This window comes from Coffea arabica, chromosome 4e (assembly GCF_036785885.1).
Source record: "Coffea arabica cultivar ET-39 chromosome 4e, Coffea Arabica ET-39 HiFi, whole genome shotgun sequence".
In the NCBI taxonomy this organism is placed as follows: domain Eukaryota; kingdom Viridiplantae; phylum Streptophyta; class Magnoliopsida; order Gentianales; family Rubiaceae; genus Coffea; species Coffea arabica.
The window spans coordinates 47,223,546-47,294,978 of NC_092317.1; the positions used below are offsets into that span (position 1 = coordinate 47,223,546).

The 71,433-nt window shown below is 36.2% G+C and overlaps 7 protein-coding genes and 1 long non-coding RNA gene across 10 annotated transcripts in view; 3 read left to right on the forward strand and 5 right to left on the reverse strand.

Moving 5' to 3' along the window:
- The first annotated feature begins 105 nt into the window (after positions 1–105).
- On the forward strand, positions 106–972 carry LOC140005653 (uncharacterized). The gene has a single exon (XM_072046676.1). It carries the CDS (start codon positions 106–108, stop codon positions 970–972), a length of 867 nt encoding a protein of 288 aa, XP_071902777.1.
- A 14,903-nt stretch (positions 973–15,875) lies between these two features.
- Positions 15,876–18,636, reverse strand: LOC113741110 (tubulin alpha-1 chain-like). Its single transcript, XM_027268591.1, has 3 exons — positions 18,561–18,636; positions 16,430–16,764; positions 15,876–16,148 (listed from the first exon to the last, which is right to left on the reverse strand). Exons 1-3 carry the CDS (start codon positions 18,634–18,636, stop codon positions 15,876–15,878), a joined length of 684 nt encoding a protein of 227 aa, XP_027124392.1.
- A 50-nt stretch (positions 18,637–18,686) lies between these two features.
- Positions 18,687–22,300, reverse strand: LOC113741463 (F-box/kelch-repeat protein SKIP11-like). 2 transcript variants are annotated; one of them, XM_072048006.1, is made up of 3 exons: positions 21,919–22,300; positions 21,784–21,837; positions 18,687–20,440 (listed from the first exon to the last, which is right to left on the reverse strand). In XM_072048006.1, exon 3 carries the CDS (start codon positions 20,221–20,223, stop codon positions 18,952–18,954), a length of 1,272 nt encoding a protein of 423 aa, XP_071904107.1. In that variant the 5' UTR covers positions 20,224–20,440; positions 21,784–21,837; positions 21,919–22,300; the 3' UTR covers positions 18,687–18,951. The 2 variants fall into 2 exon arrangements, with proteins under 2 accessions (XP_071904107.1, XP_027124798.2); XM_027268997.2 differs by lacking the exon at positions 21,784–21,837 and having other exon boundaries at positions 21,919–22,298.
- A 4,299-nt stretch (positions 22,301–26,599) lies between these two features.
- Positions 26,600–28,275, reverse strand: LOC113741262 (F-box/kelch-repeat protein SKIP11-like). The gene has a single exon (XM_027268760.2). The coding sequence runs from the start codon at positions 28,126–28,128 to the stop codon at positions 26,857–26,859; it is 1,272 nt and encodes a 423-aa protein (XP_027124561.1). The 5' UTR covers positions 28,129–28,275; the 3' UTR covers positions 26,600–26,856.
- Positions 28,276–29,428: 1,153 nt separating this feature from the next.
- LOC140006143 (uncharacterized) lies at positions 29,429–30,445 on the reverse strand. Its single transcript, XR_011813777.1, has 3 exons — positions 29,867–30,445; positions 29,732–29,785; positions 29,429–29,466 (listed from the first exon to the last, which is right to left on the reverse strand). It is a non-coding gene; the product is annotated as an uncharacterized lncRNA (long non-coding RNA).
- A 16,846-nt stretch (positions 30,446–47,291) lies between these two features.
- LOC113743023 (tubulin alpha chain) lies at positions 47,292–50,564 on the reverse strand. Of its 2 annotated transcripts, XM_072048007.1 has the most exons (5): positions 50,378–50,564; positions 49,457–49,691; positions 48,477–48,847; positions 47,734–48,192; positions 47,342–47,648 (listed from the first exon to the last, which is right to left on the reverse strand). In XM_072048007.1, exons 1-5 carry the CDS (start codon positions 50,468–50,470, stop codon positions 47,484–47,486), a joined length of 1,323 nt encoding a protein of 440 aa, XP_071904108.1. In that variant the 5' UTR covers positions 50,471–50,564; the 3' UTR covers positions 47,342–47,483. The 2 variants fall into 2 exon arrangements, with proteins under 2 accessions (XP_027126881.1, XP_071904108.1); XM_027271080.2 differs by having other exon boundaries at positions 47,292–48,192.
- A 3,744-nt stretch (positions 50,565–54,308) lies between these two features.
- On the forward strand, positions 54,309–54,962 carry LOC113741112 (probable receptor-like protein kinase At5g24010). The gene is made up of 2 exons (XM_027268593.1): positions 54,309–54,318; positions 54,472–54,962. Exons 1-2 carry the CDS (start codon positions 54,309–54,311, stop codon positions 54,960–54,962), a joined length of 501 nt encoding a protein of 166 aa, XP_027124394.1.
- A 15,788-nt stretch (positions 54,963–70,750) lies between these two features.
- LOC113741655 (transcription factor PRE3-like) overlaps positions 70,751–71,433 on the forward strand; it is a 1,067-nt gene continuing 384 nt past the window's right edge. The window contains exons 1-2 of the mRNA XM_027269239.2: positions 70,751–71,072; positions 71,420–71,433. The exon at positions 71,420–71,433 is cut by the window's right edge and continues 384 nt beyond it. Of these exons, the coding sequence (XP_027125040.1) occupies positions 70,947–71,072; positions 71,420–71,433 (140 nt within the window). The 5' untranslated portion in view covers positions 70,751–70,946. The remainder of the gene's footprint in view (positions 71,073–71,419) is intronic.

Here is a 71,433-nt window from a genome sequence, read left to right on the forward strand (position 1 = left end):
AAACTCAATAGAACAGTAAACAAAAGTCAAATAGAGACCTCGTTCATACTCTTTCGCCGCCAATATTCTTTCTAGGGTTTCGGATTCTAGGGCTTACGTGCCTGCATGGCCGTTAGGCCCTCCTCCGTCGTGAGGGAGGGGGCTCCCCAGCCATCTGAAGCCACGGATGTCCCTCGCTCGTTTGCGGAGGTTGTCGCGGCGAAGCAGGTTTTGGGCTTTCAGTCAAAGTCGTTTGTGTCTGTTTTATCCTCTGCCGCGGGGGGACCAAAGGTGCAGGCGGTGACATCGACACATAGAGGGGAGCCGGCTATGCTGTTCTCCATCGAAGACATTGAATGGGTCACAGTACCTTTCCAGTTTGCTTTGGTGGGCAAGTTCTCTAGAGGACGGCCGATGATGGAGGATCTGAGGAGATTTTTTCGCACTTTGGATTTGAAGGATGATTTCTCGCTGGGTTTGTTGGATCGGCGGCATATTCTGATTCGGTTGACAAATGAAGCAAATTACCATCATCTCTGGTCCCGTAGTATCTGGTACATACAAGACGTTCCGATGCGAATTTTCAAATGGTCGACTGAGTTTCATGTGGATAGAGAATCTTCTTTTGTGCCGGTTTGGTTCACCTTGCCGAAGCTTCCAATACACATGTTTCACAAAGAATGTCTTTTCTCCATTGTGGCATGTCTGGGTCGTTCGCTTTGCGTGGATAATGCCACAGCTGTGGGCTCGCGCCCAAGCGTAGCACGCGTCTGCGTGGAGGTGGATTTGCAGAGGGAGTTACCGGGATGGGTATGGATTTCGGTTAGGGATAGGATGGCTTTTTGGCAGTCTTTGGTGCCGGAAAATCTCCCAAAGTACTGCAATTTTTGCCTACACCAGGGTCATAGTGAGGAAGAGTGCCGCATCAAGCACCCTGGTCCCCGTTCTAACAGGCTGGGCCGTCGACAGGAGGAGAAAGGGAGGCCGCTGTAGCGTTTTAAGCAGAAGGAAGTTCCCATGCCTGGGGAGGACACTCGCATGGACGGAGAAAGGCAGGAGGCAACGATGGAGGTCCCGATCGCGGTGGAGCAGGTGCATGGGTTGGAGCCACCAGGTGGACAGCTGGGTTCTGGGGCGCTAGGCATGGCGGTGTCTGAGGAGCTGCCCGAGGCGCAGCAATTTACGACTGGGAAGGAAAAAGGGCAATGCGTGGGTGGTCTCTCGCTACTTGGGTCTGCTGGTGCTGTGGGCAATGCCGTGGCTGTTGCGAATGCATCAGGCGCACAGTTGGGCTCTGCGGAGCTGGTCATGGCGCAGCCTGGTGTCCTGCCACTACAAGAAAATCGGCTTTTTGTGACAATAAAATGTCATCACTAAAAGCCAAAAAGTCGTCATTATATGGATATAGTGACGACTTTTTTCATTGTCACATGGTTGTCACAGATTCTATGTCACAAATGGATCTAAGTGACAACCTTTTGAAGATCGTCACAGAATCTTGTTATTCAATGACGAAGAGAAAGTCGTCACTAATGGGTATCATTCTATGATGACTTTTATTGTCACTGTTTCACCTATGTTTTTGTCATAAATGTAGCAAAAGTCGTCACAAATTTGAGACCTATAGTGACGACTTGAGCTTGTCACTATCAGTCCTATTGTTCAATGACAACAATAGTCGTCACTTAATGAATTTGCATGTCAGTGACAACCTTCGAAGGTTGTCACTGAGCTTTGTTTTGAAGAGATGAAATTAACCATTATAAATATAGCATTGCCATAGCATTTCCAACAAATTATAACAGAACATTCAATTTGACAAAAGGCAAAATTAACGTAGAATGAAACCACAAATTTATATATATGGCCATAAACATCTGTAAATTCATCAAAACAGAAGTCAACGAAAAATATTGGATCTCAAAACCCACATAATTAGTTCAAGCACTAATCGCCAATACATATCCTTCCCAAAACATAGAGCAATAGATTTCTAAACTAAAGCAAAGATGGTAGCACCAATGTTAGACTTCAACCATCTCTATTATCATATCCAACAGCTTCCTCATGAAAAATATATCAAGCTGGACTGCATTGAAAATAAAGTATTATATGCATTAGAATAGACACTAAACAATGTGACACTTTTATCACTCTCATATTGTAAAAATTGCAGCTTAAAGATAAAATTTAACTCAATTGACAAAGCTAAAGCAATCCAAGACAGAATTCTGCATCTCACCAAGTCATTTCAAATTGAGAAGTAGAACCAAAACTAGTTATAAGATGCAAAGGTAAAGAAAGATTGATTTCTTAGAAAAAGAGCTTCTAGAGCAACTAAAGCTGAGAACAAGAAATTCATACAATGCTATTTGCCACTCAATTTGGGCTCTCACCTCAGGGCGTGCATTATGATGATGAGTTCAAATGATTGTCTATGCACATTTTCCGGCGAGCTATTGCATTATATGTACTAGCATTCTTGTGATTTCCAACTAGAAGGAATTAAGAATCCTTATCAAGACAAACTTAAGAAATAATCACAAAATAGAACTTGAAACTTGGTCCGTGTGATTCTATGGTGTTAGATAGAGTCCAAAGGGGAATCATAGTTTTCTTAAGTACATCATGGTCCTTGGTGTAGTAAATAGATGAATCCATGCCGTACGCCAAATTCTAGCTTCATTAGCAATTCAAAGTAATCGTATAACAAGGATTGCAAACATGAGTTTTAATTAATGGACTTAAGAATGCAATTTTCACTCAGTTTCATACATTCATGTGCCTATTTTTTTCTACCACCTCACAATGCATTGACAAGTACTTAAGAGTCAGGAACGCTAAAAACTAAGCCAAATTTGTAGTCCAATTCAAGGTTAATGGGAAAATGAAAACCAAGTCGAATTCTGATGCTCTTAATGAAGAGGCATCCTACATTAGAGAGAACATCCAAGCATGCTTAAGCTCAGTCCCTTCCAACAAGAATTCTTCAATAGATGTGTATCACTAGTAACAACATATAGCAATTCTGGATTACCTGGAGCTTCCCATTGCTAGTTCCAACAGCAAGATGTGTACCACGCTGTGCCCAGCCAACTGAACACACACTATCATCTATTCCCAAATCACACAACTTCACTACCTGCATAAAGAAACACCACAACAAGTTTAATAGCAGCATTTCATAAATCACGTGTCAAAGTCCAACCCGGGAGACTCACCTTGCTGCTAGAAGCATGCCACAAATAAACACAGTTCCCTAATCCCACAGCCAATACATTATGCGAGGACCAGTCCACAAGATTCAGATAAAAATCATCTTGCAATGCTAGTGCATCCAGAACCTATCCAAAAACAACCACACAACTTCAATTTCAAGCATCCCACATCACAAAAACCAACAAATGTAGGAAAAGAAACAATCGAATTAGCCAATATCAGCAAAGGAATGGACAAATGCAGCAAAGGAAACAACCGAAGCACAAATATCAGCAAAGGAATGGATAGCCGAATGAAAACAATTAATAAACAAACGCAAACGGAAACAATAATGAACAATAAATAAGAGAGCAACTTACCAACAGTCTTTAAACTTGGCATAGAGCAACTGGAAAGCAGAACAGTGAAATAGAGAAAGTATATATACTTTAATACCTAAACAACATGCAAACTATATTACTGAAATGAAAGCAAAATAGCTGACGAAATGAAAGCAAAAGAGAGTACCAACAAAAAAGCACTAAATGGCTTAAACAAAGCATGCATATTTGCTCAGCACTTAAAAAATTGACACCTAAGCCAACCATTTTAGTATCTTGCCAAAAATCAATTTTAGACCTCTTCAAGGCTTCGAGTTTTGAGTCATTTGGCAACCTACAATGATCAGCCAAAAAACAAAGAAACACATATAAGCATTGGTCAAAACTAGAGGTTTGTCCTCCAACAAACAATCCCATTTGTCCTTAAAGAGACTAACCATCTCAAAACACAGCCACAAATTTTCAATAGCTAAAATCACCACCAACAATTTGCCTCAAAAGGGCCACCAATAAACCATCAAATCCTGCTCCCAACACATTCACCATTAAGCGAGTCACCCCAAATTAACTGAGTTGGATGTTTAAAGGAAAAGAGGGTCTGAGTTGGGGCTCCAGAAGCTGAAAAGCTTCTCTAAGAGAAACTTATAGATGGGGAATCCGAACCTCAACAAAAAAAGGGGGATAGATACATGGAGACCCTCCCGCCCATGTTGTTTCACTCTCATAAGTCTCTTAATCTCTCACCATTGAAAGATTTAAGCGGAAAATTGGGCCTATAAACTCAAGATTCAGTCTACCTAACCTACATTACACACAAAATATCGAAATTAGATAGAAAATATTGAGATTATACCTCAAATTATGCTTTCACTCCCTTAGCTCTTGTTTTCCTTAAGATTCAGTCTTCAAACTCTAGCTTTTTCCCAAAATTCATAGCCAATTTTCTGTGTTCTTGCCAGCAAGCAAGTCCTACACCGATCTTGGGATTTTTGCTATCTGTGAGGTCAATAAAGCTACCCAAATTTTTTGGGTGGCTCAAATTAGGGATGAAAATGGAACCTTAAAGTGATTTTGTGGATAATTTCAACAAGATGATAGTTGAGTATAAGAAGAGATGGAGAGGATGCGATGGTGTATGAATCTTTCAACGAGAGGGAAAGGAAGTGATGTCTGAAAATTTTCTAAGTGTCGTGAGCATTTTTGTTCAAGAGTTGCCAAAACGACATCGTTTTTGTCTTATTTTGTTAACCCGCTCTCTACACCTTCAATTTTCAGGTTCTTGCTCCCATGTTTGCATGTGTAAAAAAATAACGCATTCAATTTCTTCTGTAAAAATTATTTGAACTTTTCTTTACAAAAATAATGCCTTCTCTAATATCTCTTTTTTTGTTTTCCCATCTATATGTAACTAAGTTTGTTTATTATTTTGAACGTTTTTAGCTCACAAGTTGTATTAAAATTTTATTTTTTTTGTATTAAAACTTTAGAATAGGAAAATTTAGTGTTTTTGGATAATTTTTTTTACTAACATAGGATTTTTTTTCGATCTCTACAAAAAATAATGTTCAAAAAGTAAAAATCTTACTAAAAATATGTTTATGATTCAAAACAAATCCTTTAATGCAAATATTTTTTGTACCAATTTAATAATTTTATCAATTATATGCAAATTGTGGTCTGACAAGGCCTAACAATCAATTTAGTTGATCAAATAACTAAAATAATTTGCTAATACATGCATGAAACACTAAATGTATTTGGTACAAGTATTGATTCATAAACCATAAACAATGTGACTATTGCAATTAATATTAAACTCTAGTCTTTCAATTGTGAGGATTTACTTAATTTCACATAAAATTTTACTGTTCTTTGCCATCATTTTCACACTATGCTAATCACTAATTTTTCACGTGTTGTTAAGAGAACTAGATAGTGAATATATGATATTTTTTACCTTCATAATAGGTTATTATCTAAGTTTGAAACAATTATAAAATATGTATACATTTTTTATTACAATACCTTCCTCATTTTACTAATGAAAAATATAGACTAAACTGTAAAGGATAGGGTGCCATAATAGAATTAATAAAATTGGTTTATCACATACGTGGCTAAATTGCAAAAGATAAGGTGTCATGGTAGAGTTGATGAAATTAGTTTGCCATATACGGGGCTAAAATATAAAAGATAGAGTGTCATAATAGAATTAATAAAATTTATTTACAACATATGGGGCCATATTGAAAAAATTAGGGTGGCATAGTAGAATTAATGAAAATAAGCTAGGAACAAGTACTTTAGACAGTAACGACTAATTGTTGTCACTAATTCTGAACCGGTAACCACATTGTGACGATATTGTAAGTAGTCACTGTAGGACCGATTTCAGTGGCAATGTTTTTCCAAGTTATCACAATGGTGATTTTCCACCACACCGGCCAATTGCGTGCCACCTATATTGTGACAACTAATTCCATGTTGTCACTGATGATGAGTCTACCCCGGTCAACTATGACGACATCAAAAGTCGTCACTGAATTTGCTCAATTATGACAAGTTTTCTGTTGTCACTGAGAATGTTGTCACAAAAAGCACAATTTCTTGTAGTGTGCCTGGCGTTCTGCACCTTACGTCGGGGAGTCAGTGCGACGGTGAATGTTTGCCAATTGGCCCGGCTAGCTGTGGGCACCGAGATGGAGCCAATGCGGTAGGTATTGAGGCAGTGGCGGTGGGGACAGGGGCGGAGCTTTTGCATCAGGTGCAGCATGAGCTGGGCCACTTGGATGTGGGGGAGGAAAGCCTTTCTGCCACGTTTCCGGTGGTGGGGAAACAGGGTGCGGATGACAGTCCAGCAGGGGACACGGCTCGTGGAGAATGGCGCTCCTTGACAGGGGTTGGTGGGCTGTGTATCTATTTGAGGGGCTTGGGGCGGACAGGGGAGGTTGGAGTTGAGTACGTTGATGGGGGGTCTGCAAGGTTGTCGTCCGGGGAGGTTATGAAGGTTCAGCGACGGTCAGGCAATTTGTCTCCTGGGAGTGGAGGTGTACAGGCTACTGGGGGGAAATCGCCGATGGATGCATTACATCTAGACCTGGTGGTGGTTTCTGGCAGACACGTGCAGGACCACGGGGAATCGGGGAAGCCCTTGGAGGTAAGGACTCGTGGCCTTCGTGCTGGCTTTCCCTCTGATAGAACTTTACGCTCTATGGGTAATACGTCAAAAAATTCCTTCTCTGCCTTATCCCATGATTAAGATGCTTTTCTGGAATATTAAAGGAGTGGCTCGAGCTCCTAACTTGAAACGTTTAAAGAAGCTTATTAAATTGCATTCTTTACAATTGGTGGTAGTTGTTGAACCTAAGACAAGTTTGGAGAACCTTAGTGCCATTAGGCTGAAGTTGGGAATGGATCGGTGCATGGCTAATCATTGTGGTTCTGTTTGGCTGTTTTACCGGGCTATGTTCAATTGTCACTGGATCGGGGAATCGCCTCAACACTTAACGGTCCAAATCCAATCTCAGTTATTTCCTAGTCCCATTATTCTGTCATGCATTCATGCAAAATGTACGAGTCAGGAAAGAGAGGTACTTTAGGGGGACTTATTAAGGGATAAACCCGATTCGTCTCCATGGTTTTTGGTAGGGGATTTTAATGTGGTCATTGATGAAGGGGAGAAAAGGGGAGGTCTACCTTTCAGAACCTTGGAGGGTATGAATTTACTGCAGTTTATGTCACTTGCGGGGGTGGGTGATGTGGGGTTCTCTGGGTCAAGGTTTACCTGGTGCAATAATCGTTCGGGTGCAGTAAGGATTTGGAAGTGTCTGGATAGGTTGCTGGTGAATGGGTTAGGTTTGGAGATGCAGCACCAGGTCTTGGTTCAGTATTTGGAGAGGGATCCATCGGATCACTCACCGCTCTTGCTCTCGGTGGTGATACGTTTGGACAATAAACCCAAACCTTTTCGCTTCCTGAACATCTGGACCACACATAAGGATTTCCTGGGAGTGATTAGGGATTGTTGGGTGCAGCTGGTGAGCGGTCCCCCAGCAGATACTAGCACTGAAGCTTCGGGATGTGAAACAGGCCTTAAAGCTATGGTCTAAGCTCTCGTTTGGAGATATTTTTGAGGCAGTTCAGAGAGCTGAGTGCGATGTAGTGGAGTCGGAGACGCAATATGATCTGGATCCGACGGAACTCCAACGTTGTGATTTGCATCGTGCCCGGGCACATCTACGACATGCTCTGTCAATGGAGGAAGGGTTTTGGAGGCAGAAGGCAAGAGTAAAGTGGCTTCGGGATGGGGATAGGAACTCTAAGTTTTTTCACTCAGTGGTTACTGAACGGAGGCGTCGGGCTGTGATTCACCCGGTGAGGAAGCCGGATGGGGAGTGGCTCGAGGAGGAGTCATAGATAGGTGAGGCTACCGTGAGCTTTTTTCAGGACCTTTTCACGGCGAAGGGTACATACGTGCCCCATGATATTTTGGAGTTCATTCCGGAGTTAGTGACTGCCCAGGACAACTCGGTATTAACAGAGATCCCGTCACTCGACGAAGTCAAGGCCACAGTTTTTGCGCTTGATGGGGAGAGTGCAGCGGGCCTGGATGGGTTTACAGGGAAATTCTTCACCACCGCTTGGGAGGTCATAGCATCGGATGTGTACGGTACGGTGCTGAGTTTTTTCTGCGGGGCGGAGATCCCTTGGAGTATCACGGCTACCTTGATTGTGCTGCTGCCAAACGTGGATAATCCTCAGGATTTCACACAGTTTCGGCCCATCAGTCTATGCAATTTCGTCAACAAGATCATATCGAAGCTTCTGGCCGAGAGATTGGCGAAGGTGCTCCCCCGGCTCATTTCTCCACAGCAGAGCGGGTTTGTTAAGGGGAGACAAATTGCGGATAACTTTTTACTGGCCCAGAAGTTGTTGTCTGGCATCAGAAAATCTAATCGGGGAGGGAACGTGGTGATTAAGTTGGACATGATGAAGGCATATGATAGAGTCTCATGACCGTTTTTGTTGCAAGTGCTCCATCACTTTGGGTTTTCTGAGACTTGGATAGACATGATATGGCGTCTAGTCTCTAATGTTTGGTTTTCGGTCCTAGTTAATGGCGCTTCACACGGTTTCTTCAAATCCTCTCGGGGTTTGCGGCAGGGGGACCCGATATCGCCAACCTTATTTGTTATTGGAGTTGAGGTCTTGTCTCGGGCCCTAAATGCTTTAGTCACACAGCGCCGGTTCACTCCGTTTAAAGTTCCTCCTCGTTGTCCTGTCATAATGCACCTGGCATATGCAGATGACGTGATCATCTTCTCTAGTGGAGGGCGTCCCTCCCTGGATCGGCTCAAGAGGGTCCTGGACGAGTACAGTGTGGTATCGGGTCAGCGGATCAACGCCCAAAAAAGTTGTTTTTTGACTCATCCGAGGTTTCCGACACAGAAGGCTGCAGCGATTGGCCGGCTTCTTGGTTCCAGAAGCGGGCCTTTCCAGTACACTATCTCGGTTGTCCTTTGTATGTTGGCAGGAGGAAAAAGGTCTATTTTGTGGAGTTATATAATGCGGTGGCAACTCGTATCCTGTCTTGGAGCAATAAGCTTTTATCAGTTGGAGGTCGAGTGGTATTGATTCAAAATGTGCTATCTTCAATGCCGATTCATTTGCTCGCTGCTTCCTCTCCTCCACAAGAGATTCTCGTGGATTTGGAAAAGTTGTTTGCGAACTTCTTATGGGGGTCATCAAACTTTGGCACTAAGTTCCACTGGATTCGGTGGAAGGATTTGTGTAGACCGCGGGAAGAGGGAAGTATTGGCTTGCGGAGTTTGAAAGGGGTGCATGACTCGTTCTCGGTTAAGCTCTAGTGGAAGTTTCGGCAGCAGCAGTCGCTCTGGGCGCAATTCATGTCAAGAAAGTATTGTGCCGGTTTGCACCCGTGCCTGGCAGAGGGGAATCAGTGGAGCTCCCACACATGGAAGAGGATGGTGGCAGTGCAGCAGGTAGGGGACGACAATATCTGCTGGGTCGTACGTTAGGGATCGATGGATTTTTGGCATGACAACTGGATGGGTGCTGGGGCGCTCTGTGGCAAGGTGGAGGTCTTCTCTGACAATGTGGTGGCAGATTTCGTGACGGGGGGGACCGGGAATGTTGTCATGCTTCGTCAGCATCTAGACGCCGGGCTAGTTGGACGAGTGCTGCAGGTTGCTCCCCCAACCTTTCAGGGGCCAGATCGCATGGTGTGGACTCGTACAACTTCGGGCACAATTTCGACGTCCTCGGCTTATGCCTTAGTTCGCCAGGTCAATAATCGATCCTGGATCTCTGCTTATGTCTGGCAAAAGGGCCTCCCCATCAAGATTTCTTTCTGCATGATGAGGTTGCTACAGGGCAGGCTCTCTACCATGGACAAACTAAGGAGGTTTGGGGTATGTGGCCCCTCGAGGTGTTGGTGTTGCCGGGAGCCGCAGGAGGAGAATCTGGACCATGCTTTCTGCTCAGGGGAGGGGGCAAGATTAGTTTGACGGTATTTCGAGAGTCAGGCTGGAGAAATGGAAGTAATGCACATGGTACGTCACCGGGTGTGGTTCTCGTGGTTGAGGAGAGGGAACAATATGTTTTCAAAGTTCTTGTATAGGATTCTCCCGTCGGTTATTTGTTGGGAATTGGGGACGGCAAGGAATAGTGGGTGTTTGACGGACAGAGGTTGCGGGTCAGGGAGTCGGTAACTCGGATTGTCCAATGTTTGTTGGAGATCTTTCAAGCACAGTTCCCGAGGATGCGGTGGTCGCAAGCTTCGTGGGAGGAGTTACTGCGCGAGGTGGCTTGCCATAAGGAGAGGTTGACCATTCAACCTGTGCGATGGGTGTCGCCGCAGGGTGGGTGGAAGTTAAATTCAGATGGGTGTTCTCGAGGGAACCCGAGGTTGAGTGGAGGAGGAGGGCTGGTGAGGGACTGTCATGGGGACTTTGTATTTGGCTACTCGGAGCATTTTGGTATACTGACTAGTCTGCAGGCTAAGTTCCGAGCACTCTTGTTGGGAGTCAAATACTGCATTGCCCAAGGTTATTTGGTTTTACATTTGGAGGCAGATTCGCTTACCCTCATTCGGATCGTTCAAGGGGCTTGTGCGTGTCCATGGGAGTTGCAGAGGGAGTTGGACGAGTTGCTTGTGTTTCAACAACATTTTCACACGATCTCGTACTGTTACAGGGAAGCAAATTCGCCGGCAGATTGCCTGGCAAATATCGGTGCCGATTCAGAGGTTGGACAGTGTTTTCATAGATTTTCTGATCTACCGCGGCTGGTCAGGGGGGATGTTCGCATGGATAAACTGGGTTTCCCATCGTTTCGTAGAAGGGTGGTTGGGTATGGGTGATTTAATGTACGCATGCTTCATTTTAATAAAAGTTTCTTTTAATTAAAAAAAAACTCAATAGAACAGTATATATATATATATATATATACATATATATATATATATATATGCAATCAGAGGCCAGATGAGCATCTCAATGATTGGGACTAATGCCACATTTCAACTGACACAACTTTTAACCATAAAAGAGTGAGATGTGGCAGCCCGACTACATAGAATTTAGAACATTTCAAAACTTTGGAACATTTCAGATTTGGTTTTTGCTAAAATGTACAAAACCTTCTATATTTTCCTATAGCCTATAGGAGCCAAGAGCTACGGGAAGACATTGCAAGATTTGCAGCTTAATGTCACTTATACGTACTAAAGTACTTGCTTGGTTAATGCGCATGAATTGAAGAATCTAACTTTATGACAAATGCATCACATGGTTTATATTTTATGGTTAATCCTTTTCTGATATATATTTTATAGTTTTGGTCATTTATTGACATTAAGGATGGTGATGTTGCCTCGTGTAAGATTGACACCTCTCACCATCACATCTATAGCTATCACCCCTTTTTCAATCTCATCTTTTGGAAGAAAAGAAAGTGGCCATATCCATCTGTTGTTTTCCAAACATAGTCTACCTAAGTTTGTTGAATAAAGTAATTGACAAACATGAGATTCTCGTACGAGTTTTTTTTAGTTGGCATCAAAATCTATGGCTTAAATTATATACTGTGACAGGTTTGTCAGTTAGATACATTACGAAACTCAAAAAGTACAAACTTATTTCCTTATTCTGACGGAAAGACATTAATTTAAAAAAATTAAGTCACGCAACATGGGTTTTTTTTCACGCAACATGGATTTAATAAATCAAGTTCTTGGAAGGATGATTCTTGAAAAGGTGACTATGAATGTTTGGAATGCATTCCTAATGCACAACAAAGAGCATATTTACTTCCACTGACATACATTGAATCTGATATATTAGTGCTTTGGTATCTGGGAAACTGTTGTAGGATTAGAACTCTTTCGTACATTAATGATTGATGTATCAATATTCAAGGATATATGCTCAAGACTTCAAAAGGAAAAAAAAAATTAAATAAGAATTGAAGATCTTTCTGAATTGGTATATATCGTGTGTTTCAAAGTTTGGTTTTGGAATTGGATATCTTGTCTATTTTGAACATTCAGTGTACTGATTTTGCTGGTATCCTTACATGACAAAGAGTATCAGTAATTAATTTAGTGACATGCATATATATAAATGTATATGTACCAGAAAAGAGTTTTTCGATTAATTTTGGATTAGAGTTTTTGGTTTCAAAATCAATTTTAGCACAAATTCAAAATTAGTAATTTTGGGATAACTTTTATTCCTTAAAAAATTAAAAATAAATTTTGACTAATTTATCATTCTATTCAAAATGTTATAAAGATTACAAATATAATTTAGAATTCAAAATCATACGTTATCCAACAAAAAAAAACTTATGTAAGTATAACGTTAAACGACTGAATTAGATATACTTTAAAGTGTATCTAAAGTGTGTACTTTAGCATAAAAAAGTTGAAAGTTTGCAAGCGAAGTAAGATTAAGCTTCCTTCTTCTCGTGTTTCTTAATAGCAGATAATTGAAGAATGTGAAGAAAAAGAAGTTCTTGTCATCTAAACAATGCAATTTGTGATAGCCTACGTGCTCCCGAAAGGATCTAACTAACTATATCTTTAACGTAGTTTAAAAAAAAAAAAAAAAAAAGAGGAAAACTTGCATTTGAGCTCATATCATGTTTTTGGCGTCTACAATGGAACTCGAAGTTGATCTCTTCCTCTGAACATCTTTCTCGTAGGAAAATGACATATTTTTGTCATCGCTCAAATGCCCCACAATCGGTGCGCTACATCATTACCTTACGAGTGTTAGTACCGACAAAAAAAACACAGAAACGTGTATGCATGAAAAACAAATCAGAAAGGATGTGTTCACATAGCTCAATTGAACATGCTGTCATGAACTCACTTCTGACAAGAAAACCAGACTTCCCTTGGTTGCTGATGACACAGCTATTTGGTCCTTGCTGGAAAGCACAGGATTTTATAATCCTACCAAGATGGCCATTTTTGGTTGTTGGAAATATTTGGCATGTAATGAGAAAAAGACTTAGTGTTAAGAGTTTCTTTTGTAACGCCCTTGGATTTGTAAGAAATTAAGTTAACACAAGTTATAAAGAAAGTAGGGTGTTATTTATAAAAATTAACAAGAAAATATAACCTGACCTATACATTTATGAGACATGCTGTTTGACAATTTTAACTAACCTAAGAGTTTTATAATGAATAATCACTGGTCAATGATATAATAATCATCCATTAGAAACCTATTTACTTAATGTCGTATTCGCGTGCTTATTAGATTAGTTAGACCAAAGTTTAAAAAAAAAAAAAAAAAAAACTCCGATCCAAGTTTGTTATCTATTATCTAATAAGCATTGTTTTATAGAGGGGTGTCAATTATTGGTTTTTTGTTTAAAAAATTAAGATTAAATAAAGAAATTATACAAATACTAATGAATGATATGTGATATATATAGTGTGTGCGCACTTAAATGATTAGATTAAAATAGATATGCTAACAAATACCTGATAAGCATTGATTTAAAAAAAAAAGTCCTTCAATTAACATGATTTTCATATTTTCATTTTATTAAAGGGAGGTTAAAAGTACAATGAAATTGAGTTTAGGTCCTAAACACTCAAAGCTGGTTTTAACAACAAATGGAGGGTTAATTCCATTTTGCAGCCTTCAGGTATAAATTGGAATATTTTAGTCCCTAAACTATATCCTGATTCTCACTTCAATCTCTAAACTCTTTATTTTGAGATTTTTGTCTATTGTTTGATTGGATATTCCTTCTGTGCCCTTACAAGATGCAACCATACTGCTCATGTGACTAACATTACGTTAGTTTTGCAGATTTTGTTAACAATTATGCTTAAGTAGGATGAGTGGAACTAAATGTCCCATTCCTGTTCAAGGATCAAAGTCGGAATTGAGATAAAGTTGAAAGGTGCAAAATGGAATTAACACACAAATGAACGAGTTAAAACAAACTCATACATTTCTGCTGTTTCTCTTTTGTTACCGATACCGCACTAACTTTTTGAAATTCCAAAATGAGAAAAAAGTTAACATCTCTAAGTTATACATTATGACCAAACAAACAACTTTTATTGCGAACCTTTTATGTTTAATTTGGCATACGTTGTGTCCGAATCTCCTATCATCCAGCATAAGTTAGGGTTAGATCTACTTTGCATTCTTAACTATACCTGAGTTTTAACTTTGATTACTAAACTTTAAAATTAATTTCAAATTATCCTAAAATATAGAACTTGTCCATTTTAGTCCCTAAAATATAAAATTTGTTCCAATTTAATTCCTAAAGTACATCCACTTAGGCATAAAATCTATCTTATTTTCTTAATGATGTTACTTAAGTGGGACAAATTTTATAACTTAGGGACAAAAGTGTCTCATTTTTAAGTCCAAGGACTAAAGTGAAAATTTAGGTATAATTGAAGGGTGCAAAGTGAAATTAGCCCGCATAAGTTGAGAATAGGTGGTTGTAATACGAATACACAGCAGTAACGACTAATAAGCTCAAGAATACTTTCCTTTTGATGTACAAAGGTGAAGATTATGAACCTTTATGCTTACGTGAAGTTTGTGAAGGTTATGAACATTTATGCTTATGTATAAAGGTGAAGGTGAAGGCTATGAACCTTTAACACCTTCTCTTTATGCTTGGTTGACAAGGATAGCTTGAATCACATCTTTCCTCATTGCCCTCTAGCAGTGCAGGTTTGGGCTCTGTGTTATCTTTACAGCAAGCTACATCTAGATAGGCCCCAAGTTTTTTCTTCTTGATTTCCTTCCCTTCTCCTTTTCCTGCCTGCGTCAGACATGGAACTTGTTGCTACTATTTTGTGGAGTTTATGGAATAACAGGAATGGGAAAATATTTGAAGGGACTTCTAAAGATCAACTTTCGCTAGTCTCTTTAGCAACTAGCTTTTGGAAAGATTGCCAAGAAGCCGTCCAGAGTTCGCTACATGGTTCTGATGTACCTACTTCAGCCCCTACATTTTTTAAAGGCCAACTTTGATGGAGGAGTTTTTCAAAACGAAGGCTGCTGTGGCATTGGAGTAGTTATTAGAGATAATTCTCGTAATTTCATAGCTAGACTGACAAGCCAAGTTGATGGTGTTTTATCAGTAAAGGCTACAGGAGCTTTAGCTGCTAAAACTGCATTTCATGTCCAACTTCAGCTTCAAGCTACAGATATTATCCTCAAGGGTGATTCTCAAGCAATCATTGAGAGCATTATTTCATTGGAGGATGATCAATTTGAGATAGGTCCAGTTTTTGGATGATATTTCTTGTACACTAGTTCATTTTGTCACTTGGGAAGCCAATTGGATCCCAAGAACTTAACAATGTTATGCATATAGCTGTTGGCTTGTCATGCAAAACATATGAGTTAAATGCTTCTAGGTGGGATTCTACTCCCCCAGACTTTTGTTATTTTCGCTCTTAATGTGGACATTAGTTGATAATAAAATCTATGGTTCTTTATCAAAAAAAAAAAATGTGAGCAAATTCGTCTAAGGGGAGTTGGTTGTCAGTCTTATTTATGCGATTTACATTATCTACTTGGATCACGCTTGGCCATCATGGAAGCAGGCTCAAATCTTGGTTCAAAGTCGCGAACGTGGTCCGAACAGTTCTACATCGGTTTCGGCATATCGATCGCTGTCTCGTCGATCGAGATGCAAATTTTTGAAATATTTAATATTTTAAAAAATATAAAAAATATGATAAACAAAAATAATTAAAAAATTAACAAAAATAATAAAAATTCTAGTTGATTCGGAAGGATTCAGCCATTTCTATTCCGTCTCGATCAAGTTTTCAGCCATTTATTATCTCGGAGTCATCTCGTCCCGATATCGGATCGGAAAGCCCCGTTCTAGTAATGACTCGACCGAGTCTTTGAACCATGGCTCAAATGCGCTGTTTGTAATCTCTGCAACTGATAGTTGCTCATGGTGTGCCTTTTCTGCAGAAATAACTGGTGCATAGGAGGAATGCATGAAATGGATGCGTGGGCATGGCACCAAGTTTGTTTGGAATTCAGTAACATCCACGTTAAGAGCACCATCAAAGCGAAGAGATGCTGTCAAGGAGGAGATCACCTGCATGCAAAAGACAGATTATGCTCGAAGACATCCATCAATCAGGGATCTTTTTTGGTCAGCTGATCTATTTCCCCATTTGACATCCATTTCTACTTCTAGTTGACATCAAATTCTAGAATTTTCAAAAAACAAGGCACAACATTACCAAAGATACCAGCAAGATAAATGAATGGACTAGCCCCGACATGTAGTGTTATTCCATATTTAACAAGTGCAAACAGCTTTAACTTTCAAACAGTAATAGGGGTGGCCAGAATAAATGTCATTATATTTCATACCTGTGAAACCAGTCTGTTCAGATTGATGTAGGTAGGCCTCTCAATATCCAGTGATCTACGACAAATATCATAAATGGCTTCATTGTCCAAAAGCATTGAAACATCTGTGTGCTCAAGGAGCGAGTGAGTGGAAAGAACGCTGTTGTAAGGCTGAACAACAGCTGTTGAGACCTGGGGAGAGGGACAAATTGTGAACCCAAGCTTTGATTTCTTGCCATAGTCGACTGAAAGCCTCTCCAACAGTAAGGAACCAAGGCCAGAGCCAGTTCCACCACCAACAGCATGAAAAACTAAGAATCCTTGTAATCCTGTGCTGTTGTGAGCTAGCTTTCTTTCTATTTCAACATTTATAGATAAATTTTTCTCAACGTTTGAATTTCGTAGTATTTTCTTTCTTATAGTTTTTACTAAGTTAAAATGTAACACGATATTTTTAATTTTTCTTTAGAAAAACACAAAAAGCCTCTAAAAAAAGATCCCGTGCAACTGCTATACTACCATCAATTCCACCACTTGGATTTTTACACACACTAATTTATAATGATAAAAATGCAACTTTCGCAAATTCAATGATATTTATCCATGCTGATCTAAGTATTTGTTGTGACAAATGTCCTTTTGATTTCTTTTGAGGTGGTTGGTGGGTTGGAGGTTTTTTTTGTGGAATTTTGGATTAATTATTTCCTCTCTCTCTCTCTCACACACACACAAGTATATATACTCTATGACACAGTCACATATAGAGTCAGAATCAATTTTAAAACACGTGTATGACATGCATGAGAAAATTGTGTTATTTCAATTAAAAAATAATAAGTAAATCCAAGAAAAAAGTGAGAATGGGAGGATAGACATCGAGTTGGAAAGAAGAACAAAATTTGCTTTAAATGAAAAAATTGGCCATGTGAGAATAGACATCGTGGCAAGAAGAACAAAATTTGCTTCAATTGCATGATGACAAAAGCAGTCGAGAAAAAGATGAATAACCATTGAAGATCGGTGAGATGAGCTAGTTATAAATTAACTCTATTGAAGCAGATTCCAAGGATGATTTCTTACATATATCCAAGTCTCTCAATCTACGGTGGGTTATAGATCCAAGTGGTACATTCTTGTACATTGATTGATCTTACAAATTCTTTTTTTACATGCAACTATAATACATTTGCAAGGAAATGATCCCTAGGCGTAATTTAGGTTGTGCAAAACACTCTCAAGACTTTAAAATTTTTGTGATAGCACCATTGACACCATAATTTTAGTAGTCATCAACACATACGAATGTTTAAATTGTTATTTGCGTTGTCTAATATCTATATCTATATTATATATAAAAGGAGAGGAGAGGGTTGGTGTAAACATTTTGTGTTACTTTATGTTATACCAAAAGCACCCTTTAAAATTAGTTTTCAAACTATTCACATTTCATCTTTTTTTTCCACCATAATTTCAATACAATAACTTCTTCCAATGTCAAACTATTCAGATTCTCTCTTTTTCTCCACCATAATCTCAAATACAATAAATTGCTCTAAAAATTGTAATTACAAATTTTCCAAATAAACAAATACACATGTACCATGAAATGTAATAACTTAATATGATGGAAAAAATAATCATATAGTTTTTAAAAATAAACACACACTTAAGGTGTACCAAAACCACTAATTTTAAAAAAAGTATGTGATTGCTGACAAAATAAGAAGTGAATAATTTAAATATTCAAGCATACAAGAAATACACAGTTACGAGAATTGATATTTGAGAATCATCTATAACAGTAAAAGATTTTCTATTTTCCTACACAAATTATAAGAAAACGTTTACATGCACACAATAATTTATGTGTATAGTAACCTAAATATCATGATTAACTAAAGTGGAATTTGTAATTTTTATCAGAATAAGCAATTAGAAATTATAACATCTTACAATAATATATATAAACTCAATAGAACAGTTTATATATATATATATATATATATATATATATATATATATATATATATATATATATATATATATATAATTAACACGTGGTATTAGCCCCAATCATTGAGATGTTCATCTAGCCTCTGATTGCATATATATACCTGCTGATTAAACCACTAAATGTGAACTCGGCAATTGCCAATCAGTGGAACTGTGAAACTTGTTGGTCCTTTAATCAGAAGGAGAAAGGAAATGTTTATCACCAGCTTTACCATATTTGAAGGATGACAATATACAAGCAAGAAAATACATAGAACAAAAGAAATCAGGCAATTTCAACATTTCTACATCAAATTAAGATATTAAAGGAAATTAGAATTGTCTATTTACATAGCATATTCCATTCTGTTTATTGAAGTTTTACAATATTTCACAGCTAAAAGATGCACCTAGTGCTCTACATTATTTGTCTATGCCTCTTGAATTTCTTTCAAGCTCTTGACTAGCCAAAATTTTTTTTTGAATATCAAATGAACAAGACATTTGAAAGTAAACATGTAAACTTTGAGTTGTTGCCAAATTAGGACACCTCAGCAGCGCATAACAGCGCAATTATACACAAAACTTCCAGAATGCTTTGTTCCCAGGAATGTCCACTCGAGGGGACCTTCATCTGGCTCCCAAGCATTGATATCTATGCACCCTCCATTCAATGCCCTTAGTCCACCGATAACCATTAGTTGATTACCACAGGCCCTGAATGCCAACCCCCAGCCATTCATAGAGGTTGCCTGTTCAGGCAATCTACCTATGGTAATCCACATATTTCTCTGCTTGTCATACTTCCAGACTTCCTTTTCATCGCAATAAGCTGCATATAACTCATTCTTCACCACTGCGAGCAGAGCAGGTGCTCTTGTTGTTGCAGGAGAATCATAAGTACCCTCTCTAGCACATTGAGGGTACATATCAGGAATTTCAAACCAGGTTCCTGTCCTTAAATCATATACCTCTCCACAGGTAAGCACCTTTAAGCTGGCTCCATCGCTTGCACTTGGGTTGCCTATTCCGACACCACCGATGACATAAAACTTGCTATCTATGAATACTCCTGAACATAGTTTTCTGGGTTTATGCATTCTGGGGAGAGTGCACCAACTTTCAGTCATTGAGTTATAAAGTTCGGCAGAGCTCAGTAAATTGCCTTTTGAGTCGCAACCACAAGCCACGATCGCAATCTCTCCAAGACTAGCAGAGCCAAACAGCCATCTTGGGATATTTGTCCTTACACCAAACGACCATGCATTGGTTAATATGCTGTATTTGTAGATCACTTGAGACTCTATTTCCTTTCCAAAGACAAGAAGTTCGGTGCCAACAGCCAGTGACTCCTTGTCAGAAAAAAGGAAACATTCGTTTGAAATCATTTTAGGCAAAGACATCCATCTACGGCGCAAAGGATCAAAAGCTTCCCATTCAAGAAGGCTGCAAGAAACATAAACCCAATGTTCTACAATACCCAGCTGCCTCCTCAACTTATAAAGATCCCCTCTTCGGATTAGAGACCTGAAACTCTGATTGAGTGAAGCGATAGTGCCATAATCTGCCCTCGAGCAGCGAAGTAAGCAATTAATTGAGAGATCTTGGCCAAGTTGGAGGACGAGTGAACTTGTATCAATATAATACCCATAGTGGACTTGGTCATCTTCTTGATCCATAGCTTGCCCTTGGAATGCTAGTGGCTTGGATGGTTTCATCACTCCAGTCTCTTCCTCGAGGTGCTTTCGCTTTGAGTTCCCTCCCTTGGGGCACTTTTGCTTTGAGCCTTGCCCTCGGAATGCTAGTCGCTTGGATGATTTCATCACTCCAGTCTCTTCCTCGGGATGCTTTAGCTTTGAGTTCTCTCCCTCAGGCCCTTTCGCTTTGAGTTCTCAATAGCAGAATGAGTATTAAAAACCCACTTGCTCTCTTCTTCACAGGCGCTTGCAAGTCCCGAGAGACAAGAAATGATGGCCCCTCCAATATGATGGCTGAAAGACTGAGAAATCTGAGAACTAAATTGGTCCAACAAAGTTAAGCCTGAAGACATCAGTCCAAGTGATATTAGTTAATGCTACAATCTGGAAAATAAATAAGCAAAAGAATACCTAAACAGTTTAGCCATAAATATATGATCTTTATTGAAAATTGGGATAATTACAATCTATATCTCTCTTTGATATGCTAAGAAGAGCAAATTCCATAACTATAAGACATCTAAAACAGGGAGTAACAAAGTGGATGTAATTGGTTCGGCATTGCATTTAAAAAGTGAACGAGACCCTCTGTGAGAAAACCATGCAACGCATCATGAAATACATGATTAGAGGAAAAATTTTCACAAACAGTCAGTTAAAACCCAAAACTCAATTTTGAAGACATTGATTGTTGGAGCAGTTCTACATTTTCAAGGAAACAGTTGAGTGTAAACTCAACAACAAGGGCATGAGCACACATCTTGATACAAGCACAAATAAGTGCTGACAATACTAGCATGTCTAGCTCCATGATGACTAGCTCCAAGTGCCAATCTAGATCTCTTTGCCATCGTCAATATCTTATATTTTTCCAAATCATCAAAACAGAAAAAATTGGAATTGAATAGGTAGAAACATGGTTATTTAAAGTTGAGTAGATAAAACAACAAACTCTAGAATCAACTATGGACGACAGTGAATGCTAGCCGAAAAGTTCCAATTATGAATAAGAATAAATTCCTTAAAGAAAGATTTAAATTCCATGAAATAAAGTCCAAATGCTAAAATCAACAGAAAGGATCTTATACATTGAAAAGAGCCACTAATGAATAAGAATAAATTCCTGAATTGGAAAATGATTTTGTACTTCTAGGGGAAAAATATTTTCATTTAAATTCCATAACACTAAACAAAATTTGGAAAACAACAAAAAGAATCTTCTACATTACTAATATAGACCAATCACCACAAACTCACAAAAGTAAGAAATCCATCCCTTCAAACTCAGTCTGGAAAAGGATTGAACTCCCAATATTTAAACAAAATTTAAATCAAAACAAGGATAAGGATTCAATATTAAATCCGAAACCAAATTAAAACCTGCATGCATGTACAGTGAAAGCCAATTCAATTCAACATGCCCTTGCAAGAGAAATTCAGACTAAAATCATACCACCGAATACCTATCCTGGAAGCAATTATAGCAACACCCAATTAAGGGGATAACAAGCAAATACTCAGAAATGAAAAAACAATCTCAAATTTAATAGTGATAACTAGCAGTCAAGAGAACACCTTTGAAAAATCCTACCAATCAAAAAAATAAAAAAATAGTGATACATGCAATAGGAAAATAAAAAAAATTAACATTGACATAAATTTGAAATAAAAGAATGATCATTATACATGAATTGCCCTCAATGGTCAGAATCTTTACATGCATTCCCTTCAAAATATAACCTAAAATGAAAAAGGGAAAAGAACTCACTAGGAATTATCTCATAACAAGAAAAACCTAAAAAACCAAACCAGAAAACTTACAGAGTAATCCGAGCATAGTCTTTCATTGTAACTACCAAAAAGAACAAATTTCTACTAAAAAACAGAGAAAGAAAAATGAATCGGTAGCTAAATTATTTTATCAGGGCCACTTTGGAAACTTCTTTTATTTGCATTTGAGGCCCTCTCAAATCTAAACTACAACAAGAAAAAAACAGTTCTCTCTTAGCTGTGATGAGAACTGAGGAGTGAGAAGAAGGAAGAAGAGTTGGATTTTTTATTGGATGAGTTGAATATTGGCTAGAAGTAGCAGTATTTGTAGTAGTGAACTAATGGGAAGAGGGAGACGACGGTAACTTGGGAAATGAGATGGCGGTGATAGCAAGGGGTTAAGATTTAATGGAAGATAATTTGATGGCCGTCATTTGCACGTGTAAGCATTTTTTTTTTTTTTGAAATGGTTGTCACCTTTTGGACCGTTCTTCCTTACCAAACTCCAAAAGAGTTCCATTCTCTGTACGGCTCTTCGTTTCATAACATTTCTTCTACACCCTAGCAACACACTATAATTTCCACTTTTCTCTTTTGTTTTTTCCTTTTGAGTGGATTTGATGTTCATTAGAGTGATCCTAATATGGTCTCTTTCCAATCCGATTACGTTGGTACCAAAATATACACGTTTCCTAATTTAGAAATCTATTTTCCTGTATGAGAATTATGATTAAGGCTTTTGAAGAATTATAATGTATTTGGCATGTATGGTCTTATGGTTTTAATTATTTACAAAAATTTCCCTATGTGCTATATTCGTTTAAAATGGTTTAGGTTACACAATATGAACTCGATTATTCTATATAATTAGGCTATGGAATACAAAGTGTTGATTAGATATCTATGCACGAGTTCTGTCAAAAATATACGGCTAAAATAGCTTATATAATATTTGTCATTTGCAAAGATTTAGGTTAAGAAATACGAATTGAATCACTTTACAAATTAGGTCATGGAATACAAAGCTTCAAAAAAAAATTCATGCTCGAGCTCTATTTGTATATAACAGTTAAAAATGACATGTAGGGCGATTTGTCGTATTTGTTTCTTGCACACAAATAATTGACCAAAATAATCAATAATTGATGATAGTTATTCCATCATTAAATAAAGTAAAACACCAAAATCGAACTTTATCGAACGAATTACTTTTATAAAGAATCTAAAATTCTATTGTATATTCTTCACGTAATAATTAATTGTTTCATGAGTTAATTGAAAAGAAATAATAATAATCATCATCGTCGTCATCATGAATATCAATTATTATGTGCTTAGAGCTCATAAAACTATTTCTGTAAAAGGAATTTTACTAATTTACGTACCTCTATGTTTGCAGCATCTCTCTTGCATGATAATAACAAACTATTTTTCCAGATTTTCCATTTAACTAATTTATTTATTTAAATTTCCTAATTTAGTTTTCAATTTCCTCTTGATGATAATTACCTTTCAGGTTAGGTAGGGCAATGATGCAATAACAAAGGCTCTCATGGTTTTAATTCTATACAATAGTTCTCAATCTTGTAATTCATTTGCAAAAATTAAAGTTGCAGAATATGAATTGTATTGCCTTTTAAATTAGGGTTTTCTAGTACCCAGTGCCAAAAACAAAACCATGCCTGAAATCTATTTGATTTATAACTATTACAATAGCATATATAATATTTGTCTTGGTTTATCTTTTATTTGTTTGTGAGTGAATGACTTGAAAATAGTAATTGATAATCAAGAGTCCAACCAGAAAATGTAAAACACCAAAATCAAACAAAATATCTAATGGTCTCCCTTTATACGAGCATCTAATAATTTTTTTTTCAGATCTCACAACGATTTTTTGGTTTAATAGTTAAAGAAGATAATAACCGTAATATATCTCAAAGATCATTTTCTTACAACTCGTAAAAACTACTTATGCAAAGAGAATCCTCAAACCTACAAGCCACTCCACTTGGTTGAATTTCACCATGATATATAGTTTTCATCATTTTGTTTATTCAATCACCCATTTGTATTTCCTAATTTAGTTTGCTATTTTGCATTTGATGATGATTTTTAGAGATTAGTAAATTTGCATGTATGGTCATATTTCTTTTTCTTGTTGTTAAAGTATATACAAAAGTTTCCCTATTTGGGAATTTACCTTCAGAGATTCAAGTTATACATAAAAACGGACTCAGCGTAAAGATTAAGTTATAGAATTCAAATTGTTGAAAAAAAAAAATCTTGCTCGACCTTAATAGCGATAGATTTGTTGAAGAACATTCTGTCATGAATTATTTGTTTTTTCTTTCCTTTTATGCACATATGGTAGAAAATCAACAATTCACTATCATGATTCTATCTTAATATAATTTTTAAAGTAAAAAGCCAAAACTATATTGTATCAAATGGACCACTTTTATAAGTGGATATAATATATTTTTGTTGTATTTTCATAATAATTATTTTCTTTACTAGTTAATTAAATTGAAATAATGTTCTTGATAACACTGATTACAAGATTAGAAATCGTAAAAATGGTTTGTGTATAGAAATTCGAGTAATACTACTATACAAACATGGACATCTAAATAATTTTGTTTATTGATAAAACATTTTTGGAGTGAAATATCTAATGAGGGATTTCTAAGTAGAATTGTTGAACTTTAAAAATAAACATATATCATGTTAGGCATATTCTTCACAGATTCAATTTTTCATCTATCTTTCTTTCTTTTCACTTGAATATTTATGGATAAATTTTTCTTAATGTTTGAATTTCGTAGTATTTACTTTCTAGTGGTTTTGATTAGGTTAAAAAGTAACACAACGTTTTTAATTTTCCTTTAGAAAAACACACAACTTCACGTGAGCAAAAATCTCGTGCAGCTACTATGATACTACTACCAACAAATCCACCACTTAAATTCTCACATACACAAATCTGTGATGATCATAGATGCACGGATGAAGTTTCACAAATTCAATGATATTTTTCCATGCTTATCTAAGTATTTGCTGTGATAAATGTTATTTTGTTTTCTTTTGAGGTGGTTGGTGGGGTGGAGATTGCTTTTTTGTGGAATTTTGGATTAATTATTTCCTCTCACACACGCACTGTGACATGTTCACATGTAGAATCAAAATCGATTTTAAAACACGTGTAGGACATGCATGAGAAAAATGTGTTATTTAATTTACAAAATAATAAGTAAATCCAAGAAAAAAGTGAGAATGCAAGGATAGATGTCAAGTAGGAAAGAAGAGCAAATTTTGCTTTAAATGAAAAAAAGTGGCCATGTGAGAATAGACATCGTGGCAAGAAGAACAAAATTTGCTTCAATTGCGTGACGACAAAAGCAGTGGAGGAAAGGATAGATAACCATTGAAGATCAGTAAGATGAGTTAGTCATAAATTAACTCTATTGAAGCAGATTCCAAGGATAATTTCTCACATAAATCCGAGCCTCTCAATCTTTGGTAAGATCTAGATCAAAGTGTACCATTCTTGTACATTGACTGATCTTACAATTTTTTTTTTACATGCAACTATAATACATTTGCAAGGAAATGATTCCTAGGCGTAATTTAGGCTGTGCAAAATACTCTCAAGACTTTAAAATTTTTGGGATAGCACCGTTGACACTGTAATTTTAGTAGTTATCGACACATACTAATGTTTAAATTGTTATTTGCATCGTCTAATATCTATATCTATATTATATATAAAAGGAGAGGAGAGGGTTCGTGTTAACATTTTGTGTTACTTTATGTTATACCAAAAGCACCCTTTAAAGTTAGTTTTCAAACTATTCACATTTCCTCTTTTTTTCCACCATAGTTTCAATACAATAACTTCTTCCAATGTTGAACAATTCAGATTCTCTCTTTTTCTCCACCATAATCTCAAATACAATAAATTGCTCTAAAAAATTGTAATTTCAGATTTTCCAAATAAACAAATACACGTGTACCATGAAATGTAATAATTTAATATCATGGAAAAAATAATCATATATTTTTTTAAAATAAACACATACTTAAGGTGTGCCAAAAGCACTAGTTTTAAAAAAGTATGTGATTGCTGACAAAATAAGAAGTGAATAATTTAAATATTCAAGCATACGAGAAATATACGGTTAGGAGAATTGATATTTGAGAATCATCTATAACAATAAAAGATTTTCTATTTTCCTATACAAATTATAAGAAAACGTTTACATGCACACAATAATTTATGTGTATAGTAACCTAAATATCATGATTAACTAAAGTGAACTTTGTACTTTTTATCACAATAAGCAATTAGAAATTATAACATCTTAAAATAATATATATAAACTCAATAGAACAGTTTATATATATATATATATATATATATATATATATATAATTAACACATGGCATTAGCCCCATTCATTGAGATGTTCATTTGTATATATATATATATATAATTAACACATGGCATTAGCCCCATTCATTGAGATGTTCATTTGGCCTCTGATTGCATATATATACCAGCTGATTAAACCACTAAATGTGAACTTGGCAATTGCCAATCAGTGGAACTGTGAAACTTGTTGGTCCTTTAATCAGAAGGAGAAAGGATATGTTTATCACCAGCTTTACCATATTTGAAGGATGACAATATACAAGCAAGAAAATACATAGAACAAAAGAAACCAGGCAATTACAACTTTTCTACATCAAATTAAGATATTATGGGAAATCAGAATTGTCTGTTTACATAGCATATTCCATTCTATTTATCGAAGTTTTACAATATTTCACGGCTAAAAGATGCACCTGGTGCTCTACATTATTTGTCTATGCCTCTTGAATTTCTTTCAAGCGCTTGACTAGCCAAAATTTTTTGCTGAATATCAAATTAACAAGACAGATTAAAGTAAACTTGTAAACTATGAGTTGTTGCCAAATCAGGACACCTCAGCAACCCATCACAGCGCAATTATACACAAAACTACCTGAATGCTTTGTTCCCAGCAATGTCCACTTTAGGGGACCTTCATCTGGCTCCCAAGCATTGATCTCTATGTACCCTCCATTCAATGCCCTTGGTCCACCGATAACCATCAATTGATTACCACAAGCCCTGAATGCCAACCCCCAGCCATTCATGGAGGTTGCCTGTTCAGGCAATCTACCTATGGTAATCCACACATTTCTCTGCTTGTCATACTTCCAGACTTCCTTTTCATCGCAATAAGCTGCATATAACTCATTCTTCACCACTGCGAGCAGAGGAGGTGCTCTTGCTGTTGCAGGAGAATCATTAGTACCCTCTCTAGCACATTGAGGGCACATATCAGGAATTTCAAACCAGGTTCCTGTCCTCAAATCATATACCTCTCCACAGGTAAGCACCTTTAAGCTGGCTCCATCGCTTGCACTTGGGTTGCCTATTCCGACACCACCGATGACATAAAACTTGCCATCTATGAATACCCCTGAACATAGTTTTCTAGGTTTATGCATTCTGGGAAGAGTCAACCAACTTTCTGTCGTTGAGTTATAAAGTTCAGCAGAGCTCAGTAAATTGCCTTTTGAGTCGCAACCACCAGCCACGATCGCAATCTCTCCAAGACTAGCAGAGCCAAACAACCATCTTGGGATGTTTGTCCTTATGCCAGACGACCATGCATTGGTTAATATGGTGTATTTGTAGATCACTTGAGACTCTATTTCCTTTCCAAAGACAAGAAGTTCAGTGCCAACAGCCAGTGACTCCTTGTCAGAAAAAAGGAAACACTCGTTTGAAATCATTTTAGGCAAAGACATCCATCTACGGCGCAAAGGATCAAAAGCTTCCCATTCAAGAAGGCTGCAAGAAACATAGACCCAATGTTCTACAATACCCAGCTGCCTCCTCAACTTATAAAGATCCCCACTTCGGATTAGAGACCTGAAACTCTGATTGAGTGAAGCGATAGTGCCATAATCTGCCCTCGAGCAGCGAAGTAAGCAATTAATTGAGAGATCTTGGCCAAGTTTGAGGATGAGTGAACTTGTATCAGTATAATACCCATGGTGGCCTTGGTCATCTTCTTGATCCATAGCTTGCCCTTGGAATACCAATGGCTTGGATGGTTTCATCACTCCAGTCTCTTCCTTGAGGTGCTTTTGCTTTGAGTTCCCTCCCTTGGGGCACTTCTGCTTTGAGCCTTGCCCTTGGAATGCCAGTCGCTTGGATGATTTCATCACTCCAGTCTCTTCCTCAGGATGCTTTAGCTTTGAGTTCTCTCCCTTGGACCCTTTCGCTTTGAGTTCTCGATGGAAGAATAAGTATTAAAAACCCACTTGCTCTCTTCTTCACAGGCGCTTGCAAGTCCCGAGAGACAAGAAATAATGGCCCTTCCAATATGATGGCTGAAAGACTGAGAAATCTGAGAACTAAATTGGTCCAACAAAGTTAAGCCTGAAGACATCAGTCCAAGTGATATTAGTTAATGCTACAATCTGGAAAATAAAGAAGCAAAAGAATACCTAAACAGTTTAGCCATAAATATATGATCTTTATTGAAGATTGGGATAATTACAATCTATATCTCTCTTTGATATGCTAAGAAGAGCAAATTCCATAACCATAAGACATCTAAAATAGGGAGTAACAAAGTGGATGTAATTGGTTAGGTATTACATTTAAAAGGCGAACGAGACCCTCTGTGAGAAAACCGTGCAACGCATCATGAAATGCATGATTCGAGGAAAAAGTTTCCCAAACAGTTAGTTAAAACCCAAAACTCAATTTTGAAGACATTGATTGTTGGAGCAGTTCTACATTTGCAAGGAAACAGTTGAGTGTAAACTGAACAACAAGGGCATGAACACACATCTTGATACAAGCACAAACAAGTGCTGACAATACTAGCATGTTTAGCTCAGAGATGACTAGCTCCAAGTGCCAATCTAGATCTCTTTGCCATCGTCAATACCAAACACTTTTCCAAATCATCAAAACAAAAAAAAAAATTGGAATTGAATGGGTAGAAACATGGTTATTTAAAGTTGAGTAGATAAAACAACAAACTCTAGAATCAACTGTGGACGACAGTGAATGCCAGCCGAAAAGATCTAGTTATGAATAAGAATATATTCCTTGAATTGGAAAATGTTTTTGTATTTCCAAAAAAGAAAGGAAAGAAAGATTTAAATTCCATGAAATAAATTCCAAATGTCGAAATCAACAGAAAGGATCTTATACATTGAAAAGAGCCACTAATGAATAAGAATAAATTCCTGAATTGGAAAATGATTTTGTACTTCTAGGGGAAAAATATTTTCATTTAAATTCCATAAAACTAATCAAAATTTGGAAAACAAGAAAAAGAATCTTTTACATTACTAATATAGACCAATCACCATAAACTCACAAAAGTGAGAAATCCATCCCTTCAAACTCAATCTGGAAAAGGGTTGAACTCCCAATATTTAAACAAAATTTAAATCAAAACAAGGATAAGGATTCAATATTAAATCCGAAACCAAATTAAAACCTGCATGCATGTATGGTAAAAGCCAATTCAATTCAACCTGCCCCTACAAGAGAAATTCAGACTAAAATCAGACCATTGAATGCCTATCCTAGAAGCAATTATAGCAACACCCAATTAAGGGGATAACAAGCAAATACTCAGAAATGAAAAAACAATCACAAATCTAATAGTGATAACTAGCAGTCAGAGAACACCCTTGAAAAATCCTACCAATCAAAAAAAATAAAAAAAATAGTGATACATGCAATAGGAAAATAAAAAAAAATTAACATTGACATAAATTTGAAATAAAAGATTGATCATTATACATGAATTGCCCTCAATGGTCAGAATCTTTGCATGCAATCGCTTCAAAATATAACCTAAAGTGAAAAAGGGAAAAGAACTCATTAGGAATTATCTCATAACAAGAAAAACCTAAAAAACCAAACCAGAAAACTTACATAGTAATCCGAGCATAGTCTTTCATTGTAACTACCAAAAAGAACAAATTTCTGCTAAAAAACAGAGAAAGAAAAATGAATCGGTAGCTAAATTATTTCATCAGGGCCACTTTGGAAACTTCTTTTAATTGCATTTGAGGCCCTCTCAAATCTAAACTACAACCAAAAAAAAAAAACAGTTCTCTCTTAGCTGTGATGAGAACTGAGGAGTGAGAAGGAGGAAGAAGAGTTGGATTTTTTATTGGATGAGTTGAATATTGGCTAGAAGTAGCAGTATTTGTAGTAGTGAACTAACGGGAAGAGGGAGATGACGGTAACTTGGGAAATGAGATGGCGGTGATAGCAAGGGGTTAAGATTTAATGGAAGATAATTTGATGGCCGTCATTTGCACGTGTAAGCATTTTTTTTTTTTAAAATGGTTGTCGCCTTTTGGACCGTTCTTCCTTACCAAACTCCAAAAGAGTTCCATTCTCTGTACGGCTCTTCGTTTCATAACATTTCTTCTACACCCTAGCAACACACTATAATTTCCACTTTTCTCTTTTGTTTTTTCCTTTTGAGTGGATTTGATGTTCATTAGAGTGATCCTAATATGGTCTCTTTCCAATCCGATTACGTTGGTACCAAAATATACACGTTTCCTAATTTAGAAATCTATTTTCCTGTATGAGAATTATGATTAAGGCTTTTGAAGGATTATAATGTATTTGGCATGTATGGTCTTATGGTTTTAATTATTTACAAAAATTTCCCTATGTGCTATATTCGTTTAAAATGGTTTAGGTTACACAATATGAACTCGATTATTTTATATAATTAGGTTATGGAATACAAAGTGTTGATTAGATATCTATGCACGAGTTCTGTCAAAAATATACGGCTAAAATAGCTTATATAATATTTGTCATTTGCAAAGATTTAGGTTAAGATTTAGGTTAAGTAATACGAATTGAATCACTTTACAAATTAAGTCATGGAATACAAAGCATCAAAAAAAAATTCATGCTCGAGCTCTATTTGTATATAACAGTTAAAAATGACATGTAGAGCGATTTGTCGTATTTGTTTCTTGCACACAAATAATTGACCAAAAAAATCAATAATTGATGATAGTTATTCCATCATTAAATAAAGTAAAACACCAAAATTGAACTTTATCTGACGAATTACTTTTATAAGAGAATCTAAAATTCTATTGTATATTCTTCATGTAATAATTAATTGTTTCATGAGTTAATTGAAAAGAAATAATAATAATAATAATAATAATCATCATCATCATCATCATGAATATCAATTATTATGTGCTCAGAGCTCATAAAACTATTTGTGCAAAAAGAATTTTACTAATTTATGTACCTCTATGTTTGCAGCATTTCTCTTGCATGATAATGACAAACTATTTTTCCAGATTTTCCATTTAACTGATTTATTTATTTAAATTTCCTAATTTAGTTTTCAATTTCCTCTTGATGAGAATTACATTTCGGGTTTGGTAGTGCAATGATGCAATAACAAAGGCTCTCATGGTTTTAATTCTATACAACAATTCTCAATCTTGTAATTCATTTACAAAAATTAATGTTGCAGAATATGAATTGTATTGCCTTTTAAATTAGGGTTTTCTAGTACCCAGTGCCAAAAACAAAACCATGCCTAAAATCTATTTGATTTATAACTATTACAATAGCATATATAATATTTGTCTTGGTTTATCTTTTATTTGTTTGTGAGTGAATGACTTGAAAATAGTAATTGACAATCAAGAGTCCAACCAGAAAATGTAAAACACCAAAATCAAACAAAATATCTAATGGTCTACATTTATACGAGCATCTAATAATTTTTTTTTCAGATCTGCTAACAATTTTTTGGTTTAATAGTTGAAGAAGATAATAACCGTAATATATATCAAAGATCATTTTCTTACAAATCGTAAAAACTACTTGTTTAAAGAGAATTCCTCTAACCTACAAGCCACTCCATTTGGTTGAATTTCACCATGATATATAGTTTTCATCGTTTGTTTATTCAATCACCAATTTGTATTTCCTAATTTAGTTTGCTATTTTGCTTTTGATGATGACTTTTAGAGATTAGTAAATTTGCATGTATGGTCACAATTCTTTTTTTTTCTGTTAAAGTGTATACAAAAGTTTCCCTATTTGGGAATTTACCTTCAGAGATCCAAGTTATACATAAAAACGGACTCAGCGTAAAGATTAAGTAATAGAATTCAAATTGTTGAAAAAAAAATCTTACTTGACCTCAACAATAGCGATAAATTTGTTAAAGAACATTCTGTTATGAATTATTTGTTTTTTATTTCCTTTTATGCACATGTGGCTGAAAATCAACAAATCACTATCATGATTCTATCTTAATATAATGTTTAAAGTAAAAAGCGAAAACTAAACTGTATCAAATGGACCACTTTTATTATAAGTGGATATAATATATTTTTGTTGTATTTTCATAATAATTATTTTCTTTACTAGTTAATTAAATTGAAATAATGTTCTTGATAACACTGATTACAAGCTTAGAACTCGTAAAAGTGGTTTGTGTATAGAAATTCGAGTAATACTACTATACGAACATGGACATCTAAATAATTTTGTTTATTGATAAAACATTTTTGGGGTGAAACATCTAATGAGGGATTTCTAAGTAGAATTTTTGAACTTTAAAAATACACAAATATCATGTTAGGCATATTCTTCATAGATTCAATTTTTCATCTACCTTTCTTTCTTTTCACTTGAATATTTATGGATAAAGTTTTCTTAACGTTTGAATTTCGCAGTATTTACTTTCCAGTGGTTTTCATTAGGTTAAAAAGTAACACAACGTTTTTAATTTTCCTTTAGAAAAACACACAACATCACGTGAGCAAAAATCTCGTGCATCTACTATGATACTACTACCAACAAATCCATCACTTCAATTCTCAGACACACAAATCTGTGATGATCATAGATGCACGGATGAACTTTCACAAATTTAATGATATTTATCCATGCTTATCTAAGTATTTGCTGTGATAAATGTTATTTTGTTTTCTTTTGAGGTGGTTGGTGGGGTGGAGATTGTTTTTTTGTGGAATTTTGGATTAATTATTTTCTCTCACACACGCACTGTGACATGTTCACATGTAGAATCAAAATCGATTTTAAAACACATGTAGGACATGCAAGAGAAAAATGCGTTATTTCAATTACAAAATAATAAGTAAATCCAAGAAAAAAAGTGAGAATGCAAGGATAGATGTCAATTAGGAAAGAAGAGCAAATTTTGCTTTACATGAAAAAAGTGGCCATGTGAGAATAGACATCGTGGCAAGAAGAACAAAATTTGCTTCAATTGCATGAGGACAAAAGCAGTGGAGGAAAAGATAGATAACCATTGAAGATCGGTGAGATGAGTTAGACATAAATTAACTCTATTGAAGCAGAATCCAAGGATAATTTCATAATTTCTCACATAGATCCGAGTCTCAATCTTTGATAAGTTATAGATCCAAGTGGTACATTCTTGTACATTGACTGATGTTACAATATATTTTTTTTTTTTGACATGCAACTATAATACATTTGCAAGGAAAAGATCCCTAGGCATAATTTAGGTTGTGCAAAGCACTCTTAAGACATTAAAATTTTTGTGATAGCACCATTGACACCATAATTTTAATAGTTATCGACACATACTAATGTTTAAATTGTTATTTGCATCGTCTAATTTCTATATATGAAAGGAGAGGAGAGGGTTGGTGTAAATATTTTGTGTCACTTTGTGTTATACCAAAAGTAACCTTTAAAGTTAGTTATCAAACTATTCACATTTCCTCTTTTGTTTTCCACCATAGTTTCAATACAATAACTTCTTCCAAAGTCAAACTATTCACATTCTCTCTTTTTTTCCACCATAATTTCAAATACAATAAATTGCTATAAAGAAATTGTACTTACAGATTTTCCAAATAAACACATACATGTGTACCATGAAATGTAATAACTTAATATGTTAGGAAAAAAATCATACAATTTGTAAAATAAACACACACTTAAGGAGTGACAAAAGCACTAGTTTTGAAAAAGTATGTGATTGTTGACAAAATAAGAAGTGAATAATATTAAAATTCAAGCAAAATAGATGGCTAGAAGAATTGATATTTGAGAATCACTTATAACAATAAAAGTTTCTCTATTTTCCTTAGTTGTGCCTTGAATTTTCTAATTAAAGACCTAATTAAAAAGAACCAACACAAATTATAAAAAAAAAATATATTACATGCGAACAATAATTTATGTGTATAGTTACCTAAATATCACGAATAACTAAAGCAGATTTTGTAATTTTTTTATCACAATAAGCAATTAGAAATTACAACAATATATATAAACTCAATAGAACAGTATATATATGCATATATATATATATATATATATGCAATCTGAGGCCAGATGAGCATCTCAATGATTGGGGCTAATACCACATGTTAACTGACACAACTTTTAACCATAAAAGAATGAGATGTGGCAGCCCGACTACCTAGAATTTAGAACATTTCAAAACTTTGGAACATTTCAGATTTGGTTTTTGCTAAAATGTACACAACCTTCTATATTTTCCTATAGCCTATGGGAGCCAAGAGCTACGGGAAGACATTGCAAGATTTGCAGCTTAATGTCACTTATACGTACTAAAGTACTTGCTTGGTTAATGCGCATGAATTGAAGAATCTAACTTTATGACAAATGCATCACATGGTTTATATTTTATGGTTAATCCTTTTCTGGTATATATTTTATAGTTTTGGTCATTTATTGACATTAAGGATGGTGATGTTGCCTCGTGTAAGATTGACACCTCCCACCATCACATCTATAGCTAGCATCCCTTTTTCGATCTCATCTATTTGAAAGAAAAGAAAGTGGCAATATCCATCTGTTGTTTTCCAAACATAGTCTACCTAAGTTTGTTGAATAAAGTAATTGACAAACATGAGATTCTCGTACGAGTTTTTTTTAGTTGGCATCAAAATCTATGGCTTAAATTATATACTGTGGCAGGTTTGTCAGTTAGATACATTACGAAATCAAAAAGTATAAACTTATTTCCTTATTCTGACGGAAAGACAATAATTTAAAAAAAAATTAAGTCACGCAACATGGGTTTTTTCAGTGCTTCATTCGGGCTTGGAAGGATGATTCTTGGAAAGGCGATTATGAATGTTTGGAATGCATCCTAATGCACAACAAAGAGCATATTTACTTCCACTGACATACATGGAATCTGATATATTAGTGCTTTGGTATCTGGGAAACTATTGTAGGATTAGAACTCTCTCGTACATTAATGATTGATGTAACAATATTCAAGGATGATCGGTGACATCACTCTAGGTTTTCTCTCTGGGTAAGTCCGTGCGCTTTGGTTGGCTGCCGTGCGTGCCGCCATGGCGGACACCGCTACCCTTCAGCCTCTTGCTGAAGGGAAGCTTCCAGATTCCTTCCCTTCTTTCCAAGCAAAATCTTTTTCTTCGCTCTTTTCGTCTAGGGAGCCTTCTTGCGTGAACGTGCGAGCAGACAAGACTACGAGGAGAGGGGAGCCTGCTGTAGTTTTCTCCTCGGCTGACATGGCTAGGGCTGCAGCGCCTTTTACCCTTGCTCTAATAGGGAAGTTCTCCAGGGGTAGGCCGGCCATGGAGGACATCCGAAAATTTTTTAACACGCTGGACTTGACGGCGGTTTCGGTAGGTTTGTTGGATCCTCGTCATATCATCATTCGCCTCCAAACTGAACGGGACTTTCACAGAATCTGGGGGCGGCACATCTGGTATATATTGGGTTATCCGATGCGGGTCTTCAAATGGACACCCTCCTTCCATGTCGATAAGGAGCCTTCGATTGTTCCTGTTTGGTTCTCCCTTCCCAAACTCCCGATACATTTGTTCAATAAGGAATGCCTTTTCCATATTGTTTCACCTCTGGGTCGGCCACTCTTCATGGATGCAGCAACGAGCTCTCTATCCCGTCCGAGCGTGGCCAGAGTATGTGTGGAGGTTGACTTGGTGAAATCACTGCCACAGAGAGTATGGGTAGGTTTTGGGCAGGGGGAGAGTGATGGTTTCTGGCAGGCCCTTGAGCCTGAGGGGATGCCGCAGTACTGTGGGTATTGTTTTCGACAGGGGCATAGCGAACACAAATGTAGAGTAAAGCACCCCGAGTTCCGCGAGGTGCCACCAGCGGCAAAGGTTTCTGAAGTTTCCACAGGTGCGTGGCATGAGAGGAGGCCACGGCTGGAATTTCGTCCAAAGGTTACCCAGGAGGTTCCGCAAGATTCTGTGAAGGCAATGCCTTTGGAGGGGCCGGGGATAGCGGAGGAGCAGAAGGGGAAGGGGGGAGTGGTGCTTGGCGCTGCTGGGCAGATTTCGTCGCCGCTTGCTGGCGGGGAGGCAGGGTCGCTGGCAGTGACCGGCGCTGGGGAGTCGGTGGTGATGGATAGGTTGGCGGAGGGACCCCAAGAATTAGCAGCTCCTTTGCGGGTGGAGGAACAGGGGGGAGAGGACCTTTGTGGCCAGCAGTCGGTTCTCCAACAGGAGCGGAATTTCGCTGGTGCGGTTGATAATCAGCTGGGAGATCAGGCTGTTGCTTCGACAGCTATGGCGGAGACAGGTTCGAGGATGGACATGTCAGAGGAGGGGAGCGAGGTCGGTGATGTGGGGTTGTCTGGTGCAGAAGTTAGTGCAGGGAGCTTATCGCCGCGCGGGCAACCATCAGGTAAGCAACAGGAGGAGGGGTCTTTGGTGATTGACATTTTTAATCTTGATCCTATAATTCAGCAGGTACACGAACAGGTGAATAATGGGGAGGTTTTTAGTTTGGTAGATAAGCCTAAGCCGAGGGGTACTCGGCTCCAAATCCCGAGTGACCGTGCTTTACGTTCTAAATCGAAAGTCTCCTCTAACTCATTTGCATCCTTGTCTCATGATTAATCTGCTTTTTTGGAATATTCGGGGTATCTCGCGATCCCCAAATTTTCGTAGGTTAAAACGGTTAATTGATGAGTTTTCAATTCCTTTAGTGGCTATTTGTGAGCCTAAGGCGTTACCACGCGACATTCATTTGTTTAGTGCACGCCTCAGGATGGATAGCTGGATCATGAATAACCAGGGGTCTATTTGGGTATTTTATAAAAATTCCTTTGACTGTTCTCTTGTGGGAGAATCCTCCCAGCACGTGTCTCTTAAAATCATTTCTCCGATTTTCCCAGTTCCAGTGTATTTTTCTTTTGTCCATGCAAAATGTAATGAGCAGGAGCGAGCTTTGCTGTGGTCAGCTCTGATAGCGGAAAACCTGGCGGAGCACCCTTGGATGTTGGCAGGTGATTTCAATGTTACTGTTAGCGCGGATGAAAAGAGGGGTGGATTGCCTTTTCGGGTTGACGAAGGGGTGGAGCTTAGAACGTTCATGTCGATGGCGGGTGTTTCGGATGTTGGTTTTCTGGGGTGCCCTTTCACTTGGTGTAATAATAGGGGGGGTCTGGCCCGTATCTGGAAGCGCCTGGACAGAATGTTTGTCAATCAAACGGCCTTTCTCTCTGGGGTGCAATTTCAGGTTCAACATCTAGGAAGGGAGCCTTCGGATCATGCCCCCCTTCTAATGTCTTCGTCGACGAGGCGAGATAACAAGCCTAAACCTTTTCGATTTTTGAATATTTGGACGACGAAGCCTGGGCTGTTGGATGTCATTAGGAGGAGTTGGGCAGTTCCTTGTTCTGGGCGCCCTTTGAGTCGTTTAACCGCTAAACTGAGGAATGTCAAACGGGACTTGCAAGTTTGGTCTCGTGAGCAGTTCGGTAACATTTTTGACGCGGTGAAGAGGGCGGAGGGCGAGGTAGCAGCTGCAGAGGACGCTTATGGAAATGAGCCTTGTCAGTCGCATTGGTTGGCACTCCAGGAGGCTCGTGCTAGACTGAGAAATTCTCTGGTGAGAGAGGAAGGGTATTGGCGGCAAAAGGCAAGGGTCAAATGGCTTAAGGACGGGGACAAAAATTCTAAGTATTTCCATTCGATTGTGGCGGAGAGAAGAGCTAAGTCCATCATTCACCGAATTAAGAATGACCAGGGGGAGTGGGTATCGGATGAAGGTCAGGTGTCTGCCATGGGGGTGGAGTTCTTCAAATCCTTACTTTCGGAGGAGCCTGCCACTGGGTCATGGAGGATTTTGGATGTGATTCCTAAGGTTGTGTCCGATGTTCAAGTTGCTGATTTGGAGCGGTTTCCATCGCACGAGGAGATAAGGGAGGTGGTGTTTAACATGGATGGGGAGAGTGCGGGTGGGCCAGATGGTTTTACAGGAACTTTTTTCACCTTTGCGTGGGAGGTGGTGGGCAAGGATTTGTGCGACGCAGTGTTTAGTTTCTTTTGTGGGCATGAGTTGCCGCGGAGTGTTTCTTCGACGTGGATTGTGCTGATTCCCAAGGTAACCTCCCCGCAAGATTTTAGTCAATTTCGGCCGATAAGTCTTTGTAACTTTGTCAATAAGGTGATTTCAAAATTGTTGGCCAACCGTCTATCAAAGGTGCTGCCTGGTATTATCTCCCCGCAACAGAGTGGGTTTGTTCAGGGAAGGCAGATATCCGAAAATTTTTTATTGGCCCAGGAGTTGTTATCTGATATTCGGAAATCGAATCGTGGGGGTAACGTAGTTTTGAAGTTGGATATGGCCAAGGCCTACGACAGAGTTTCGTGGCCTTTTTTGTTACAGGTCTTGCGTAGGTTCGGGTTCGGAGAGCGGTGGATTGATATGATTTGGAGGTTGATTTCGAATGTCTGGTTCTCGGTCATGGTCAATGGTGCTCCTCAAGGTTTCTTCCAATCTAGTCGAGGGCTAAGGCAAGGGGACCCTATTTCTCCAGCTCTTTTTGTGATTGGTGCCGAGGTCCTATCTCGCCTCTTAAATTCTTTGCTTTCCTCCCCCCTCTTTTCACCGTTTAGTGTACCTCATGGATGCCCGAAGGTTACGCACCTGGCTTATGCCGATGATGTGGTTATCTTTTCAAGTGGGCTGAAGAGGTCAGTTCGTTTGGTTATGAAAGCTCTGGGAGATTACTCTTCGGTATCAGGTCAGCAGGTGAACCATCAAAAGAGTTGTTTTTTGTCCCATAGCAGGTTTCCCAGGGCGAGAAAACGTATGCTTGGAGAACTCACTGGGTTCCCCTCGCGGGAGTTTCCGGTCAAATACTTGGGTTGTCCCTTATATGTTGGGCGGAGGAAGAAAGGTTATTTTTCGGAAATTTGTGATTCCATACTAGCCAGGGTGCTATCGTGGAAGGGGAGGTTATTGTCGCACGGTGGTAGGCTGGTCCTGATCAGGAGTGTGCTATCTTCTATGCCTCTTCATATTCTTGCGGCATCCACTCCTCCCAAGGCCATCTTTGGGTTACTGGAGAAGACTTTTGCTAATTTTCTCTGGGGGGCCTCCGAAGGGGGGCTGAGTTTTCACTGGATCAAATGGGAGCAGTTGTGTCAGCCATATGACAGGGGAGGTGCAGGTTTGAGGTCGTTGAGGGATGTGTTCGACGCTTTCTCGATGAAACTTTGGTGGCAGTTTAGATTGCGGAAGTCTTTATGGGCTGAGTTTTTACATTGTAAATACTGCCCGAATTTCCACCCTTGCTCTGCGGACGTCTCGCCGGGGAGTTCTTGGACTTGGAAGAGATTGATATCTATTCAGGGGGTTGCTGAGCAGCAGATTCGCTGGGTCTTGTCCAATGGATCGGCAAGTTTTTGGCATGATGATTGGTTAGGACAAGGTCCTTTATGTCGCCAGGTCGACTCTTTCCAGGAATATGCAGTATCCGATTTCGTGGAGCATGGTCGGTGGAACGTGCAGAGGCTGTGCTCTGTGCTGCCCAGCTGGTGGGTGGGGCAGATCCTGCGTGTTGAACCTCCCGCTGAGACGCATTCGGACAGAATGGTCTGGTCTCCCAGTACCTCAGGGGATTTCTCCCTATCGTCGGCCTACCAAAGTGCTCGTGAGGTTGGTAACAGGTCTTGTCTATACTCCTCGCTCTGGGGTCAGGAATTGCCGAGTAATGTGTCCTTCTTTATGCTGCGTCTGCTGGGGGCTAGATTGCCAGTGATGGATAGGTTGCAAAAGCTTGGGGTTGTCGGGCCGTCTCGCTGTTTTTGTTGTTCCTTCCCATGTCAGGAGTCTCTGGATCATATTTTCTGCACTGGGGAGGTTCCACGGCAAATCTGGGAGTCTTTTGAAGTGGTGGTGGGAGGGTTTGGGGTTTCCTCGACAATACGACATAAGGTGATTGGTTGGTGGTTGAAGCCTACTCGGAACCCGTTTCTTCAGTTTCTTTTTCGTGTGCTGCCGTTTTTGATTTGTTGGCACTTGTGGAAAATGCGGAATAAGTTTGTGTTCGAGGGTCAGAGTTTGCCTGTTGCTATAGTCAGTGATAGAATTTTTTGTGATCTGCGAGACCTATTCCAGATTAGGTTTAAGAATACTGTTTCTTCTTGCCGCGGGTGGCCGAGTTTCTTTGAATCTGTGGCTGGTTTGGCACGTCGTTATCAGGTGCAAATTGTTCGTTGGCGGTGTCCGAAGCAGTCGGTGGTGAAGCTAAACTCTGACGGTTGCTCTAGAGGTAATCCTGGCATGAGTGGAGGGGGAGGCATCATTCGTAACTATGAGGGAAGGTTTCTGCTAGGGTTCTCATGTTTTTTTGGGGAGCTAACAAGTTTGCAGGCGGAATTGGAGGCGCTTCTTCATGGGATTCGGTTGGCCGTAGATCGGGGATACAGTGCTTTGCACATCGAATCAGATTCATTGGTGTTAGTTCAGATTATTCGGGGAACGGTGAGGTGTCCATGGCAGTTGCAACGAGGTTTACAGGAGGTGTTGAATGCTAAGGGGTTGTTTAGAGAGATTTCTCATTGCTTTCGGGAAGCGAATAGGCCTGCGGATAGATTGGCCAATGTGGGTGTGGACGCTGGGTTTAACTCAACATATGTTTCATTTTCTGAGTTGCCTTGCCTGGTGAGGGGTGATGTTAATCTTGATCGGTTAGGCGTTCCGAACATTCGTAGGAGTAGAGCTTCTTTAGCTTGTTAGGCAGTAGTTGGTTGCTGTCTCTCTTTGTACTCTTTTCAGTTCATAAATAAAGATTAAAGTGAAAAAAAAAAAAATGTAACAATATTCAAGGATATATGCTCAAGACTTCAAAAGGAAAAAAAAAATAAATAAGAATTGAAGATCTTTCTGAATTGGTATATATCGTGTGTTTCAAAGTTTGGTTTTGGAATTGGATATCCTGCCTATTTTGAACGTTCAGTGTACTGATTTTGCTGGTATCCTTACATGACAAAGAGTATCAGTAATTAATTTAGTGACATGCACATATATAAATGTATATGTACCAGAAAAGAGTTTTTGGAATAATTTAGGATTAGAGATTTTTGTTTCAAATCACTTTTAGCACAAATTCAAAATTAGTAATTTTGGGATAACTTTTATTCCTTAAAAAATAAAAAATAAAATTTAACTAATTTATCGTTATATTCAAAATCTTATAAAGATTACAAATATAATTTAGAATTCAAAATCATACATTATCCAACAAAAAAACGCTTATGTAAGTATAACGTTAAACAACTGAATTAGATATACTTTAAAGTGTATCTAAAGTGTGTACTTTAGCATAAAAAAGTTAAAGGTTTGCAAGCGAAGTAAGATTAAGCTTACTTCTTCTCGTGTTCCTTAATAGCAGATAATAGAAGAATGTGAAGAAAAAGAAGTTCTTATCATATAAACTGTTAGGGTCCAAGCGCAGAACAAATAACTGTTGAGATATCAAGTAAATGATAATTTAATTATAAATAAGCCACAAAAATGAAAGATAGACGACACATGATATTTAACATGGTTCGGCTCCACCATTGAACATACGTCCACGAAGAGAAACTCGTTCTTTATTATGAAAGGAAAACCTTATACAAGAATACAACTTGAACCCAAATCCAATCCTTGTATACTATCTCTCATCTCCGAAGAACCCTCTCTCACCACCTATGTGTAAGGCTACATGTTACCCTTGTGTGTCCTTGTGTGTCTCTTGTGTAGTATGTCAACCCATCTATTTATAGGGAACATTATTTGGCCAAAACTCAAATAACAATAGAAAACCAATTCTAATTCCTAGACTTGTACAGAATAAGAAATAACTTCTCATTCTAAACTAAATAAAATATTCCTTGGCTACTATTTCAAGTAACTAAAACCAATTAGGAAACTAGTTACTTTCACACAAAACAAGAAATCTACTTAAAAGAAATTAAGCCAATTTTCTAACAAATATCCACCTTGACGAAAATTTCTTTTAGCAACCATTTGCCTTCAACTACCAAATAATATGGTACTGAACTACACACCCAAATCAATACAGTCCTAACACCAAATTGATTCAATCGACAAATGAACATGTGTAGTTATCCCGAATCCAACCTCCAGTTGACTCGTGAGAAGGTGCCTCAATTCATCATCTCCCTTTGCAGGATTTCTTCTCATCACCACTTGCAACTCGAGATCCCCTTCTGTGAGTTCTAATCCTAACCATTGAGGCAACTAAGTGGTAAAATCACCATACTTCTTTTCATTCTCAGGACTGTCTCGCCACGTGTGGTTTTCAAGATTCCATCTAAAATAAAAAACTTGTAACTGTCAGAACCTTCTGGTGCATGAAAATTAGATCTCTTTATTTTTTTGGGACACGTGCCACACCACCCAAAAAACATAACCGAAATCTAAAAGCCACCGGGATGAAGTATCAACTGTTGGAGGTGTGAGAAAATCTCCACCGATTCACTTTCAAAATCAACATTGGATTCCACCTTTTTCTTGACTCTTGAATCACCTGTCTAGATTCACTGTCAAGTATTGCTATACTTTTCACCTTCCCATCCTTCACCATCAATGCTTCTTACTAAGCAATTGAAACAAGAATATCACTTATTAAATTGTTCAATTAGTAACAGCCGCTAATCTACTTGATCTCAATATTTAACCAGGACCCAACCTTGAACAATCACACTCTTGATCCAATCATTTAGTTTGTTGGGATCCAAGTGCTTGTAAACGGCCCAGTTTTGCAACCAAACTCTGATACCACTTGTTAGGATCCAAGCGTGGAACAAACAACTATTGAGATATCAAGTATACGACAATTTAATGATAAATAAGCTATAAGTATGAAAAATAGACGACACGCAATATTTAATATGATTCGACTTCACCATTGAGTCTACGTCCACGGAGAGAAAACCGTTCTTTATTATGAGAGAAAAACTCTATACAAGAATACAACTTGAACCCAAATCTAACCTTTATATACCAGTTCTCATCTCCCAAGAACCCTCTCTCACCACTCATGTATAAGGCTACATGTTATCCTTGTGTGCCCTTGTGTGTTTCCTGTGTAGTATGACAACCCACCTCTTTATAGGGAACATTATTTGGACAAAACCCAAACAACAATAGAAAACCAATTCTAATTCCTAGACTTGTATAGAATAAAAAATAACTTCTAATTCTAAACTAAATAGAATATTCCTTAGCTACTACTTCAAGTAACTAAAACCAATTAAGAAACTAGTTACTTCCACACAAAACAAGAAATCTACCTAAAAGAAATTAAGCCAATTTCCTAACATAAACAATGCAATTTGTGATAGCCTACGTGCTGCCGAAAGGATCCAACTAACTATATCTATAACGTAGTTTAAAAAAAAAAGAAAAAAAAAAAGAGGAGGAAAACTAGCATTTGAGTTCTCATGTTGAACAACATAATGCTCATATCATGTTTTTGGCGTCTACAATGGAACTCGAAGGCGATCTCTTCCTCTCAACATCTTTCTCGTAGGAAAATGACATATTTTTGTCATCACTCAAATGCCCCACAATCGGTGCTCTACATCATCATTACCTTACGAGTGTTAGTACCGAAAAAAAAAAACACAGAAACGTGTATGCCTGAAGAACAAATCAGAAAGGATCTGTTCACATAGCTCAATTGAACATGCTGTCATGAACTCACTTCTGACAAGAAAATCAGACGTCCCTTGGTTGCTGATGGCACAGTTATTTGTTTCTGATTAAATGATCAGACCTCCTTGGTCCTTGCTGGAAAGCACAGGATTTTATAATCCCACCAAGATGGCCATTTTTGGTTGTTGGAAATATTTGGCATGTAATGAGAAAAAGACTTAGTGTTAAGAGTTTCTTTTGTAATGCCCTTGGATTTGTAAGAAATTAAGTTAACACAAGTTATAAAGAAAGTAGGATGTTATTTATAAAAATTAACAAGAAAATATAACGTGACCTATATATTTATGAGACATGCTGTTCGACAATTTTAACTGAGCCTAAGAGTTTTATAATGAATAATCACTGGTCAATGATATAATAATCATCCATTATAAACCTATTTACTTAATGTCGTATTCGCGTGCTAATTAAATTAGTTAGACCAAAGTTTTTTAAAAAAAATAAAACTCAGATCAAAGGTCTGTTATCTATTATCTAATAAGCATTGTTTTATAGAGGGGTGTCAATTGTTAGTTTTTTGTTTAAAAAAATTAAGATTAAATAGAGAGATTATACAAATACTAATGAATGATATATGAAATATGTAGTGTGTGCGCACTCAAATGATCAGATTAAAATAGATATGCTAACAAATACCTGATGAGCATTGATTAAAAAAAGTCCTTCAATTAACATGATTTTCTTATTCTCATGTTATTAAAGGGAGGTTAAAAGTACACTAAAATTGAGTTTAGCACTTCCTAAACACTCAAAGCTGGTTTTAACAACAAATGGCGGGTTAATTCCATTTTGCAGCCTTCCAGTATAAATTGGAACATTTTAGTCCCTAAACCATATTCTGATTCTCACTTCAATCTCTAAACTCTAAATTTAGATAAGTTAATCCATAAATTATACTTTGATTTCCACTAATTGGTCCCTAAACTCCATCTTTGTTTTGAGATTCTTTTTTATTGTTTGATTGGATTTTCCTGCTGTGCCCTTACAAGATGCAACCATACTGCTCTTGTGACTAACGTTAGTTTTGGAGATTTTGTTAACAATTGTACTTAAGTAGGATGAGTGGAACTAAATATCCCGATTCATAGTTCAAGGATCAAAGTAGGAATTGAGAAAGGTGCAAAATGGAACTAATACACAAACGAACGAGTTAAAACAAACTCATACATTTATAATTGGTTGGCTGGTCATGTTTGAAGTTTCTCTTTTGTTACTGATACTGCACAACTTTTTGAAATTTTGAAATGAGAAAAAAGTTAACATCTCTAAGTTATACGTTATGACCAAACAAACAACTTTTATTGTGATTTTTTTATGTTTAATTTGGCATACGTTGTATCTGAATCTCCTATCATCCAGCATAAGTTGGGGTTAGATCCACTTTGCATCCTTTAATTATACCTGAGTTCTAACTTTGATCCCTAAACTTTAAAATGAGGCACTTTAATTTCCAAATTATCCTAAAATATAGAACTTATCCATTTTAGTCCCTAAAATATAAATTTTTTCCCAGTTTAGTCCCAACAGTACATCCACTTAGGCATAAAATCTATCTCATTTTCTTAACGATATTACTTAAGTGGGAAAATTTTTATGACTTAGGTACTATAGTGTCTCATTTTTAAGTCCAAGGACTAAAGTGAAAATTTAGGTATAATTGAAGGGCGCAAAGTGAAATTAACCCGTATAAGTTGAGAATAGGTAGTTGTAATACGAATACACAGCAGTAATGACTAATAAGCTCAAGAATACTTTCCTTTTGATGTACAAAGGTGAAGGTTATGAACCTTTATGCTTATGTGAAGGTTGCGAAGGTTATGAACATTTATGCTAATGTATAAAGGTAAAGGTGAAGGTTATGAACCTTCAACACCTTCTCTTTATGCTTGGCTGACAAGCATAGCTTGAATCACATCTTTCTTTATTGCCCTCTAGCAGTGAAGGTTTGGGCTCTGTGTTATCTTTACAGCAAGCTACATCTAGATAGGCCCCAAGTTTTTTCATCTTGATTTCCTTCCCTTCTCCTTTTCCTGCATGCGTCAGACATGGGACTTGTTGCTACTATTTTGTGGAGTTTATGGAATAACAGGAATGGGAAAATATTTGAAGGGACTTCTAAAGATCAACTTTCACTAGTCTCTTTTGCAACTAGTTTTTGGAAAGATTACCAAGAAGCCGTTCAGAGTTCGCTACATGGCTCTCATATACCTACTTCAGCCCCTACATCTTGGATGAAACAGCAGCAAGGTTTTTTAAAGGCCAACTTTGATGGAGGAGTTTTTCAAAATGAAGGCTGCTGTGGCATTGGAGTAGTTATAAGAGATAATTAATTCTCATAATTTCATAGCTAGACTGACAAACCAAGTTGATGGTGTTCTATCAGTAAAGGCTACTGGAGCTTTAGCTGCTAAAACTGCATTTCATGCTCTACTTCAGCTTCAAGCTACGGATATTATCCTCAAGGGTGATTCTCAAGCAATCATTGAGAGCATTATTTCATTGGAGGATGATCAATTTGAGATTGGTCTAGTTTTTAGATGATCCCAAGAACTTGGGAAGCCAATTGGATCCCAAGAACTTAACAATGTTATGCATATAGCTGTTGGCTTGTCATGCAAAACATATAAGCTAATGCTTCTAGGTGGGATTCTACTCCCCCAGACTTTGTCATTTTCCCTCTTAATGTGGACATTAGTTGATAATAAAATCTATGGTTCTTTATCAAACAAAAAAAAATTGAGAAAATTTGTCTAAGGGGAGTTGGTTTTCAGTCTTATTTATGTGTTTTACATTATCTACTTGGTTCAAAATTTAAATAATTATCAATTACTTAGAATATGGTTTTGACATGGTTTAACCTAACAATAAGTTAACTTACTATTAGAGTTCGATTGTACTACATTAAAGTTTAAGAGTTATTCTGGTAAAAACAACTAAATGCAACTTGAACTTTTTGAAGCAATGATAGTCTTCACCGTTTAGGTACTTCCATGCACTTTTAAGATGCACAATGTATCTAAAAACATATTTCTTGTATCTCATTTAGTCGAATAAATACAGAACTCTGTGGGATAGTGCTTGTCACAAAACAGCTGAGGTAAAAGATGAAAAAAAAAAGTATAATTGGCTAGTTATTATCCCCCGGCTAGCAAAAAAGCACTGAAAAATCTTTGCCAATTTCCTATCAGCCAAAGATTGAAGTAAATGCCTGGAACTTTTTGTGCAAGTTCTCTTTTTAGATGTGTCCCTTTAGGTGTGCAACAAAACTAACCTGATTACATGTATAAACTTGAAACGACAGTACCTCTGACTAAATTAGTTCACAATTGCTAATATTACTAAAACTCCAATGTCCAATACTGAAGTAGTCCCAACACTAACTTGAACATATAAACTTAGAGTAACATACTACCAGACTGAATAAGTGCATCATTGCTAAAATTATTAGAACTACAATGTCTAGTACTAAAATAGTCCCTAAACTTTTCTAACAGATAGTCTAATTTCCCATTGCCTGCGAGTCACGATTGGTGAAGTCAGTGGAGCCAAGTCTAATATTCGTCGCCCTCATCATCATCTTCACCGTCAATATCCTCTGCACCAACTTCTTCATAGTCCTTCTCCAAAGCAGCCAAGTCTTCGCGAGCCTCAGAAAACTCGCCTTCTTCCATTCCCTCACCAACATACCAGTGCACGAAGGCACGCTTAGCATACATGAGATCGAACTTGTGGTCAATTCTTGAAAACACTTCTGCTACAGTAGTAGAGTTTGAGATCATACAAACTGCCCTCTGCACCTTGGCCAAGTCTCCACCAGGAACAACTGAGGGAGCTTGGTAGTTGATTCCACACTTGAATCCAGTCGGACACCAGTCCACGAATTGGATGGTTCTCTTTGTTTTGATAGTAGCAACAGCTGCATTGACATCCTTTGGAACCACATCACCACGATACATCAAACAGCAAGCCATGTACTTTCCATGTCGAGGATCACATTTGGCCATCATGGAAGCAGGCTCAAATGCACTGTTTGTTATCTCTGCAACTGATAGTTGCTCATGGTATGCCTTTTCTGCAGAAATAACAGGTGCATAGGAGGAAAGCATGAAATGGATACGTGGGTATGGCACCAAGTTCGTTTGGAATTCAGTAACATCCACGTTAAGAGCACCATCAAAGCGAAGAGATGCTGTCAAGGAGGAGATCACCTGCGTGCAAAAGACAGATTATGCTCAAAGACAAGCATCAATCAGGGATCTTCATTGGTCAGCTGATGATCTATTTCACCATTTGACATCCTTTTCTACTTCTAGTTGACATCAGATTCTAGAATTTTCAAAAAACAAGGCACAGCATTACCAAACATACCAGCAAGACAAATGAATGGACTAGCCATGACATGTAGTGTTATTCCACATTTAACAAGTGCAAACAGCTTTAACTTTCAAACAGTAATAAGGGTGGCCAGAATAAATGTCATTATATTTCATACCTGTGAAACCAACCTGTTCAGATTGGTGTAGGTAGGCCTCTCAATATCCAGTGATCTACGACAAATATCATAAATGGCTTCATTGTCCAAAAGCACTGAAACATCTGTGTGCTCAAGGAGCGAGTGAGTGGAAAGAACGCTGTTGTAAGGCTCAACAACAGCTGTTGAGACCTGGGGAGAGGGATAAATTGTGAACCCAAGCTTTGATTTCTTGCCATAGTCAACTGAAAGCCTCTCCAACAGTAATGAACCAAGGCCAGAGCCAGTTCCACCACCAACAGCATGAAAAACTAAGAATCCTTGTAATCCTGTGCAGTTGTCAGCTAGCTTCCTAATGCGGTCCAGGCAGAGATCCACTATTTCTTTCCCAACTGAAGAGACCAAGAATGAAAGATACATTAAAACATTACCAAAGTTTTGGAATAAGTGAAAATGGAAAACCAATATGTGAATACTTCTTAAATTATCTCCACATAAAGAATCTTACAACCAAAAGGGAAATTGCTTTGGATGGTTAATTGAAGTGATTTGGCCACAAAATGGTGACACCATAGTCTCCTATACCACCTTCCACATTCAGATTGATTATTAAGGAATGATTAACTGCTTTCCATTATTTCCCACTCCCACAGTAATAAAGAGGCATACACAAAGTCTAATATCACAATAGCTCATGCATGATCCAATACTCATTTATCAGGAATGTTTGCTTCGTTGCTGTTGCCACTCAAACAAGCATGGCAGAACTAAATGGCTTCAATCACCATGAAATTTCTGAATCATCAACTGAAAGTTCCCATCATCATTGACAAATAAATTTAGTAATATCAAATAAATTGTTTTAAGCATAGAAGTTACTTCAACTTAGCAAAACCAAACACCAGAAAAAGGAAAATGTGCACTATTAACACTAATAACCCATAAAAGTATAACCAGAAATCATAAATCAAATGAGCGGTAAATGGTTCTGAGTTCCTTACTGGTATAATGGCCACGAGCGAAGTTGTTAGCAGCATCTTCTTTGCCACTAATAAGTTGTTCAGGGTGGAAGAGCTGCCTATAATCACCAGTTCGCACCTCATCAATGACAGCTGGCTCAAGATCAACAAAAACAGCTCGAGGGACATGCTTCCCTGCCCCTGTTTCGCTGAAAAAGGTGTTGAAGGCATCATGTTCTCCCCCAACTGTCTTATCACCTGGCATTTGTCCATCAGGCTGCATTAAACAATGTAACAACAATTAGATCAAGTCCAGTATAAATAAAAATCACAAAACCATGAAGGAAAAGAGTCAAAATAATTCAAGAAAAAAGACTTTATAAGGTGGTGGTTCAACAAAAGGGTCTAGCTAGCCAACAATAATAAACATTAAAAACCCAGAAAAGATGCAATTTTTGATTGTTCAATAGATGAAAAACTTAAGATGGCTTACGGAAAAAGTCAATCGCTAGTTCCATACCCCAATAAACATCAGAGACCGAGACAAAAGAAATAGAAATATTTGAAGAAATGGCAAATTTATCAAATAAACATCACAAACTCAGAAAAGGAAAGCCGAAAATAATTCAAGAAATTGAAATCCTAGGGTGGTTACAGAAAAAAGGGCCCATCACTATGCCAAAACCGAACATAACAAAATCCGAAATATTTAAGAAAATGCAATTGTAAGGCGTCTCAAGAAAAGGGTCAATCCTAATTCATCAAATACACAAACCCAGAAAGAAAATGCAGAAATCATTGACATTGAGATGGTTTAAGGAAACGGTTAATCCCAAATCCCAATACTGGTTACAAAACAAACCAGGAAAATAAAATGCAAAGCTAATTCCAGAAAAGGTAGGTTCAATAAATTAGAGTAAAACAAGAAGTAGAACTGAGTAAGAGAATAGGAAATTAGGTTACCCGAATGCCATGTTCAAGACAATAGAGTTCCCAGCAGGCATTGCCAACTTGAATGCCAGCCTGACCAATGTGGATTGAAATGCATTCCCTCATTTTGTTTCTTTTTTTTTTTTTCCCTTTTTCTTTGCTTGGCCTCGTTACAGAGAAATGTTTCTTTGTTTATTACTAAGACTGAAAATGAGAGAGTATTATCTTAAAAAGAGGATTCGGTTTTGTTAGGGGTTGAGAACCTTGATATATAGGCACAGTTATCAAAGGTAGCCGTTAAAGTTTTTCTTTTTCTTTTTTAAATTCTGCAACGGTATGAGCAAAACCGGGCTTTAAAGTTTTTGAAATTTGAATTGATGGATTGAGGATTAATCAAGCCTTTATCGACATTAGAGTTTTAATTTTTAATCAAGGGCTGAAAATAATGGACTCTTAGATTGGGACTATTTCTTGGACCATGTAATAATTTCAATCATTTGCAACGTGGACTCTTAAATTGTGATTATTTCTTAGAGGGGCCATAGAATTTCTCATAAATAATTAGGACATTACTAGCTAAAATCTAAACCAAGGTGCTCAAGTCATTAAACAGGATACATGGTAACTGTTCTAAAATCGTCGATTCCAATTCTTTGAAGAAGTGAAATCAAAATTGCACCCTATAAGACGGTTTTGATAATGATTCTAAAACCGTCAGGTTTGATTCCAGTTATATTTTCGATTTCTTACGGTTGCAATTTTGGTTCTTTTACTTTCGTTTCTAGTTACTTATGGCTATACTTAATTATTTATCATTAGAAATTTTGATGTGAAAGTAAGGTGACAATAGATTTAAGATAGAGAGAACGTGACAAAAAAAAAAGTATTAAAAAAAACAAGATTTTGAATAAGGAAAAAAGTGATACAAACTTTATGAAATTTTCATCACACTATTGAATGTTAGTAACCATTTTAAATAAAAGATACACACGATTTTAGAGACATTAAGAGTATTTCCAAGGAGGACAACTTTGACTTAGGCCAAGCTTATCAACCTTTATCAGACTATTCCAAACTAGAACCGAAACTGGCGGTTCTGATTATACTTTTACAGGACCAGAATCGATAGCTTTACCTACAATTCCCTTCTTGGTTTCGGTTCCCAATTCTGGTTCAATTTGGATACGGTCTAATTTGATGCGGTTCTCGATTCAAAATGGAACCCTAGCCATGTAGACATATGGTTATGATTCTAGCCACAATGGTTTTTATAGGTAGGGTTAAAAGTTGAACTAAACTATTCGATACTCAAATCAAGCTCAACCTAGTAAGAGCTTGTTCAAATTGTCGTTAACTAGTCAAGTCTAATTTAAATAACATTTTATGTTTAATAATTTTCAAACTCAATGAACAAACTCATTCTAGATCGGCTCGACAATAAATGAGTCAAGTTTTAGTTAAAATAATCAAACAAATTTGAATACTAGATTGTTCGATTTAATTAGACTCATTTACAACCCTATTTTTCGGCTATAAACTGTCTAACTCGTGCCATGAGTCCATGATTCAATCACTTAGTCATTTAAAGTTCAATAATAGATTTCATTTTACCAGAAGCGCATCTTTACAACTTATCATGCCTTGAGCACAATCACATTGTACTGCAATGAAATTTACATGGTACTTCTAACACACTAGATTTACATATATCCATGGTACTCAAACTCAGACGGACATGCTGGTTAATATGGGTATTATAGTATTTTGTATTCAAACTATCATTCACAAATCTTTATACATATATCTTACCCAATTCCCTTCACTCAAATTTGTTGGAATGAATGACCTAAAACAATGATTTTGTTTAATACATTTCTTATTATGTTTTGTATTTTAATAACTTCTTCTTTATATGTTAAATATAACTGATAAAGTCCTTAGAATACTTACTGATGTGATAGTAGTTACAAGTATTGATAACTATGAGATATCAATCACATTTATAGTAATATTCTTAAATTCTCCTAGTCATAGTACTAATGAGATAGGACATCATTAGTACGGAAAGACTAGTATACAATTAGTCTCTACTTAATGTAAGTAGTGGTTGTTCTCATCAACCATGGTATATAGATACCTAGGTTAATGTGTAGATGATTTGTAAAGTACAAATACATTGGAATGATCCACTTAGAGATCCCATTAGGATATATATCTAGTGCCAATGGTTGTATCTCTTGTGGAAAGTTATGTAAATGATCCTACAACTTGAGATCACCATAGTATCTTGAGTGTGAATCACTATATTTTATACTCATTGAGAGTAACTTAGAGAATAGAGATTGGGTGTAGTATGAAGCACGGAAAGATAATGAGTGATCAAGATAGGATTCACCACTCAGATAGTAGGAGTTGATATCCGGATGGCCACTAGTGGGAAATTAACCCTAAAAGGTCGACTACGTTAGGTTAATTGAAGAATATTTTCAAGTTAACCTAATCTAGGGTTAATTCTAGAAACTAGTAAATTTAATTAGTCATTAGGGAATTGACACTTATTCCTTATTCTCTGACTAATTGGATATCGGTGGTGAAAGGATAATAATTACATGGTAACTTTTCATGGAAAGGTTAGGTCGAAATTCCCTTGACTAATTCCGGGTACTTGGGTGGTCATGATGTGTTGCTAGACATCACTCATGATTTATAATTATGAATTAATTAATTATTGTAATTAATGATAAAATAAAGTTGTTTATTTTATCTAATTCTTTTTGGGAATTATAAGTCATAATTATTGCCAATGCCTTTGGAGCCTATTGGATCACACGCATTAGAGTTTTGATTCTGGATTAAAATTATGTGTCCGAGTGAAGACTTGAAAATAAAGTATAAGATACTTTTGGGATTTAATTACAAAGAAAATAAATTCCAAACCTATTTGAGCAGATAGGAGAAAATAGTTATCCCCTATCTATCAGATAGCTGAAAGATAGAGTTTGTTATTGGATAAATTTTCGTTTGATTTGTAATCAAACAATAAAAACCTATCTTTTCTTTTTCTTTCTATCAATCCTATCTCTATTAGTACGATGAAAAACCTATGACTTTTTTTAAAGAAAAAAGGATTCGTGACAAACATAGAGAGTGGAGAATGAAAAGTATGTGAGACATACATAGAGAGAAAAAATAGACAAGGAAAGGTGAAAAGAAAGGCTAGCAACTTTCATCACTTTCACACAAAAATCGTGGAGACGATCCAGATATCACTCTCGTGTGGATTTCGATAGAGGTAGGACATCTGAACTGCTCAAAGGGTTGTTTGTCTTCTCCAATACCTCAGAGGAACGTCACAAAGATTAAGGTAATCTGTTTTTTTCCCTTTCTTCTTGAACCATACGCAAAACCTAGGGTGATCTTGAGTGGTTTTTTGGGAAAATTTTTTATTTTTTCTGCTGCCTTATGTCCCAAAAACCCATCAAAATTTTCCGCATAGAATAAGTGGAAAGTTGATTGTCAAAAAGAATATGCTTGTTTGAGAAGCAAAACATATAGTTTAGGGTAAAATACACTAAACCCCCTTGTGGTTTGGGTTATTATCATAAAACCTTCTCATTGTTTAAAAACCTACAAAGAACCCCCTCGTGGTTTGGATTAATTTGAATAATGAACGGAAATCGTCCAATTTAACGGAAAGTGAATTACACACGCTTGACAAGCGAGTGTGATAACAATACATCAAGGGTAACATGGTAATTTTATGTTTTCTTTTCTTTTCTCTTTTTTTTCCTTGTTCTTCCTTGTTCTTCCTTTTTCTTCTTTCTCCTGAACTATTTGGAGTAGAAAAACTGAAGCAAAATCAACACCAATCTTTGTTAATCTTACTTTTCTTTTTTCTTCTTTCCTTCTCTATTTCTTTTCCCTCTCTCTCTCACCTACTGGTGCAGCAAACCAGAAAGCAGAGATGGAGGTGTGTGAGCGGTAACTTTCTTCGAGCTGCAAAAAGGAAAAAAAAAAGCAAAAAGATTTTTGACTTTGAAAGACTGAGAAAGAAGTAGCAAGCAGGAAGATTGAGCACCAGAAAATCCTTTGACAAAGAATTAATGGCATCCACTATCTTCATACAGGTTCGGCGCAAGGGATCATTCATCGTGACATCAAATCAACAAACATTTTGCTTGATGAGAGTTATGTTGCTAAGGTTGCAGATTTTGGACTATCATGGTCTGGCCCATGTCTGAATGAGACCTATGTAAGCACGGGTGTAAAAGGAAGTTTTGGCTACCTTGATCCAGAGTATTTTCGCAGGCAGCAGCTTACAAACAAGTCAGATGTTTACTCATTCGGGGTCGTGCTATTTGAGGTTCTCTGTGCTAGGCCTGCCGTGGATCCATTGTTATCCCGGGAGCAAGTAAATTTTGGTGAATGGGCACTGGAATGGCAGAAGAAGGGGCTGCTTGAGCAGATTATAGATCCGCATCTCAAAGGTCAAATAAGACCAGCCTCTTTGAAAAAATTGGGGGAGACAGCGGAGAAATGCTTGGTAGACTACGGGGTAGATAGGCCTACCATGGGGGATGTGTTGAGGAATTTGTCCCTTGGGGTAACACCCAAATAACGCCTGGGTTTGCCAGGTACAAAGCCACAGCACAATTTGTTCTCTTAACTTCCCAATTTCACCAAACCCAGTAGTTTTGCAGAGCTCTCCTGATTGGGGCCCATTAATATTATGCTACTAAAGTGGAGTAGTATATTTTGTTCTTTCATGGAGTTTTTTGAGATGGGATGATAACAGTGATAAATTCCTCCATGAATATGCAAGATTTGAGAGAATTAAGAAAGTAAAATTTGGGTCTTGTCTTGATTTGGATTTTCAGTTGAATGGTGGCTGTGGTAATTGGTGGTTGTTCTACTGTCGTCGAAAGAAAAAGTGGAGATTTGGAGAAGATGATAAGTTTTGAAATTTTCAAATGAGCCACTTGATGTTTCTTTATTCTCAAATGAAGTGAGAAAGTTTTTAAAATCTTATGTAAATCTTGAACTAACTTTTAGTATAGGTTGAAACAAGGTTAATATAGGAATTTCATATTTTCCGTCAAATTAGATGATTTCCGTTTATTGTCCAAATTAGTCCAAACCATGAGGGGGTTCTTTGGGGGTTTTTAAACAATGAGGAGGTTTTATGATAATAATCCAAACTACAAGGGGGTTTAGTGTATTTTACCCTTTAGTTTAGGGTGACTAATGTACATAATGTTTATAGTTTGGACCCTTCAGTAAATTAGTTATTATTTGTCTAAAATTGGTAGTCTTTTAAAATTGGTATAATGTTTAAAATAGATAATCTTCAAAACCCAATATAACTGATTTTAACGTTAGTCTAATGACCACGAGATCTAAGATTCGAGTCTTGAGCCCTCCTATTCCCCCTTTCACCTCATAAGCCCATCAATGAACTTGTCAATGGAACATTATAAGCCCGTCAATATTGCATACACCTGATGTAGATATAATTTATAATTGTATGTTTATGAATGTGCTGCTGTGTTTCTTTTTTGAGTTTGAGTTTTACTGATGGGCTTAAAGTTTCTATGCAGCCTAACAAACAGTGTCAAAAGAAAATGGGCTTTTTTTCTTTTGTTTAGATCCTTCTGTATCATACTGGGATGGCTATAAACACCCTGTGAAAAAAGGAAAAAAGGCATTTTATGAAATACCTTGCAAAAAAAAAAAAAGAAGAAGAAGAAAGCAGCTCCATATTTTTCTAGTTAATCGAAGTCGTACACACTTTTCAGATTTTTACCCTCTAAATCTTGGTAGAAAGCAGCTCCTAGTTTGAACATATTCTAACCTCTCTATGCTTCTTTTGTATATATCGATCAACACTAATTAGTCTAAATCTTGTACGATGATTTCTGGCAAGTAAATTTGTCCAACATATTGTGCAAAATGGGTATTTTGACAAACTAATACACCTTTCTACACCTGTTAAATTAAGTACGGCTTTACATTTTTCTGGTTCATTGAAGATTAATTACAAGCAAATACCATGTTATCAAGATGTGGAGTTATAGGGTAACGATTTGGGAAAAAGGGGGGTGGGGGGGGCGCAACTGGTCCAAAACTTGCATGGCCGGTGGATGCATAGGGCTTGCTTCTGTATAATCTCTTTTGGTTTTCTTTTGTGTACCTGTATTATCATGAGAGCCTTCCAAGACAGCCCCTTTGAGGCTTTGACATGTTATTTACACATCTATCTTTCAGTTATTTTTGCTTTGTTATTTGTTTTTTCGAGATTATCAAGCACGTTTTGTCTTATTGGAATTGGTAGCTGAAATTGGTAGCTATCATCCTTCTGAAATTGATAGTTATCATCACGTTGCCTAAGAATCCTAATATTAGTTACATAGAATTTACATAGTTTGACCTATGTCTATAAGAAAATGCAAGGGAACCAACAAAAGACTTAACAGCTCAAAGAATTAAATAGTTTACTTATGAACTCTCTTGGTTTGGTACTAAAACCAAATATTTATCTTGAATTGAGGCGTAAACCTCCCTAAAACTTCTTTTGAACCAGTGTCTTAGTACATTTAAGGGTAAAATACACTAAACCCCCTTGTGGTTTGGGTTATTGTCATAAAACCTCCTCATTGTTTAAAAACTCCAAAAGAGCCCCCTCATGGTTTGGATTAATTTGGCCAACGGACGGAAATCATCCAATTTGACGAAATAATATAAAATTCCTATGTTAACCTTGTTTTCAAACTATACTAAAAGTTAGTTCGGGTTTTACTTAAGATTTTAAAAACTTTCTTGCTTCATTTAAGAAAAAAGTAAAATTCAGGGGTTAATTCAACAAATTCTAAAAATTTGTTGTCTTCTCCAACCAGAGGATGTTCAGATTTCAGAACCCATCGCCTTTCTTTTTGTTCTTTTTTTTTTCCTTTTTCTGTTTTCCTTTCCCTTCCATTTTCTTCTCCTTTTCTTCCTTTCTTCAGTCCAACAATTGTCACCTTGCCATCACCGCCATCGTCGCCGTCACTATGATTCTCGTGGTCATTACCTTCATCATCATCTTCAGCACCATTAGGTCTCAGATTTCATCTAAATTCAAGAATCTTGAATTGTCTAAGGAAAAAATTAAGGGGCCAAACTAAAATTTCAAAACATTCTTCATCTTCTCCGGCGATAAAGCAGCTTTCATTATTGCTGCCGCCACATCCATCATCGTCTTTGTGGGTTTACAAACAGACTTTATGAGTCAAGGTGAAAATTTTCAAAGTTTCTGTTCTTCCCTGCCTATTATTATCATTTACAGATCTTGCGGCAGCGATAGTAGAAGCAGCGCCGCTAGTAGCTACCACCAGTGGTGGAATTTAACAAAAATTACACCCTCAAATCCAATTTCAGCGTAGATCATGATTATGAATCAGATTTGACCAAAAACAAGCAAAGAGTAACAAACATAGGCATGAACAGTGATAGGCAAAACTATAAATTTCAGTCCAAAAACAAAGCAAAACCAACAAATTACTATATAAAAACAATCCTTTGGACCAGTAAAATGGTTATATGACACCAATTACACACAGAAAGTCAGATATTTGCATGGTTTAAAAGAAAATTTGTGAGGCTGCCTTGATTTATATCTCAAATCCATCTGGATTTCTTACGTATCAATTGGTGACCATGATGGCAATGGTGATGGCATCGAATCTGGTTACCAAAGAATGGGTTAAGGGTAATTACTTAAGAGATTAAAGGTGTTGCTGTAAGGAGATTTCTATTGGAGAAGAAGCCAAAGTTTGACATGAACTTTCTTAAGAATCCCCTGGTGCTGCAACAAAAGATAAATATAAGAAGGAGAAAGAGTGGTCGTGGTTGTGAGGGGGTTGGTGTTTTTGTGCATCTGCTGTCTCTGTTTTGATTGCGGGAGCCGGGAGGAGGAAGGAGATGAAACGAAAGAAAAGGAAAAAGAATAAAAAGCAACCTTCTGATTTTGGGAGAAGGAAAGCAAAAGAAAGTGAAAAAAAGAAAGAAAAGAAGGAGGGTATAATTGGAAGAAAAAATCAGTTTTTATGCAGAAAAATCAACGTGATCAATTTTACTCACGTATTAGGCGAGTGTGACTCACTTTCCGTTAATTTGGATGTTTTTCATCCAAATTCCAGATTAGTCCATAGTGTAAGGAGGTTCAATGTGTGTTTTTAAACAATGAGGAGGTTTTATGACAATAACCCAAACCACAAGGGGGTTTAGTGTATTTTACCCTACATTTAAATTCATTCATTCCCAATCTATTTAAAACCACTACAAGGAGAGATTTTTTTTTTTTTTTTTTACAGAATTCTTGATTGTATCCACCAAGAGGAGAGATTTCTTTGTAAAACTGTCGATATAAAATACAAAGATAACTCAATAATAGTGTGTTATGAATGAAATTTATGTGTACACATAATAAGTTTAGTATATTTTAAATATACTAACAAGTACCCTAGAACACCTAAACTTAAACTCTTGGCAGTTTAACTTTAACCCGTCCATCATTGGCTGTTTAACTCTTTGAACCATAATTCAACATCACCACTCGGTTTTGTGAGTCTCAACTCGACTTTCACTTGCCAGGGACACCGATCAAATTGAGGTAACTCATAAATAAAAAAAAATTGAAAAACAATCAAATTTCTAGGTTAACCTGTTTGGATTCTTCTGTTTTTTAAAAACTAGTTTTTCAAATACTATAAAAATTTTTAAAAAGTAGTCTAAATTTTTTTTAATGTTTAAAAAATAATTTTTCACTTGCCAGAGACTGAGTTTTGTAAGTGAAACTACGATATAATAATGTTAGAAGCAGTGGTCACTGTTAAGGATGAATGAGATGAATGTTTCCACGTACGAGGCAGTCTGCTAATTGCCTACTAATTAATCAATAAAACTCTGCAAACTCGATTTGACATGGCCAATCTCCATATAGGAGTGTCAGAAAATTTATGCAACTTGCGTTACGTGATAGTAATTAAAGACAATGTGTACAACTAATTAAGAAGATTACTCGGAGATGACAAATTAGATGACTATGTTAAACTGCAGCTTCTGTTTTCTAGAGTGTAATTGTGTAATAAAAACAAGAATGGTATATACTTGTTAGTCCTAGAGCTTTGACGTCTTCTAACAACTTGATCTTTCTTTATGAAACCACGGATCGAGCATAACAGTAAAGTTTAGTCTTAGGATCTTTAGTGCTAGGGACAATTTCACAAACCTCCCCTGAGGTTTTTAATAGTTACAAAGTGCTCCCCTCAAGTTTTAAAAATTACACATACCTCCCATACTTTTACTGTTTATATAACAATATAGATCCAACAAATTAGATTTTCTCTCAAAAATCCTAAATTCATCTTTTGTACAAAACTAAGAAAGCAAAATATAGTATGCTTAATCATTTTCTTCCACACTTTGTACAAATCAACAAGTCTAATCCTTAACAACCATCCAAGTATAAGTTCTAAATCCAAATAACTATTCAAAAAATTCCAAATTACATATACAACATTAGTACTTGCCATGTAAAAAAAAAAAAAAAAAAACTCATATAGACACACACCTCCCATTATCTCAACGCTCAAATACCTTTTCAATACAAGATACTCTGATCTAGAACCAGCATTACAACCTTCTTATGGTCTTAAAAATATTAATATTTCGAAAGTAGAGAATAAATTCTATCTCCACAATAAAATCATAAACAAAAATATCCAATCCATTGAAAGAAATCCTTATGTAATTATTGACATTTTATAAAAGTTTTTCATGACAAAAAATAAAATATGACAAATTTCACATCTTTAGTTCTTCTTCCTATTTCAATCATCAATTTCATTTTTTATTTCTCTATCACTGCGAGTCTTTTCATTTCCTTTTAGTTTAATACATAATCTACTGTCTCTCTATTAATTTTGTAATTTCAATTTGCTAATATCCACAAAACTGAAGATAATAAAAAAAAAGGGTATAGCAGTATATTAACTATAAAAGAAAGGAGCGAAAGTAGACAAGATACAAAAAAATAATTTTTTTGGGTTTTGTAAATCTATTGCCTTAAATTTAGAATTGTCTACCAAGTGGAGGGTATTATAGGTATTTTATTATGCCAAGTGAGGTAAGTGTAATTTCTTAAACTTGAGGGGAGCCGAGTGAAATTGTAAGAAACCTCAAGGGAGGTTTTTAAAAGTATCCCTTAGTGTTATGTAAAATCATAAAAGGGAAAAAATTCTTATGACAAGGAAAAAAACAAGAAAAAAAAAGAGTACGTTAAACAAACAAAATTTACATCTAGCTATTTTATTTTTATATTTGAGGTGCCATGGCATAAATCATAATTGGTTTTTTAAAAGATGAATTATATCACATATTTTAACAGAGATTTGGGCTGTTTAACATTGTCATTTAATTTTTAATACATGAAAAAGAGAAAAAATTTCTCATTTAATTTTCTAGCACGGTGATATTTTCGTAATCTCTTTACTAGGAGTGTTTTTCATTCAATTTGTTTCATTAGGTATCTAGTTTTTTTTTATTTTAATTATCCCTTTTCTTCAACAGCAAATGATGAAAGTTTTTCAATACGTCTTTATGTTAGATGGGCAAAAAAAATGTATATAAAAGCTCTTTTTGCGCGTAATTCTTGCATAATTGGGCCAGCAATACTCATATATTCATGTGTTGCAAATTCTGACGACTATTACAAATAGGATTATTAATTAATCACTATCCTACTCATTTGCTAGGCCATGATTATCATGTTACGCCAATCTATCGGAAAGGTACTTGAAAAGGAGAAGCTTATAGCAAAGAAGATAGACGGATGGACTAAAGTTTATATCGCAATGAAGTCCAAAATTTGTTCAAATTAATATATGGAGATTTCAAGCATTATTTTTACCATCATATTCAATTTTGACAAGAAAATCAAGAAAAGATAAGTTTTTGGCTTATATCTGTGTATCTTCGTGGTCTTGAATCTTATTCCTGCCCTCAGTATTTATCAAATCATGAAGATGGAAGGGTAAAGCAATACATTGGAGAAACGGGAGACATAGTTATTTTTGTTTCTTTTTTCTTTTATGGTTATGTTTCTATCACTAGTTCTAATATCTTTTTTCTGTTAATTGTTTTCTAGCAAAAGACAGGTGAAATTTAAGAAATGCGGAGGAAACAGAGGAGCTAGGATTCAAAACTTCTAATTTTTGGAGTTTCAATATTAGCCACTAGACCAAAGCTTCTTCGTTGCTCGTTCTAATATCCTGACACTTGAATTAAGCGACACAAAGACAAGGACAATAATTAATTTCCTTTTATTTGTTGCCTTCACAAATGTTTTTGGCATTTATGATAGACATTCTTTCTAATTTTTTCAGTTGCCCTTCATGTATTATCATTAATTCTGGAATAAATTTCTTTTGTTAAGTTATCTTGTATGTATTACCAATACGACCTTACTAGATATTCATAGTTACAGGAAAAAGATTAATCCTATAATTTGCTCAGACAATCTTCTTTTTTTTGTGGGGGTAAATCAAACTAGTCAACAACTAACCATTTGACTAAACAAATTTCTACCTTAGTACAGGATGCCATGTTCTATCGATCTGTTGCATACGAATTTTTTTACTGTGATGAAAGCTTAAGCTTAATCTATTCAATGGAATAGGAAAAAAATTCTAATCCATTGAAACTAAACCATGGTCTAAAATTTGGAAATATTTTGCTCTTTAATCGATGTAATCACTGAAGAAAGGACAAAATGGTTAGATTCAATTCCTGATTAATGTTGTAGTTATACATCGTAATATAGCATAATATTATTTCTCTTCCATCAAGGCATGGATCGAAGAAAAGATGCTAAACTATGACTACACGTGCTCAGGTTATTAAACACTTTCCTTCAAGTTAAATTTTACGAAAACCTTCACCGGCCAATCTATTTCTTCTAGGCAACCTTGCTTGCCAGTTTATTATGGAATCAATCACAAAAGATGATGGTATATTCCAATTTTTGTTTTTTGTGACAGTCCTATAACTATTAGGTGTTTAAAATAGAACACAAAATATTATAGGAAGTAATAAATCCTGAGACAGGCATATATTGGCTTCTTTTTCTTTTTCTTTTTGGCTATAGCACTATAATCTAGGTAGGGAACTAAGCTTCTAACCTCATACTCAGTATCCTACTTAGTTAAATCTATCCACACTTTATTAACTCATGTATCTTAGATTTTTTTTTTCTTGATGTTAGTTATATATTGGACTAATTATCACCCTATAGAGACCAAAACATGGCACATTGTTCAAGAATGATGAAACTAATTATAGCTGTTAATTATAAGATTCCCCAACGGATTAGAACATAATTAATTATACCTAGGAACAAAAATTCCAACTTATTAAATTACGCTCAGTAAAACGACACAAACAGTTGAAATGGTCCCCCAGAGAAAGTATCTATGTATAATTTTATTTTCTAGGTGACGTGCGCGGGATATACATATACAATTTGCCCATCCATAATCGAGTTTTACATTTATAAATCCTAAATACCCCACACGCAATTTATCGCAAGTATCCAAATCGTGAGCAAGTATAAGGTATTAAGGATCGATCCCACAGGAAAGAGTGACAATTATCGGTGGTTTTCAAACTCCTTATTATCTAGACTACCATAAACATAAAAGTAATGAAAATTAGAACTAGAAAGCTCCTACAGATATAGAATTCCTTACTACTCTTGCAAATAAAATTACCGGTTAAATGAATGCTATTATCTTAGCTAGTTATGGCGTAATTTCCTAATGTATGTGAAACCTGCTCTCGTAGTGAATCCACTATACTTGTAGTTAAACCATACCTACTCTCATGGTTATGAAATTAGCTACAAACTCATTTTTTCTATGAAATTACATGAAACAAGTCACTAAAACCACAAAGGTGCTCCTCTACTCTCGTGAGTGAACTCCCTAGATTTATCACTTCCTTGAACTAGTGTTAAATTTCAATTCTTATTGCAATCTTAACATCTTAAGATTATCACAATTAATGGCCGGTTAATTATGATTAGAAAAGCAAAAGTGATAAATAACTTGTTCAAAATAATATCATCAAATAATCAAGTAAACATCACAAACAAGATATAGAAAGTTCATCCATACTCTAGGCATAAACTTTAACAAAACATGAAAATAAGATCTAAACTTGTATTATAGTTAAACATGAATTCAAATGCAAAAGAGAAAGTGATATGAGAGATGTCACCCTTGTCACATGAGCTCTAACTCTCTATCTTTGCTCTTCAAATTTTCATTCAAATCTAACTACAAATTAATACAAGAAGGAAAAACTACACTAACTATACTAATCTACCCTAACTAATGAACTAAGGAAATTCTAGTGAAAGCTACATTTTTTGTGAGTTTTTCTAGTCTTCCAAAGTTCTGAAAATGTCCTCCAAAGGCTGCTATTTGTAGAGGAATTCAAGGTCAAGAAAAGTTGTTAAAGTTGTCATTTTTTGACACTTGAACTCCTATGATTTGTCTCTCCAACTTTCCACCCTTTTCTTGGTCAGATACAGCCGGAATTGCTAGCTGGAATTGAGTTGAAAAAGTTGTGTGAAAGCAAGGCAAGTTGATGAGCAAGTTGCAGAAATCAAGTGAGAATACGCGACTTCTTCTCGCGTATTGAATAGTTGCGTATTGAGTTCTGCACACTTCAACTGCCATTTTCTCAATGATGGAGGTCGAAATAGCTTTTGTGCAAAACATGAAAGTTGTAGCCCTTTGGGTTAGCTTTCCAATGCCTCAAGAATTATCCAATTTGGATCTCGGGAGAGACGATCAGAATACCATCAAGCTTTTGACAACAAAGTTGCACTTCCATATTTTGACTTTTTAACAATGAAAAAAGCTGAACTGGACTTCGATGTCTTTATATCAAATGTAGATCCAGCTCTTAGTTTCAATATGGTTTAAGAATCACTTCAATCCAATGCATGTAACTCAAGATATAGCCGAAATATCACAAGGTGTCAAAGCAGGAAAACTTTTCTTCTTTTGTTCTTGATTGCATTTCCTCTCTTGCGCTTCATATTCTCTTTTTATCACTTCAAACCATCATCAATCATCCAATTATCATCTCAATTCACTCCATTTGATGATTGAATCATTAAACCTACAAAAACATGAAGTTTTCACCATAAAAATCCATAGAAATGCAATTTTCACACTTTAAACCACAAAATGCATTTTTTCACTAAAATCCTAGTTCATTAGCTAAAAACATGACTAAAACACACTAAAACTAAATAATAAAACACACTTAAAACACGTAAAATATATACTTATCACTAGGAATAGGAATTTCAAAAGTTAATCACTTGAAATTAAGTAATTAACCAAATTCAAGTCAGGTATCAGGTGTAAAAAGTTCATTTTGGTCGGTGTCACCTGCTTAGTTTGGTAGTTGAAATGCTCAATTATTAACCATGTACAAGGGTGGTCACAATTTAGGATTGAACCGGAACTAGATCGGTAGTTTGTTGGATAGGAATTCGAATCGAATTTTAAAAATCAAAACCAAAATCATAATTGTGACAAAAGAATCAGGTTTATGTTCACCAAAAATTTGAATCAGAATTGGAACGGGAACCGAAACCATCAGTATAGGACTGATTCAAACCATCTAAAAAAATACTTACTATTTAAATCTATTTAGTCAGTTTAAAATTCAATACCAGTAGTCAGCACTCAACACCAGCAACTCCAATCCTAACCAACAACCCGTTGTCTCATTCTATTAGTGAACCTAGACCCCATAACTAATCTAAGTTCAAGACCAATCGAATGTAATCAACAATGAAGAATTTTTTTTATATAAAATTTGCATCATTTTCCTTGCACATGATAATACAATAGAGTTCTTATTTTCTTCTACATTTATTGTCATATTTTTTTAAAATCAATTTAATAACTAAAAGAACCAAAACTGTAATTGGAAGAAACTGAAACTATAATCAGAATAAAACTGAAATCGGAGATTCAACAACCGTAACCACAACCGTCTTTATTAGGGGTGGCAATTCGGGTCCAAATCAGGTTGGCGGGTCGGGTTCGGGTCAACCCGCCAGAAAATCTGTTGACCCGAACCCGACCCGCCAACCCGTGACGGGTCAGGTATGCTGACCCGAACCCGAAAATTTCAGGTTGACGGGTTGGCGGGTCGACCCGAAATGACCCGAAACTTAATTTTAATTTATTAATTTATCACTGTAATTTATAATAAAATCAATTTCTCACAAAACTAATTACATAATCAAGTAATAAAAATTTAAATAAGTAATTCCAAACCAAATCTAAAATAAATTAAACACCGTAAAAGTGTTTTATCCCAAACAAAATATAAAATAAATTAAAACAGTATAAAAGTAAAAAATAATATAATATATTATTTGTCCAAATATAATAATTTCAACTTCACACAAATTAAATAAATTCATTTATGATTAAGTAATTAATGCCTTTGAAAAAAAGAATAACTTAGGTTAGTTAGATAAAATTATTTTTATATTTATTAAATTATTTTTAATTCGTAAACGGGTCATATCGGGTCATATCAGGTCACCACGGGTTGACCCGAAATCGACCTGTTTTCTTTTCGGGTTCCTCGGGTCCAACCCGATTCTGACCCGAATTCCCAAAACCTCAATCCAAACCCATTAATTTCGTGTTAGGTTCGTGTCGTGTTTTCAGGTCGTGTCGAAAATTGCCACCCCTAGTCTTTATAAAGGTCGATTCAATTTTCACCTTTTAGAAGAATCGGAACCGTAGATATTAAATAGGAAATGATAGTTTTGAAACCGTGGCCATGTACAAATGATAATGGTGTCCATACCCAAACTAGATTGTAATAGTGATACATTTACAAAGGAATGTTTATTTGAATTTACTAAATTTGTTTGCGTTCAGACCGCATTTATTTGGATATGGGATACCACAATTTACTCGTATAGTAAAGATGTACAAACAAGTTAATTTGGATTTTGAAGTTTTATGAGCTCTATTTGTTTCAGTTGCACGTACGCTATCAATTAATGTGACACATTTGGACTGGCATATTTTGTAGGAGTGAGTCACAAATTGCTAATTTCAATTGTAGAAAATAAGTTTTTGAAAATATTAGTAAAAAAGAAAGTTCTTTCATATGTTTATCTTTATCTTTGTATTTTTAATCTAAAATAGTTTGGGAGATGGGGAAAGTTACCAATTTCGATATCAAGATAGGTCATCAAAACATGTTTTCAACCGTTTATAGTGATTCTTATAAGTCACTTTTCAATAAGAGATTAATCGAAGTGAAACTTAAACCAAAATCTTCTTTATATATGGTGAACTGATTTTACCAACCATACCATACCAACTAGACATATGTCATACGTTAATAGTTTATGATTATATCACCCCACAGCACCAAGCATATGCAAAGAAGATTATTGAGTATCTTTCTTGGAGTCTCAAAAGGACTAATTAATTATCATTGTAAGAGAAACAGCCAGCCCGTTGGATTTTGATGGAAGAAAATGAAGAGAAAAAAAATGGTTCCTCGTGACTTCGAGTTCAGTCCTCGCTGTCTATTGGATCAAAATCATGTGCTCCGAAAGGCACGCTGAGCATTCCTTTTTTTTTTTTCCTGTCATCTATATTCTGCATAAATTGGATTAAAAAAAAGCTACGATTTTTCATTTATATTAGTCTTTTTTGCCGACACACACAGCCATGTAAGAAGACCGGATGAGAAGATGTTCATGACACATTAAAAATTCAACCTGCAACTTTAGGAAATCGGTTAATTTATAGGAGTAGGTTGATTGTAGTAATATTCCTGAACATGTTTCTGAGGTAAATGATGTTTCAAACTAGCACGGCATATTCATATAGGCATTGGGTCTGGGTAAAAAAAGAGCTTTACTTTTCTGGTTATTTGTTTTTTGAAATTTAGCTAGGAAACTAAAGTTAGGGGTGGAAGAAGCTGGAAAGTGCAATTAGAGGCATTTATCAATTGAACTTTAGTTCCAAGAAGAAAGACAGATTTTAGACCATAAACTTTATTATCATATGCAGAAACAATATTTTTTTTCCTCATATTCGTTTTTGGAGAAAAGTATTTTGCATTTTGGATAAATATAATTTAATTTAATTTTAAATTTGGATGAATATAATTTGTATTTTGACCAGATTAGCTGTTTTTCTTTCACAAACAATGGCGAAAATTCCGGTGTATAGTAATGGTTCTATAAATAAGAGCAACTATGCGAAATTCACTCATAGTACAATTTGAACTAGCATTTATTTTGCACATTAGAGCAAGTAGAAATAGGGAACAGTAACAATTGAACACCATAGATTCAGGATGAGATATGGACTTTTGATTCTTTTTTTTTCCGTAAAAAAAAAAAAAGGTTGAGAAGGAGGGGAAAGTTTGATCATTTTAAGGTAAGCCAATAGTGTTTTACGACAGTTTTTATAAATCATTTACTAATTAGAAACTGCTGACAAAGAGACTCGAATTTGAGTTTTTCTTTGGCAAGATAAACTAGTCTTACCATCTAAACCAATCCATAGCATCATCTGACTATATTCGCTAAACTATTCCACTTACGAGCATAAAATCATTAAAACCTTTTAGGTTTTAATTCTGCATAAGAATTACTTATTATAATTTTTAAATGAAATTTCATGTTGAAGGCATCTCAAGCCTTTCGATCATTGGATGCCTCACAAGCACGTGTTCATGAGAAATCATGTCTTTCCAATCATCATGGCAGTTGTACATAGCAAGTATGAATCTGAAAAGTATCAGAGAAGTTGGGAGTCATGAAGAGCTTGAGAATATATATATATATATATATTTACACACACACCATGTTAATTTGCCAACTTAGACTTGATCAGTCTTTGTACGAGTCAGAATTAAAATAGAATGGAAACATTGTTGCATTCGTTAGATTACCAGGTGATGAGCAAGTCATAGGATTCCCTTTGTCTTGGTACTTATATTCTGAACTTAAATTAACAAGAGTTTGATAAACAGCTAGATGAAGCCCATGTATCTTGAATAAGCAACCTTTTTTCGTTTTTGGTTGGTTGGTTTTTTTTTTTTTTTTTTTTTGGTTTGAAGAAAGGGGGTGGGGTGATAAAATACTCAGCATGCTTGGTAAAATTTTTTTCCTTTCTTTCTTATTTCTTTAAGAAAATAAGGATGGCTATCAAATTAAATTTTAAATCTTAGAAATAAAAGTGATAGAATTGCCATTGTTTTGTAAATGCAGCGAGTGGCATTTCAATTTCTATTTGACATGATTTGTTGAAATTAACATCATCATATTTTACAAAGACCAAATAAGAAAAAAGAGTTATCATGTAAACCATGGTCAACGGCATCTAATAATTCTAATAATCAAGCCAAGGGAAAGGGGAAAAAATTAATAATCAATTTTTTGACCATTAAATCATAATTTCTTGTTTTAAACCACAAAAGAGAAAGATTGGCAAATGATCAAATCCACTTGCTGATCTTGTCGTATGGGAATTTAGAAGTAGCAATCCTATAATCTCCTTCAATTTTATCTCGTTGTATTTTTTTTAGTAAATTTTTTTAACCCTTTCCACCGCTCCCCAAACTCTTCATATCTCCAACTGATTGGGATAAAATTCAAATCTTGAACTTGACAACGGAAAAGACATATTTTGTTGTACTCTTAAGTGAATTAGGCAAAAACTTTCATGTATATGTTTTTTTTTACTTTAAAAAGTAATTATTTATCGACTAAAGAATCCTTCATTAACCAACTTAATTTCTTTTCAGTGAAACAAACTCTCACAACTTTAATTTCTAATAATAATTACTAAAACTGACCTATCCTCCAAAATTTTATTTAAATGGCCAAGTAACCACTGGAGTTAATGCAACACAGTAGTGGACAAAATCAGCATTTAAAGTTAAAAAAATCTGTCAAAGAAGATGACCTATAGCTGTGTGGCTACAATCTACGACTGATGAAGATAAGGTATCGATATTGATATCTATAAGAATTTTCTGTTCCACCATAACCGCTGGAGAGTGACCTCAAATCCAGCAATAAAAAAACTATTCCTTTATGGTGAAAAAGGGGAAAAGATCTTCATGAGTTGCTCAAAAAGAGGCAGGCATTGTAACTCTTTGTCCTATGAGTTATGACTTGTGAGTTGTGGCCTTTACGTGTCAGTTCTATGTGCCTTTCTAATTTCTATTTGAGGAAACAACCAGGTTGTGGAAATTAATCATATGGAGATTAATTTGACTAGTCAACTTTCTTGAGATTCTTGATCATGATTTCATCTGATTCAGGGCTGAAAACAACTGGGGATTTGATATTTTTGAAGGGTCGATGGTGATTTTAATCTTAGTTAATGGTGTAATCAAAGGGTTCTGTTTTATAATGTAGAAAATGGAGATTGTTGTAATAAAATAGCATGATATTCCGTGTATAGTTCTGACATGCACAGCTTTACTTGCTGGCTTAACAACAAGAAGCTACTAGCTCTCCTTTGTTTGTCTGTGGTATGTGTGTGTGAGAGAATGTTTGTGGTGTGTGAGAGTGTGTGCGTGACCGTTCATTTTGACACCGTCCAAACCCTAGTGGTGAGAACACAGAGAAGGACAAAAATTTAAGCATGCCCCTCAAGAAACTTGAATATTTTTCTCCAACTCCCCTATAGGGAAAGGAAAAAAGTTCTTGATAACAAACCAATTAATCTAACGGATATTCCAATAGTAGTGTTTGGATTGTAAGTTATTACACTTTATGTACACACACTGATTTGCTTGTATCATCAACATATTTTTCAATCACCTTTTTATCTCACATACATCATATCAAAAAATTTCTACAGTACTTTTTTCACAAAATTAACTCAAATAATTTACAATCCAAACATTTGGTATAGGTTTGTGCGTTATTGTTGAATCAAATGTGTGCAAAGTTTTAGTGTGAATTGACTAAATTTAGGTCGACAGTAATTAATATATTTGATTGATTACATGTAAAAATATCAAGCTACTCTGCATTTAAGGTGGCTCGACTTGAAAACTACTTGAAAATTACACAAGTGAAGCTTGAATTGGTTCGGAACCTATATCAAACTCATATAGTACACTAAACAAGTGAAACTACTTGAATTCGTTGAGAATCCAAATCAAGCTTGAACATTTTACTATTTGACACTACTCGAATTTTTTTACACATTTAACCACCGTCTTCCTCAGGAAAACGGCCCTATTTAAAGACAAGTTCAGCCCACAGTTTTCTTCCATTCACCATCACTCTACTTAGCTCTAGCTGTGTGTTCTTGTAAAGCACTAGCACACTCCCTCTCCATCCCTCCCTCTTGTACTTGTATATTGGAATACTCCACCTTTGAGCTTATCCTTAACACTATAATTCTGTCTTTTTCAATCCAGATTGCTACAATACTATATAGCATCCCAAATTCTTCGAGCATCATTACCATAAAAGATGTCAAGCCGAAGGTCGAGGTCAAGGCATTCAGCAGCTTCAAGGATCACTGATGATCAAATCATTGATCTTGTATCTAAGTTGCAGCAGCTTCTTCCTGAGCTTCGCAATAGATGCCCAGATAAGGTAACTGTTCTTGCCCCATTTCTTTTCTGAGCCTATCTCCATAATTTTCCATTTTTGTTTGGCTTGGATGCTAGTAACGCAAAAGATAACAAATTGATGAAGAATAATATTTCTTTAAAGCACACTTGAGCTTAGTATAGACAAGCTTATGATGTTATTCGAAAGATTTCTTCCCGAATTAAGAAATGATTCCATATGGAACATGATTATGGTGTCCATCCAATATTTCAAGGCTTTCTTTCTTTCTTTTTTTTTTTGATTATAAAAGTGAGGTCATATTTACTCTTTCTGGATCTCATGTTTGTAAAATGAGGTATCCGGCTAAAGAAACCGACCGATTCTTGCAGGTTTCAGCAGCCAG

Excerpts from the sequence above, each read along its gene's own strand:
- LOC113741463 (XM_072048006.1), bottom strand. The coding sequence starts at position 20,223 with ATGAAATCATCCAAGCGACTAGCATTCCGAGGGCAAGGCTCAAAGCAA.
- LOC140005653 (XM_072046676.1), top strand. The coding sequence starts at position 106 with ATGGCCGTTAGGCCCTCCTCCGTCGTGAGGGAGGGGGCTCCCCAGCCA.
- LOC113743023 (XM_027271080.2), bottom strand. The coding sequence starts at position 50,470 with ATGAGGGAATGCATTTCAATCCACATTGGTCAGGCTGGCATTCAAGTT. Across the intron at positions 48,848-49,456 it reads CGCTCGTGGCCATTATACCA|TTGGGAAAGAAATAGTGGAT; the intron begins GTAAGGAACTCA and ends TGGTCTCTTCAG. Across the intron at positions 48,193-48,476 it reads TGAACAGGTTGGTTTCACAG|GTGATCTCCTCCTTGACAGC; the intron begins GTATGAAATATA and ends TTTTGCACGCAG.
- LOC113741110 (XM_027268591.1), bottom strand. The coding sequence starts at position 18,636 with ATGGTAAAGCTGGTGATAAACATTTCCTTTCTCCTTCTGATTAAAGGA. Across the intron at positions 16,765-18,560 it reads TTTCACAGTTCCACTGATTG|AAAGAAAGCTAGCTCACAAC; the intron begins GCAATTGCCGAG and ends ATGTTGAAATAG. Across the intron at positions 16,149-16,429 it reads TGAACAGACTGGTTTCACAG|GTGATCTCCTCCTTGACAGC; the intron begins GTATGAAATATA and ends TTTTGCATGCAG.
- LOC113741262 (XM_027268760.2), bottom strand. The coding sequence starts at position 28,128 with ATGAAATCATCCAAGCGACTGGCATTCCAAGGGCAAGGCTCAAAGCAG.